The 71,940-nt window shown below is 42.7% G+C and overlaps 2 protein-coding genes across 2 annotated transcripts; both read right to left on the bottom strand.

The window, feature by feature from the left end:
• Nucleotides 1–16,404: 16,404 nt before the first annotated feature.
• On the bottom strand, nt 16,405–50,513 carry LOC115313432 (phospholipid-transporting ATPase ABCA1). The gene is made up of 48 exons (XM_040217961.3): nt 50,422–50,513; nt 49,526–49,614; nt 49,314–49,411; nt 48,656–48,843; nt 48,250–48,365; nt 48,005–48,129; nt 47,754–47,924; nt 46,808–47,016; nt 46,232–46,362; nt 45,999–46,117; nt 45,560–45,736; nt 45,251–45,461; nt 45,019–45,153; nt 44,657–44,796; nt 44,441–44,557; nt 44,095–44,350; nt 43,557–43,701; nt 43,297–43,476; nt 43,003–43,117; nt 41,791–41,981; nt 41,005–41,143; nt 40,709–40,913; nt 40,127–40,246; nt 38,164–38,350; nt 37,800–37,931; nt 37,637–37,720; nt 36,477–36,673; nt 36,326–36,402; nt 36,109–36,256; nt 34,238–34,594; nt 33,188–33,458; nt 32,787–32,870; nt 31,517–31,729; nt 30,231–30,385; nt 29,608–29,668; nt 28,525–28,818; nt 23,868–24,015; nt 22,453–22,715; nt 21,988–22,102; nt 21,842–21,901; nt 21,616–21,722; nt 21,393–21,534; nt 21,134–21,268; nt 20,935–21,038; nt 20,743–20,835; nt 19,788–19,893; nt 19,312–19,449; nt 16,405–17,890 (listed from the first exon to the last, which is right to left on the bottom strand). The coding sequence occupies exons 1-48, from the start codon at nt 50,451–50,453 to the stop codon at nt 17,699–17,701; spliced, it is 7,272 nt and encodes a 2,423-aa protein (XP_040073895.3). The 5' UTR covers nt 50,454–50,513; the 3' UTR covers nt 16,405–17,698.
• A 1,325-nt stretch (nt 50,514–51,838) lies between these two features.
• Nucleotides 51,839–68,483, bottom strand: LOC121837456. Its single transcript, XM_042293062.1, has 21 exons — nt 68,344–68,483; nt 63,925–64,058; nt 63,169–63,360; nt 62,448–62,653; nt 61,370–61,509; nt 61,154–61,287; nt 60,916–61,074; nt 58,749–58,921; nt 57,820–57,953; nt 57,607–57,737; nt 57,286–57,492; nt 56,158–56,351; nt 55,478–55,599; nt 54,855–54,991; nt 54,608–54,769; nt 54,222–54,508; nt 53,697–53,821; nt 53,229–53,311; nt 52,926–53,134; nt 52,688–52,815; nt 51,839–51,942 (listed from the first exon to the last, which is right to left on the bottom strand). The coding sequence occupies exons 1-21, from the start codon at nt 68,393–68,395 to the stop codon at nt 51,839–51,841; spliced, it is 3,213 nt and encodes a 1,070-aa protein (XP_042148996.1). The 5' UTR covers nt 68,396–68,483.
• Nucleotides 68,484–71,940: the final 3,457 nt, after the last annotated feature.

The following is a 71,940-nucleotide window of genomic DNA, read 5'->3' as shown; positions in this document are numbered from 1 at the left end:
TTTCCTTGGTTACGTTTTGACAAGGTTCAGCTTGGCTACGAGACTCTTGTAGAAGCCTCTCCGCCACGCTGCATATAATATGATCTGGGAAGCCCGCATTTTTAGTCGATTCACTTGAGTGGTAAAGCTACTCGAGACCTGGTGGTGACAAGACCTGTGAAGGGCGTTTTTTATGGCTGCAACAGCAATGCCTCACTTGACTAGCTTTGAATGTGCGGATGAAAACGGAAGGAAGGATTTTTTAGAGCGGGGCGAATACTTCCAACAGACATGATCTCCGAATAGAAGTGTCAAATCTAAAAATCGCAGCTGTTGCTCCTCGGGTAACTCATTTGTCAGAGTGAACGGGCGGAGAGTAGACTTGAACGTATTAAAAATATCTCCCACATCTTTTGATCCAGTGTCATCGGATGGTCTGTACAAGACAAGAAAGTCATCAACGTATCGAAATATTTTGATGACTGACGAGTCCCGGAGTGAAATTTCTAATAATCTGTCATAGAAGGCTAGGAGTAGATCACTGAGCGCCGGGGCTATGAATGATCCTATACAAACACCTTCGCGTTGCCGGTAAAACTCACTCCTGAACACTACTGTTGTGGAGCGTAAGTAAAGCATGAGGAGATTCAAGAAGTCCTCAGCTGCGGTACCGACTGAGTTCTGAAATTTTAGAGGTCCATATCTATCAATGCCGTCGTTGACTGTTTCACAAATAGAGTCGTGAGGAAGGGAATAGTATAAGTCCTTAATGTCCACAGAGAAGGCCAAAACCTTCCCTTTGGGAAGTTGTTGAAGGTAATCTGACACCATGGACGGTGTTCTGACCAAGTAGGGATCTTCAACTTCCAAGACGAATAAGGACTTCTGGAGGTAGTACCCCAGAAGGCGCTGCCTTGTTCCTCGTTCCGAGACAATGACCCGAAAAGGGCAAGCCATCTTGTGTGTCTTGGCCGAAAAGAAGGCCTCCAGGGAAAGGCCTTTGCAATTCCTCACTGATGAAGCGAGTTTCGTTAGATTTAGCCGCTCGCACATCTTGACGGCTTCCTTCTTCGTCTTTTCAGGTTTGTAACTCTTCAATAATGTAAAGTTACTTGTGATGGCCTCCGCGGCCTTCTGATTGTAGATGTCGTCGGGAACTATGGCGAACCCGCCTTCTTTGTCCGACAAGAGCAACTTTAAATTTGCCTCACGGAGCGTGGAGATTGTGTCCTCAGTGCGAATCGAACTGGTGCCTTTTGATGATCTGCGGAGACAATCCACGCCGTCTCGGATGACTCCTTCGACGTTTTCTGCGTCCGCGCGGGCTGCGGTGCTTCTTACCATGGAAAGCAGCTCGGGCTTGCTTAGTTCGGGTTGATTGCAGAATTTGGGGCCTAGGCAAAGGACACGCCGTGCCTTGTCCGGCACGTCGGTGTTGCCGATGACGTGGACTGCCTGACCTTCCGGTGAGCGGCATTCCCTTTTCTTGGGTAGCGTGGCCAGGATCTGAAGCCACTGGACCTCTGTGATTCGTGATGCGGTTTGTAGTTCTCTCTGAACGCGCCTTGTGGCTTGATCGAAAGGTGCCTCTCGGTGGCAGGCTTCATGAATGCAATCCTTGAAGAAGCGGATTTGCCTCCAGGCTTCTGACCTGAGGATGCGGCAGATCCGAAGACAGCAGCGGTTTTCACAATGCGCAGAATCTACACAAAGGCTCCTAAAAGAAGAAAGGCGGCAATCGCACGCTCAATGGTCTCCAGGTGGCGAAGGTTACCACGCCTGGGTCAGCAAACTATAGCACGTGCTTTTTCTCCTTTTTCTTTTTTCTTTTCTTTTTTATTTTCTTTTCCTTTCTTTTCTTTCCTTCCTTTCTTTTCTTTCTTTTGTTTTCTGGTTGCGCTTTCGGTTGAAGAAAAGGTGACGCCTGCTGGCACAGGCCATTCCCGTGCAAAAAGCTGCCGCGCGTGTGTCTGATGAAAAAAGTGCATTTTGGCACTCTCGAGTCTCGCGCACTTCATCCTCTTCTGAATAAATAGCATCAGTTGATAGTCAGCGCTCGTCCTGGCCTCTTCTCTTCTATCTTCCTGTCGTCTTTGCGCTGTTCAAACACCAAGTAAATACATCGATGAAGCCAAGAAAGCTGGCACGAGCTTTACGCTTGAGTGGGTCCCAGGGCATGCGGGGATCCAGGGCCACGACAGGGCGGAGCGGGAAGCGAAGGCGACGGTCATACACCATTATAGCACCCTTAGTCAACTTCCCGCGGTAGACTCCATCGATGCCACGGACCCCTACGATTACCCACCAGACATCGCAAAACAAGTAAATAAAGAAAAAGGAAAAAAAGGCTGGAAGCTCTAAGGCCAATACCCCCCGCCCTTCCAAATATGAGACTCAGCAGATGGCAAAGAGTATGTCTGAGAAGAATCATCTCGGAAGCTGCAAACACGCCTGAAACTCTCCACAGGAAAGGCATTATTAAATCTAGTGAATGCACATCCTGTGGGTTCACTGGACCAGCAGGACTAAAACACCTCATTTGGGACTGCCCAACATGGGAGAGGGCAAGAGCAAGGCACATCAAGCAAAACAAAATCAAGGACTTTAGGGACTGGTGCCAACCAGTCTTTAACTTTGAAGAGAGCGATCGCAATAGAGGTCTAGTCAAGAGCCTACTAGACTTCATTGCGACGACAGGAATCAGAAAGTTCCTCTGACCTAATTACCCCTTAATTTCCCTTTCCTGGAAGGCTATCGGCTTCAGCCACGTGACTTTCTTTCTAATAAAAACGATTTTTCTATCTCTATCTTTGCTGACGTCATAGTCACCATTCGGCCAATTGTGGCGGGCCGACCACAGCGACGCTTTCGATCGCTCACGTCGCCAATAGAGGTTGTCTGAGTCAGCCGTCGTTTTAAAACCCAGTGCATATGCTAGCATCGCCTCTGAGTGAAGCCGGCGATCTACCAGTGGCGTTGGCAGCAGGCACTCACAGTAGACAACTAGGTGTTCAACTGTCTCAGGTTTTTTTCTGCGCGCGCGGCACATCGTGGAAACCACCGTGGTGGAAATCACCTTGGGGTCAAACCGCTCCCGGTATACCAGAGTTCGTAGAGCGCCCGCTCGCGCCTCGAACAGAATGCGGCTGCCTAAGCTGTTGTATATAGAGCAGGGTTTCAGCCGCGATCAGTTTCTTGTTTTGACTGTACACCAGCAGCCTTGGCTTCGCTTGAGCGGCTTCAAACCACTGGAAGGCCTCCCTCTCACGTACTCTGCTTCTCACTTTGGACTCTAACCTCTCACCCGTCACTACCTCTAAGGGTTCTGCAAAGAAGCCATACTTTTTTTTGGAGTGCACGGATAAAGGCGCTTCTGCCACCTTGTTCTTGTCCCAGTCATGTGAGTGTGTACAAATAGTTGTTTGGCCCATCGGTTTTGATTCATGTGGCATCATAGCTTATCTTGCTGGTGGCTTCCCTGGCTTCGAAGCTAGACCATCCTAGGTCTCCCTGGACGGCTTCGTTAGCCACATTTCCGTGGCAGCCCATAGCCTGTCGCCCCACAGCTCGTTGTCGTCGTTCCAGAAATTTTCGTAATTAATTAGGGACGCACACTACAGCATTCGCGAAAGTCAAGCCCGGAACCATTACTGCCTTCCACACTTCCCGTGTAACTAGGAACCTATTGCAGCTCCAGAGACTTCTTTTTCGGAGGGCGTTGGCCCCTCGCCCTGCCGACTGGCGAAGATGAGCGATATGCTCTCGAATGTATTCCGGCGTTATTGGCTAGGATGACACCCAAATATTTGTACGAGTCCTCAAGTGGCACCACCTCGTCACCCAACTTAAGTGTACAGCAATGCGTGTCTTCGGCCCCTGAGAACTGTACAAGCGCAGATATATATATATATTTTTTTTTTTTTGCGTTGAAGCCTAGGTGTCGCACAGCAGCCTCCGCAGTGCATATATCCAATAGCCGCTGCATATTTTCCGCTGTCTCAGCCATTAAAACGATGTCGTCGGCGAAGGTGAGCCCTGGAAGCACCCAGTTCACCTCCTCGCCATTCCCTAGGTGGGTTAAAGAGAAGCTCTTGACTGAATCAGCCTCTCCTCCTTCCCAGCCTAGTAGAGCATGTAGAGGAGCGGGGAGAGCGGACAGCCCTGACGAAGTCCCCAACTCACAATCACGTCTTCGGAGTCTACCCCTTTCATTTCTGCCCTCACCTTATTGCCCTCATAAAGAGGTTGGACGAGAGAAACACACTGTTGTGGCGGGTCTAGTTGTTCCAAACATTGAATGGGTGTCATCCTACCCTGTAGACGTAGCAACCCAGAAGAGGACGACGACGAAGCAGCAAGCGGACTGAAGCTCGAGCGGAAGGAGGGCGCGCAGTCTGAATTACTGAATTACAATCTGGTTGGTGACCAGATCAGAATTCTATTAAAATAACTTATAAGTGATGACCCGGACAGAGCCGCTTCACATTCTAAGCACCATCATGACTAACGGTCGAAACTCTATATCAGGGATGGGCAAAATACATGCAAATATGTATCGAAATACAAATACAAAATACTTCGTCAAAAATGTATTTAATTACAAATCTAATTACATTTCCAAAAAAGCATTTAAGTACAAGATACAAATACAACCATATAATAATAATAATAATAATAATAATAATAATAATAATAATAATGCCTTTATTTTTTTCATCACATGATGAAGGGTAGGCCGGGGAAAAAAGCTGTGAAAACAGCTTGACGGGTCCCCGACCTCCTACAGTGGCAGAAACATAACAGCTCAAACAAACAAACAAAAGCAAAGACAAAAAAAATAGCTGTTACAAAAAGAGCCCCGGCATGACAGATTGTCACAGAAACCGTTACACTGTGCGGTTATTGTACATAGTAATTTCGAAGCTCATTCATAGAAAGCGAGTCCAGTTGAAAGTCACGACTAATAAAGCTGTTAAGTAAATGTGGTAAAGTATATTTTAACATTTGCAGGCCATAGTTAGTTCTATGAGGTACCATCCTCCAATATTCAGCGTGCCGTGTAGGATAGGTTACAACATTTCTAGTTAACCTCGCGAGAGTCGTCAGGAATTGTGAGTTTCGTTTTTGATCTCTTTTAAAACCAGCGGTCAATCTGTAACTGTACAAGTTATGTATGGTTATGACAGAGTATTTTTTGAACAAACTAGCAGTATGAAAGTCATGTGGGGCGTTGCAGATAATTCTAACCATTTTCTTTTGAAGCAGGAATATCTTTTCTAGGTTTCCAGCTGTGGTCGTGCCCCAGATAAGGTGGCAATAGCTGAGATAAGAGAAAAAAAGAGAGTTGTAAATAATCAGTTTGGCGGAAGTTGGTAAGATAGAGCGGTTGCGGTTTGCTAATCCAACAATGCTAGATAATTTAGATATTACATATTGTACATGGTTATCCCATGACATGCTCTCAGAAAAGATGACTCCAAGTGTCTTAAAGCTATTAACGATTTCAATGGGCATTGTGTTTAAGATGAGGCTATTAGCGCATGATAAAACGTTACTTTTCGGACGAAAAAGAATGGCTTTCGTTTTATTTGTGTTTATTTGCAATGAATTTGTCTGTGCCCAAGACTCCAGTTTTGATAACGTTATATTTGCATGGGCTATCAGTAAATTTGGCTCGTCAGCGGAAAAAAATATGCTAGTATCGTCCGCATAAATGACTAGTTTAACCGTTTGATCTATGTTCACTATATCGTTTACATATATATTGAATAGAAAGGAACCTAGAATGCTTCCTTGAGGGACACCTGACGTGATAGTTCTCGTTGCAGATGAATGGCCGTTTAGGTATACGTACTGTTGCCGGTGTTTAAGGTAAGAGTTCAGAAGCATTAACGGGCCGCCCCGAAAACCATAATGTTCGAGTTTCTGTAAGAGTATTTTATGATTTAGGCTATCGAAAGCTTTAGTGAAATCGATGAAAACACCAAGTACTAGTTTTCTATTTTCGAATTGCTCTAGAATATGTTCTTTTTGTGCTAGGAGGGCCGCTTCAGTTGAAAGATTTTTTCTAAAGCCAAATTGAGCCGAGTTTAATAAACCACACCTGTCAGAAAATTGGCTAAACCGGTGATGTAGCACTTTCTCAAGAACCTTTGAAAAGACTGGGAGTATCGAAATAGGGCGGTAGTTTCCTACGTCATCTTTCGCACCCTTCTTATGCAGCACTAACACTTTGGCCAATTGCATCCCTTTAGGAAAAACACTCGTAGCAATAGCAACATTAAAAATATGCGTTAGCAAGGGAGCAATCAGATCTATAACATACTTCACCGGGCGAATCTGAATATTGTCGGCGTCAGTGGAACCACTATTTTTTAATAGCATTGTTATAGAGATTACTTCCATCGGAACAACTGGGTCCAAAAAGATAGAGTTAACATTGCTTTGATCAATGTGTCTGTATGCATTAGGGTTGGTTGGAGTGTTGCCAAATTTAATAAAGAATTCATTAAACACATCTGCCAAGAGGCCTCCCGTTAATTTTTCTCCATTTAAAGTCAACTCGTCAACAGAACCTGATGAGCAATTACGATGTAGCAACATGTTTAGGTTTTTCCACATGATATCCGAACGCCCCTCGGATGACTTAAACAATGCATTGTAATAGCGCGTCCTCGCACGACGTAATTCTTTTGTCAGATTGTTGCGGTACGCTTTAAATATCCGAAGCTTTTCCGGCTCTCTTGTTCTTAAAAACCGCTTATATAATAAATCCTTGTGGTTAATTTGACATAAAAGATCTTTTGTTACCCACGGTTTTCGCGCATTTTTTGATTCCTTCAAAAGTTTAGACGGGAAGTGAGAATCATATATATGTTTGAATTCATTCATGAACGCGTCATAAGCATCGTCAGCTTCATTTTTAAGGTACACCGCACTCCAATCGGCATTCGAAATGCACTGACGGAAAGCATCTAGCTTGTCTAAGGTTATAGGTTGAAAATATACTTCGCAATTGTTTTTAACATTTTTTCGTAAAGTTGTTTCTACACACAAAAATATAGGAAGATGGTCACTCAAATCACAGCCTATTACACCAGATTTGTGTTGTTTATCAAAATTAGTTATAAACAGATCGATAAGGGTCTCAGATTCTGATCGTACCCGAGTTGGAGCAGATACGGTGTTCACGCAGCAGTTTTCATTCATAATAGTGATCATATCGCGTTTCGTAGCACTGTCAACAATCATGTTTATATTAAAATCACCGCCGCAGATAATATTGTAATTGGACTCGTTTACAAAACTAAGAAAAGTATGAAAAAACTAAAAAAATGTCGTGACGTTGCCATCGGGTGGTCGATAACAAACAGCAAACACATTCTGGTTATTACGCAAACATAGTATCTCATAATCTTTGGTGACAGCACTGAAGTCGCTAAGTATTTCACAGCACAAATTCTTTTTAGTTAAAAGGGCAACTCCCCCTCCACGCCTGCAGGTACGGTTTAAAAAGTTGGTGTTATAGGCTGGTAAGCAAAGTGCGCTATCTTCGTCCGAATACCAAGTCTCGGTAAGCATGATTATATCGAACACAAAACCGAACTGGTCCAATAGTAGCTCAATATCGGAATGTTTGTTTCTAGCTGATTGAGCATTTAGATGAAAGCATTTCAATGAGTGGTCATTACCAATGTAGCGTTTTAAATCATGGGGAGCTATAAAACACCGTTCGGCCATTACGGTGTGCAAAAACTAACTGTGAAGTCAAGACAATCGGAAACTTATACAATTTTAGACAGGTCATCTCGACACCGAACAACATGCGCTCGCTCCCCGTCAGCTTTCCTTACGAGCACGCTACCATTCCTATGCCAGACGTACTTGTACTGACTAGTGTTGCTCCATTCTTTTGCTGCCGACATCAGCTCCCGGTTGCGCTTCGTCATGTTTTCTTGAATGTACACATAGGGTTTTATACCCCTCAGCTTTTTCCTCTGTTCTAGCCAAAGCTCCCTGCTGCTCTGTCTCGCGAAACGGACAATAATGCCCGGAATCTTATCTGGTCGTGAGGGGAGCCTGTGCATATCAGTTATGTCACTTTCAGTAAGGGGTGGAACTTCCATTCTGGCAGCGATTTCGTTAATTTTGCAGAGTAAGTTTTCTTTTTCAGTTTGGGCGATACCATGGATCTCGAGATTTAACTTTCTGCTGCGCCATTCCAGTTCATGAACACTTGACTGAAGTTCCTGCTTTTCCATTCGTTCTAATCGTTTATGCAGATCTGTTATTTTTTCCTCCTGTTGGGCCACCTGCTTCATAATCCCGTCGTACTGGGACGATATCAGTTGCTGGGATTTTTCGATACTTTCAACAGCCTCTTTTAACGTCATGAGGGTGTCTAGTTTTGCATTGATTCCAGCAAGAATGACCGCTATGCTGTGTTCCTGCGCTTGCATACTCTTTTGATTGCCTGACGCACCACCTTTCGTGCAGCCGTGGCATTTCCATGAGCTTATGAGGCTATCACGCTTTGCTTTAAAGTTTCTGGCAGACACACCAGAGCAGTTACCCAGGTGGTACTGGGACTGACACTCAGTACAGGACATAAAACGACCGTCATCTGGAAGTAGATCGTCACATCGTGCGCAGAGCACATCATCATTGCTAGACATCGACACAGTATGGCAAAGCAGCGGCAGCGGTACAGTTTGAAATTTTAGTCTATGCGTTAAAAAAAATGACCAACCTGCGAATAATACAGGTGATAAGTTGGAGCGTGCTTGCTCGAGCTGCCGCTGCTGCCAAGTGTGGTCCCGGTCGCTTGGGCTGCCTTATGTAGGAAGATTTCCGTCGATGATGTCGCAGTTGTCGCTGGGGGCGTTTCCGATGGAACCAAGGGACCAAAGCACGTGGTACTGACGTCGGCTTGATTGAAACTTGATGACCACGCCGAAAGATCGCTGCGAATAATACAGGTGACAAGTTGGAGCGTGCTTGCTCGAGCTGCCGCTGCTGCCAAGTGTCTCCTCCAAATACTTTTTCAAATACATTCTTCAAAATTTGCTTCAGCGACTTCAGGGCACCTGCAACGGGTTTCTGGGTATCTCATTTTAATTTTGCATCGCACACTCGGGAGTTAGTGTGCGAGGCTCTAGTAACGTAATAGAAATATAATCACAAAAAAATGTAATCAGCTTGGACGTAATAGGTGAAAAAAGTACAGAGCTTCAAGCAGATTTTTTTGTCGATTACATTTTGGTATAGACCAACAAAGAACCGAGACGATTAAGATGCGCAGCACTAGCTAGGGAATTTTTTATTGTTGCAACTCGCACCAGTTACGAAAATTTGGACGACCCGCGCATTTAGAAGGTTCCAGGCAAAAATATGGATGGAAATCAGGCTGGAAAGCATCACAAGTTGTCACAGGCACTTATTTAGCCATTCTGCCTGTGAACGTCGATTTCGTCACTATTCTTGCCCTTGACTAGCACCGTAATCACAAAGTCATTAAACGCTTGTGCTTGATTGAGAGACACTGCATTCGGCGCAGAACGTAGTTTTCTTCCTGCTCTGGACAGTGACAATAACTTTCAGGAATGTATTTTCGCCCACAAAATTGTATTTAATTACAATTGTATTTGAAATACCCACGTTTTAGTATTTAAATACACACTTCAGATACATTACCCAATCTGTAATTAAATACAAATGCAAAATACACAAGGTATTAAAAATATGTATTTCAAATACTTGTATTTGAAATACTGCCCATCCCTGCTCTATCTCATGTGACATCTCATCGGTGCACCTACGTCGGCAAAAATATTGGGCCGCCAATCCTGAGGTATGGTTGGCCCAGATTGAAAGTCAATTCTCCACATATTCGATAACCTCGAAAATCCGCATGTTCCACCGCGTGGTTGCCGTGCTCCCACCCGACATTGCGGCGGAAGTACGGTATTTGATCCTCGTTCCGCCAGCAACGAATCCTTAAACCAACTTGAAGACGGAACTGGTTAAACGCACATTAGAGTTCGAACAGCGCCGACTGCAACAATTTCTAGCCAGCGAAGAGCTCGGTGATCGTAATCCTTCACAGCAGTCCCAACGCCTGCTTCAACTTATTGGCGGGAGGGTCTCGTCATTCGACACTTGGCTTTTGAAAGAGGTATTTCTCCAGCGGTTGCCGACCAACGTGCGTATGGTCTTAGCGACGGCGTCGGACCTCCAGTGGACCGCCCTGGCACAGCTGGCAGACTCTGTGATGGACGTTGGCACACCACTCGTAGCACAGCTCCCAACAGACGCAAGAATCCACAAAACCATGTATGGTGTCAACGCCTTCCATCCTTTCCACAGAGATGAAAGATCTTCGAGACGCTTTCTATCGAGAGCTGACAGATCTCAGAAACGAAATATCGGCAATATCGCTGCGCTCTCGATCGACATCGTGGCGACGTAATGATCGACAGCCACAATCGTCGAGACCGCTCAACCTCACGACAGTATAGGGTGTGTTGGTACCACCAAATGTTCGGGAACCGAGCTAGGAAGTGCATACCACACTGTGCCGTGGCGGAAAATGCCAACCCTTAGCGGCATGTGGTGTTGGGACTGATGCAGGCCGTTTATGCAGGCCGCTTATTTTTTCTCAAAGATTGCGAAACCGGGCTACGTTTCCTAATAGACACATGAGCTGAAATTAGCGTCTTGGCTGCATCTACGCTTCCTCGTTAACCCAAACAACCGCTTTTGTATCTACAAGCTGCAAAGAAAACACCAATAGCGACCTATGGTGAGCAAGTTTTGACTATCAACATTGCACTACGGCGAGGTTTTCGTTAGGTGTTTCTAGTTGCAGACGTTGCATACCGAATATCGAGCGCCAACGTTCTCCGGCATTTCAACCTCCTTGTCGACATGCTGAACAATCGTCTAGTGGACATTGCGACGGACCTCATTGTACAAGGAATAGCACTAGTTCACACGGCATGTGATGCCCGTCCCAGAGAGTGACACCATGCAGAGTCTACATACGAGGCGCTACTTAAGAATTTCCCACCATTGACCCGCCCTCACAACTTTCAACATCGAATCAAACACGATGTGAGCCATCACATCGTAACAACCGGGCAACCCGTTTACGCACGCCTACGCCGAATGCACCCAGACAGAACTATTTTCAATTCAATTCAGTTCTTATTTTAAATCAAGTCATACAAAATAAAGAGCTAGCCCACATTCTGCTTGTATGTGGGGCCATGAGACCGAATCAAATACATGTTAACAAAAAACGCTCCGCGGCACGAAAAAAAAAAAGAGAAGTAATACTGCGTACAAATTAAAAAAAGCACAAAATCAGCATCAAAAAAAATAAAGGAGCACATTACGGCATGAAACATAGGCACTCATAGCCAACTCTACTCATGCAACATTAAAACAAAAGCACGAAATTTTTACAACGGTGAGGGTACGATATCTACAAGTCAGATGTTTGACACCAATTTTTTTAGTTTTCTTTTCAATACTCTAGTGGATGTTACATTCATAAGGGACTCTGGAAGTTCGTTAAATAATAAAATAATGTAATGATTTCTATGTTTCTTTCCATACAGCGTCTATATTTTCGGAATGACGTACCTTTCAGTTCTTCTGAAATTTCTATCTTTATTTACGGCAGTTTTGTGGGAATTACTGAAATAGTTTTTTTTTTTTTGCTACGTATGCGAAAAATCTTTTAAAAAGCAAAGTGCCCAACTCTTTAGCTTTCTCTTGAGTTTGCAATACTTGATATGAAGTTCCATATGATATGTTGTTTACCAAGTGCTTTAGTATCCTATCTATCGCTCTTGCTTTATATTCTGGACAATGACCGTACAGTGTAATATCGTACCGTAATGCGCCTTCCGCCGAAGATTTAAACACAAGTAATCTTATCTTCAAGCTGCACTTACTTTTGAGTTGATACAAGTACGCAAAGAAGACTCGTAGCTTTTTTTTTTTTTTTACAACAGATTTCATCTGCGCATTCCACGGCATGTGTTCGTCAACGAAGATGCCTAAATTTTGAACTGAACTATCGTATGCTAAAGGCTTACAGTTACAATCCAGACACTGTACCGAGTCCATGAAAGTAGCACAAGAATTCACCCACATGCTTGAAATTGGAATTATACGACCCTCGTCGAGCCCGTGGGCATCACTTTACACATGGTGCCAAAGGAGACTCCTGGAGACTGGCGGCCTTGTGGTGACAATCGTGCCTTAAACAACTCGACCAGTACCTGATCGCTTCCCACTCCCACACATCGAGGATTCCACATCGTTCCTTCATGGTGAAAAAAATCTCCAAAATTGATCTCGTCTAGCCGTATTACCATATACCAGTACACCCTTCTGACATCCCAAAGACAGCTATCGCTACTCCGTCAGCTATCGCTACTCCATAATGCTGCCCAGACTCTCCAACGCTTCGTCGACCAAGTCACTCTAGATCTACAGTTCTGTTATGCATATCTCGATAACATACTCATTTTCTGGATAATCTCAAACTTCTGTTCCAGCGCCTCGATGAACCCGGAATAATAATAAATACGAAGTGGGAATTCGGTGTAACAAACATCAATTTTCTTGGCCACCATCTTGACGAACATGGACGTTGACCTCTCGACGAGAAAGTCTAAGCAATACAAGGCTTCCAAGCCATGAACAATTCGGCAACTTCGAGAGTTTCTAGGATTAATTAATTTTTACAGACGCTTTATACCCTACAGTGCTGAGATACTCAAACCTCTAAGTGACCTTCTGAAAAGTGTCTACACACCATCCATAACTCTTCAGTGGTTTTCCGAAACTTCACAAGCATTTGATGAGGCCAAACAAGCACTAACCAATGCCGCATTCCTATTTCACCCGAAGCCGAATGTCACACTTAACGTCATGGTCAACGCTTCCAACACTGCTGTTGGGACAGTTCTGCAGCAATACATCGATGCAGTCTGGCACCTTATTTCCTTTTTCTAAAAATAAATTGGAACCTGCAGAATGCCACTGGAGCACCTTTGGCCGCGAAATTCTTGAAATATGCCTGGCCATCAAACACTTCACACATTTTTTAGAAGGCGTAAATTTCTTCATTCTCACTGTTGACAAACTTTTCACCTACGTTCTAAAATGTTCCAGCGATAACTTTTCTCCACGAGAAACACGGCACCTATCTTACATCGCTGAATTCACGACTAATATTTGCCACGTCAAGGGATCTCACAGCCCTGCAGCGGACGCTCTGTCAGGCGTTTCATCCACCTTTAATTGCAATGCGTTATCCCCTACCACTGATTTCACCGATATGACTGTTGCGCAACAATGGGACGAGGGCATCCGTCTGCTCACTCAGTTCTCCAACCAACTGAAGCTCATAAAGGTAACACTCCCAATTTGCGATCAGCCTCTCCTCTGCAATGTGTCAACTGGAGTAGTGCGACCTATTGTCCCTGCGGCGTTTCGCCGTCAAGTTTTTAACTCACTCCACGGTCTGTCGCACCCTGCGATATGTGCAACACAACATTTTCTTTGGCATAGTATAAGCAAGGATGTAAGACAATGGACGCGAACACGTATTGGCTGCTAAAAATCAAAGATCCATCGCCACGTCTCTACAGATTTCTAACCATTTCCAGTGGCCACCACACGTTTTGATAACATTCATTTCGACATCGTCGGGCCTTTACCTATATCAGAGGGAAACACCAATATACTTACCTGCATTGATAGGTTCACATGTTGGCCAGAAGCCTATCCGATTCCTGACATCACCGCCACCACCATAGCACGAGTTCTTGTGAGTGGAGGGGTTGGAAGATTCGGTGTGCCATCCGACATACGTAGTAGCAGACTGCGGACGACAATTAAAATCGTCTTTATTTCGTTCACTTATGCAGTTTCTCGGTACACACCGCATCCGGACAACCTCCGACAATCCTATCGCCAACGGCATGGTCGAACGATTCCATCGCTCACTCAAGGCAGAGGGAAACTCAACCCACTGGTGCAAACAACTTCCTCTCGTCCTGCTTGGCCTCCGATTAGCAGTCAAAGAGGAGCTCAATTGCAGTCCTGCGGAGCTCGTGTATGGCAGCACTCTACGTCTCCCAGGTGATCCTTTTTCTCAGGGTGATTCTCATGCCGAACCGAACTCTGGAAGATGCGCTGATGAACTGAAGGCCGCCATGCACCGAATAGGTCTAATGCTGCCAAAGCGCTAGCGATTGTCAATATACGTTCCACAAGATCTCCATACGGCCACACATGTCTTCGTTCGACGAGACGCAGTTCGAAAGTCATTACAACAACCGTACGATGTACCATTTCGGGTTGTGGAACGACGAGGCAAACATTTTGTGCTGGACTTAGGAGGTCGAATAGACACTGTATCTGTCGACCGCCTTGAGACAGCGCATTTGGCTGCTGCCATCGAAAGTTCACTTCGTAATTCTTTTCTTGACGGAAGTCAACATTTCCTTCGTATGACACTCCTCCCACCGTACCACCTCACCGAGATCGTAGCGTCACATGGGCTACTTCTACTTCTGTAGGAGGGGAGCACTTGTAGCAACCCAGAAGAGTACGACGACGAAGGAGCAAGTGGATCGAAGCCCGAGCGCAAGGAGCGGGCGCACTCCGAATTCTTATCTGGTCGGCGACCCCAAGCCCCACGCCATTTATCTCTACTAATAACTTAGACCCCTTCAAAATGTACGCCCTCTTATGGTTGATCTGAAAATACTGCAAAAGGGCGTGTTAAGAAAAAAACACCAACAGGCTGGCAAGTTTCTAACTGTTCTATTATTCCCTTACCTGCCCTCTTTACGGGTTTTAAGTACACGCCACTTTGCATTATTTATAGATCGACCGTAAGAGGCTGTACTTTTTGAAAAAGTCTATGCAGGGAGCAAGTCGTCTGCTTCTTGCGCATGGGTTGCGGTGATGTCAGAACGGCGCCGATGTTTGATTGGCTTTGATTGGAAGGATAGGAAGTAGACCTCATTTCTAGATGCCTCGAGGTCAACCCACTATTTGTATTTCAATCAGCCAATAGGAGCTTGGCGTTCTGACATCATTGCAACACCTGTGCAAGAAGCAGACGAACTTGCGCTTAAAAAAATGACCGGATCTCCACGTGGTGAATGATATTGATTGGGGCGAAGCTCTGGTGGTGCTGACGATGCTGATTTTGTTCATAGGTAGTGCTGATGGTGCTGATTTTTTTTTTTATTGCTCATAGGTAGTGCTGAGTTACGGGTTGCGTTTCGACTTCATTATTACTGCTTTATGGTCGGTGAAATGCAGAGCCAATGGTTCTAGCGGATCAGCTTGGATCCAGTAGAAGCCGTGGGAACGCATCTCCACCGCTTAAGTCAACGGTTCATGTCAAAAAGAGAATGTGTGGTATGGATCGTGGTTATATACGCAGTTGAGCATTTGACCGCAGCGCCTTCTCGTCTATAAACGTTGAGCTAATGCATTGAAAGTTTCACGCGATTATATACGCATTTGACCGCAGCGCCCTCTTCTGTATAGACGTTGAGAGGCTACATGCAACGTTTCATCCATGACATCCCAAGCTCTTGAGTTATTACCACATCTCAGAGCCCCCTAGTCGTCCCACAGTCGTGGCCGAGTAGCAATAAAGAAAAAAAAAAAAGCAGTCGTGGCCGAGTGGTTAAGGCGATGGACTAGAAATCCATTGCGGTCTCCCCGCACAGGTTCGAATCCTGTCAACTGCGCAAAGATTTTTTTTTTTTTTTTAAGAAGACAAAAAATGGGATGGCGATCGATGTGAGCACGGACGCCGGACAAGGTTAGACCCTAAGGAACTTCGCCCCTAATAAGGTTCCAAACCTTGACATGGTGTAACTTTTTCTGCTGTCTAGGGGCCCTAAACTCGTCAAACACAAAGTTGGAGCCGAAATTTCTTAGAGCGCGCCCATTGGACGCTGGCGACAAAAGCGCGAAGTCATCGTCATGATAGTTCAATCGGTGCGCTCCGTCAACTTCGACCCCAACTCTGTGTTTGACGAGTTTAGAGCCCTAGACGTTGCAACAGCTGCAACTCCGGTCTGCATTAACACGGAGCAATCGCCGACTTTCTTAGAGATCTCTCGCGTCATTTATGCACTTAATTAGGCAATAACAATATATCCTAAAGCACTACCTTTTAAAACCTATTATAGCAGCAATGTCGGATCCTATCTTCGGTTATTATTATCACCACCACAAGAGATCACGTGAAAATGTCTTGTTCCAGTTTTGAAAAAGGTCTGTCTCAGGCCGAAACGTCGATATATATGCATATAAAATGGAGCAACCTACCTGAGTCGCTAAATGAATCAATTAAAACAATGAGCCGACCGAAAAAGCTACAAAGTATATCAGTAATCGACGCTTTATTGGTACATAATTACACACAGCTCACATTCCATGTTGAATGTATCGGTCATTTTATTAACGATCCATCAGAAGGTAAAAAAAAAATACAAAATACGACCGACCGGCATGTATAATCAGTATCCAGTGGGACTCACGCTTATTAACAATGCTATAGCGATGCAAGAGTTTCTCGCATTACTAAGAAAACGAAAACAAATGCCCCGACTGATTTGCTGACGCAGCCATGTCAGCCAGCAAATCTTCGTTCTGAAACTGGTATGTCGAGACCGGTTATAACGAAGCCAACGAAAATCGGAAATCACTTCGCTGTATCCGCTATTTCGTTATAACCGACTTCAGTCATAACAAACTCAACGGGAATCGAAAATCACTTCGCTATATCCGCTATTTTGTTATAACCAACCGACTTCGGTTATAACGAAGTCAAAGGGAATCGGAAATCACTTCGTAATATCCGCTATTTCGTTATAACCGACTTCGGCTGTAGCGAAATGCAAAAGGAATGAGAAATCGTGACCACTTCGCTGTAGCCACTATTTTGTTATAGCCGACTTCGTTATAACCGGTTTCGACAGTAGCACCTAGACAACACCGCCTAGGATAATGAAGACTTCTGAACAGCCTTCTCCGCGTAACGTTACCAGGCACTCGAATGGCGCCAGTCGGCAAGTGGGAACCGAGCCCGAACGACATCGAACGTCCTTCGACGCATTGACAGGACACGAGGCCCAGCCGAACGCTGACGCAGCGCTCGTGTGATAACGTCAAAACACTAGTTCACGTGCTTTTATTATTCTGCAGTCACTCACAGCCCAAGAATTAGTGCAGGGCGCGGCTTAGTATCTTTCTGGCATCGTGATTGGTTTTTCGGGGTTCTTATCAGCTGATGCCGCTATCTGATTGGCTGTGGAGCGATAAAGGATATGCTCGCTACAACCTCATTAACTGTGGAGAGCTAATGAGATGTTTGCTGCAATCTGATTGGTTGCGGAGCGATAATAAGATGCTCGCTGCCATCTGATTGGCTGTGGAACGATAATAAGATGCTCGCTAGAATTCGATAGGCTGTGGAGTGATAATGAGATGTTCTCTTCAATCTAATTGGCTGTGGAAAGATGACAAGATGCTCGCTGCAGTCTGATTGGTTGTGGAGCGCTAATGAGATGCTCAGGACAGGCCACGCTCGGCGTTTCTTGAGATGCCCGTGGTTGGAGGTGGTGTTGACCAAGAGCTCATGCAGCCGCCACTCTACGTCTCGTGACCGCTAAAACTTGGTATTCTCGCACTCGCACTCGTACTCGGGAATGGCGGGTGCTCCTGGCGTCACGACCTGCACCCCCGAGAACTCGTCTTTAGCGACGATGGCTTGCTCCTGGCTCGTTCCGACGGTGCCGTCATCTTCTTCTTCGGCGCATGCTGATTCATCTGACTGCTGCCGGGCGAAGTTCACAAACACCTGCAGAACGGGTGCGCATTGTTAGTTTTTGTTACAACGGCGGGATCTTTCGGGGTCGTGAACTGTGATTGCGGGGATAACTACCTTATAACAGGCTGGCTTTATTCTGTGATTGCAAAAGGAGTTAATTGCTGCTAAAAGGCATTCTACGCTTTTACGTTTAGATTTAATTGTCAGTTTCATTAAATTTCGCAGGCCCTAAAGATGTAATTAAAGGGATTTATACTAGCATCTAGATTTACTAAAATACAACCTACGAAGGCCGAAGAAAATAAAATATTTCTGGCTTTAGATCTAGCTTTTGCTTTGGCACATAAAACCACCGGTAAAGAGTCGAGTTACCAGGGTTGATCTCACTTTTTTCTTTTGCCGCATGCCGTTAAAAAACCGACCGCGAAATAGTTTCAGGCCATCTAATAAACACATCGATAGTTAAAAATAATAGAATCACCAAAAAGTCATATTATGATAACTGAAACATCCATAATGTGCAAATTTAAAAAGTAGAAAACCAATGAGCGCGTTGTCGCGTTCCCTCGACTGTAATACACCTTGACATCGCATTCTCCACTGCTGGTCTTTGTTCGTCCTTCTCAGCAAACACACCTTTCGGTCAAAAAAGTGGGTAGTATCTTTGTTCCACTTTCTGTCAGTGTTCAAGAAAAGAAAAAAAAAGAAAAACCTTTCTTTCGCTGTCGTTATTTGTTTCTTGTTGTTTGCTTTTCGGGGGGCCGGAATGGGGAAGGGGGAGGATGTGAGTGTGTCGTCATTAATGTTTACCTGCGACTCCGTCCCGAACATTTTCCTAACTAAATCGTCATGAGATATGATTAATACGCCTTGTGTTTCATAGCGACGGATTTAAGACAGGCCCACATCATGCTACAAACGAGATCGCTAAAATGATAAAGACAATATCCCTTCAGTTTGTGGAGAGGTTCGCCACAGAATATTAACTCTGGACAGAATCGCTGCCGCGCGACCTTCATTGAACAACCAAGTAAATTTATTGTAAAGTGTGGCAGGAATCGCAATTCGGCCTCCTCGTCTTCTTTACCCCCAACCATCTGCTCTTTTTCAACTGTGTCAGAGCTGGCACACGCACAACCGAAAAGAGAACGTTTATCCGGGTTGCTTTGATTAACTAGCCAGACTATTGCGTGATTCACACCTTGACTAAATGTACAAAAAACTTCAGGTGTCATACCTCTAAGTCGAGTTTCTCTGTTTTTTTTAACCTTCTCCTAATCAAGACGAACGAGACTATCATATGCCCCCAAACTTAAATGGATTTTCACGTGTAGTGTTGCAAGCAGCTTATCAAATTCCGTGTGTTTCGCGATTCTTACTGGAAGACTGGCACCCCCCCCCCCCCCCCCCCGCCGTACATCCGAAATGGAAATTTCAATGGCGTCACCCACCTGATCTAGAGTAGTCTGTGAAACCGAAAAGTCCAGAATGCCCATCTTGCTTCCGTTCGTTTCCAAGAACTTGAATACAGAAGAAAGTGTGACCTGTTTCAAAGGCAGGCTAAACTCCACGATGTTGTAGTGGTGTGCCTGAAAACGAAGTATCACTTTCAGTTTTGCCTTCAAAAACGTGTCACAACCTCAGCAAATCTAGCGTTCATGAACCATGGTTTATAGTATCTACCTCAAGAACTATTGTTCATATTATGTATAGCCAGTGACAGCTTAAAAAACGCAGGGCGTGGCGAGCCCTGTGAATCTCATTATTGTTTTTCAGCCAATCCGATTGCTGGATTAACCGATAAAAACGTCAAAAATGGAATCACCGAATCAAAAAACGTGGAGTTTTTTTTTTTATATGACGATAAGCAACCTGCGCTCAGCCTAAGTCATAGGGAAGTCAGCGAACCATTTGCGTGCTCGCATACCTTTAGTGACGCTGTTGGGAAAGCGGAACAAATAAAACAAATTATGCGTTCCCAGTCCATTGGATTTTCGACCATGCGAAGTGTAACGGTGTAGCCGGCTCCAAATCTAAACAGAAGCAAATGAAATGGGTGAGTTTTGAACACTCCGAGGCAGCGCATAATCTTGATCGAGATTTTGTTAAAGCTGCCATCTCTTTCATACTCTAAGAAATACTAAAATTTAGAAAGGGTTGCATAAGAGCCCTATTCCGTGCGTCGTACTGAATTTTCCAAGCGCCTAGATTGAAACTCAAAATGTATTTCCAGTCGCATGGCACTGATAGTTGCTTCCTTAAAAGGCACCTCTGGACAATATATTGGATTTTTTTTATTACGACTGTTTACAGCTAATGCAGTGTCCCTGAATTACAAGGTACATATTTTTTCTCGATATTGTGTATAGTTTCATAAATATCACGGCTCAAACTTTGGTTTCGAGCGTCCACGGCAAAACCGAAACTATCTGCTAGAGGGACGGCAACACTGATCATCAGCTGCACGACCGCGACGTGACGTTGGGTGCTGCGCCAGCGTTCCTTGACTAAACGTTAACCCGCTTACTGCCCGCTAGAGAGCAGCTGGTCGCGTCTTTAAAATCGGGTTTAGTGGAAACCGGGCTTAGGTTTAGCTCCCTAAACAGTCGCGGTTTAGAAGCTAACAACACCCTGTACTAACATCCCAGAGAAACAAAAGTTCTCATTTAAAATTTAGAATTAGCTCAGTACGTGCTACTATAACCAGAATTTTTTTATATATAATTCTGGTTTGAAGCTTATCAGTTTGATGGTAACACATGATAGAATATGTTTGAGACTATACAACAATCAAGACACTACCCTTGGTCTTAGTACGTTGTACGGCCATTTTATAGGTATAAATTGTAATTACAGTATTACAGAACCGTAGGCATCCTTACTTGTGTTTCAGATACTGAGGACTGCCAACACAGCGAAGCTTCCCGTTCACCATGATTGCGAGGCGCGAACACAGAAGATCGCACTCGGCCATGCTAAAAAACAAAAGCGCGCACAATTAGAAACTTCACCATGCGGAAAGTACAACTTCTAGAAATTACGAACAGCTCCAAATTCGCAAAGCATCTAGTCACCTGTGTGATGTCAGCAACACTGAGCGTTTGTCTCGAACCGCCTCAGAGACATTAGCCCAGACCAGCCGACGTGTCACTGGATCCATCCCACTGGTTGGCTCGTCCTAACAAAGTAGAGCGGAATTTTTTTTTTTTTTACGGCAACGCTGTTTGCATAACAATGCAGCAATGTATCGTTAAAGTTCGGACTATTACAAACCAGAAGGACGAGCTGGGGGTCTCCAAGCATCGAGATGGCTGTGCACACCTTCCGTCGCGTTCCTCTGCTCAAAGTTCCAACCCGGTGATTGCTGTACATTGTGAGCTGGAATCTTGCAAGCGCTTCTTCAACCACCTGACAGAACCCAAACAGAAAACAACTCTAGTAAGGTGGTGAACTGGGAGAGTTGGTACTCGATTACTCGAAACAATATAAAATGTATTCCACAATTATATACAGAGATAAAAATGAAACAAACCATCTTCATTCTGGACTGTGAGATTCCACGCATCATTGCGTAAATAACAAGATGCTGTCTAGGAGAAAGCAAATCATCGAGGGCGTCTGCTTGAGGACAGTAGCCAACAAGTTGAGTGCCCTTTGAGAAGACCTTGGCCAAACTGCAAAAAATTGACCTGTTTGTTTGCTCTCGCCATGAGCGAACCAAACGAAACACTCTTCGAGAAATATGCTAAACAAACCTCTTGTCTTGAATGAATGCTCCGCCCTTAGTGGGTTGCAGCTGTCCAGTAAGAATTCGAAACAGCGTGGTTTTTCCTGCTCCATTTACTCCAAGCAGTCCAAAACACTGAGTGAAAGTGTAAGAGAGTAACAATAAACCAATTAGAGTTTCTCCGAGGTATATTACCTTCTCTGAAGAAGCGAAAATAGGAACGAGTAGCTATGAAAGAAAGCAGTGGTCCGAACCTCGCCTTTGGGTATTCCGAATGACACATTGTTCACGGCCTTGTATCCCTGATGGTATACCTGCATACGATTCAAGTTTAGCCGGAGTAACATTAGAGCACAACACTTCAAAGCCAAGTGGTTCGATATTGCATATGACCCTTCACCTTAACCACGTCCACAACTCTGAGTACGTCCTGTTTCCCGACATCGCCTGTGGTGCGTGATCGCTCTGCTGATACGTCGCAGTCCTCGTTAGGCACCGAAGACTGTCTTTCCAAGCTGAAAAAGTTGTTAACGGCTTAAGTTTTCCTGAGTTCGTCAAAGACAGTAACCACGTCTGTTATTAAAAACTGGCTGACAGTTTTGGTTTCTAAACTGGCTTTTTTTAAAATCTAATGAATATAATAAATGAAATTCTAATGACTAGCAATAAAAAAGTAAAGCTCACATTCCCTACATGCATATATATATTCAAGAATTTTCGGCCTAGATCACTGGAGTGAAGCAAAAATTTAATAACTAGTACCAAGATAATAGACATTTAAGAACGGCACTGATATATAGAAATTCCAGTAGAAAAAAACCCATGAAAGACTGCAAGAGAATATAGGTAGGAAAGTCAGTCTTACGGCTGAGACTTTCGCCCTCTGATGAAGTGGTACTCGAACACAAGATTAACGCAAAAGCAGATGACTCCAACAAGAAACATGGCGCAGTAGTTATAAGCCAGAATCCGCTCGCTGAAAGGAGACTCGTAGGTGTCTTGACCAAACCGCTGGTACACATCAGCTTGGATCTGGTTTTTGGTCAAACTGACCAGTCCACCAATCAGGGCATACTGCGGAAATATCAAAGCCAGATTCTGCACCGCCGAAAGGATTCGCTGGTCTTTCTGCAAATGATAACGTATTAAAAATCAGAAATTCACGTATCAACACAACCTTAGGAACGCTTTACTAGAAGACAGATCTCAATATCCTCATAAAGCAACGCCCCTTAAAAACATAAATTAGCAGCGTCCGGTTGCCGATCTACCAAGCACCAACGTAATCGAATACACGTATTAGCTTGCGAGCGTATTTTTTACAATACCAAGAACATTGTGAAGCGCTGCGGGTATGAATGTCCGTGATCGTGTTGCTAATACATTTGCATTCCCTGCACGAGCCCCCCTTTTAAACAGAACATTGTGCCGGACAACGTAATGAGCCTGAAACTTTGATAGCAACCAGCACGACTTGTGAGATGAATTCTTCGCAAAGTTAAGTGCTTGTACAAATTCTCTAGACCCCTCGCCCCCTTTTTTCGCCTATCAGAGAAGTAGCATATGTCAAGTCAGTACATTGAAACACTCTTAACTATATAGTGGCACCCGCGCCCTTGGTTGGTCTTTACATATCACCTGGCAAGTGGGGTTCAGCGGAAGCGTTCGTCTATATTTCGACGGGGAAAGGCAGCATCTTCATTCGCCTGCTGTCATAACGAACTTCGACGACCGACCACGAAACACCGAGCGCGTTCAAGATGATCGGCGCTCATTGAAGATTGTACTCTTGTTGAAATATAACTTTTTACCGAAGTGACAGGTTCATGAAAGCTTTTTAGAGTTGTTTGCATCTGCGGGTGATATTGAACCTTCGATTCCTGCAGTTTAAACAGTACGTTTAATTCTAAAAACCTTAGCCTTCTCTCGCTTCCGAGCATAATGTCTAAACTTTCTATCGAAGCTTAGAAAATAGTGGTAGGTCATATAAAACGCTTGATTCTACCAGCTAGTGATATACTGATATTTAGTAATCATCTTTTCTTTATTGTACAGTCACAGACCGATTAAGTTACCTTGTATGTGGGACATCCTGAACATAGATTTAATGCTTCGCGGCAAGTGAGGTTCCAGCATGAGCTAATAAGAACGCCGGATGAATAACAAATCAAAAAGTGTGAACATAATAAGCCGCAGCCCTGAATTTCTTAAGATGTTAGCGACCACAAATATGCTAGCTATTATCAAACCAAATTAGGAATATTTATCATAGATACTCACAAAACTGAATTGCACAACGTTGAGGACCAGTATGATAATAGCTATGTTGAGACCTACGAAGAGGTTCACGCAGTACAGCACGACAAAAGATATGCTTGCTTCTTCGAACAGTCGTGAGAGGCAGTACATCAACGGCGTCGCTCCCCACCTTGAAAGGAAAATCAAATTTGCAGTAAGGTTACATCTAAAAAAAGTGAAAGCCATTTACAACTCCCTGTAACGCCGAATTGGAGTGCAACTCTTGAGGAGGAGGAGGGAAGGGTACTGAGGGGAGGGTAGACCCCTCCTCCTCCTCCTTCTCCTCCTCCTCCCCTCATTCTTGAATATGCTCCTGGGGTCACCTGACCTCGGGGGGAGGGGGTCACGTGACTTCGGGGGGAGGAGGGGCACGTGATCTCGGGGAGGGGGTCACGTGAACTCCGGGGGGGTCACGTGACTTGGGGAGTCACGTGACCTTGGGTGTCACGCGACCTTGGGTGTCACGTGACCTTGCGTGTCACGTGAACTCTGGGAGTCACGTGACCTCTGGGAGTCACGTGACCTCTGGGAGTCACGTGACCTTGGGGGTAACGTGACCTCGCGGTTACGCCGACAGCGACGCCGACGCCGCACAAGCCGGAAACGGGCGCCTAAGAGCTGCGCTCTAAAATTATTTTTTTAAATTACTTTATCTCTGGAATCGTTCAATACAATTTATGATTAGACAATGCGAATCCCCACTACAATTTCCCACCTTTTTGCATGTATATCTTACATAACTTCCTAGGCAGCACGCGATGTAATATATTAGACATGATTTAAGTAAAAATTGCAATTCTTATAAAAAAATGAACAAGCAAATTATAAACAACGAATAACAGAGAATTCAGGCAGGTGATTTCTGGTGACATAAAACCGTAACCACACTATATCTTGGTGAAAACAAAACGCAACTGTCACGCAGATTATGAATTTTCAACGTGCAGTGAGTGTTGTATGCTTTAAATGTTTGTCTTTTTATACTTAGTCCCGACGGACGCGATCCCATTTTAACTTGATAGTTCCAGCTGGGTGTTTCTACGTCAAATCGTGCAATGGCTGTCCGGCTCATATTTTTTTTATATCTCTGTTATAAATTTATGTGAAAGTCATGTTCTCCGGAGGAACATTCAGCTATATGTGAAGACTGCAGCTAAATGTTTTTTTTAGATATATAAAATTGAGAAGCTCGAGGAGTGGACATTGCCCAGAGATATCACCACGGTATTTTTTTCACAGCCACCACTGTCACACCAAAGCAGGCACGTAGCTAAAACATTTTTCACTTATTGTATAGTCAATTGACAACATGCATACCAATATATTATTGTAATTTCGTCATAATTGCAGAAACTTCAGTAATTTTTCTAAAAGTAGCATAAGTGCACTCCACTATTAAAAAAAACAAAAAACTCCATATTTTTGTTTTCTTTAACCTCTCCTTAATTACTTGGAGTAACTGAACTACCTCGAGATGGCTAAATATTCAGTGTCATATGGCCTTCAATTGAGAAAAGGGACAACAAACATTCACTCATATTGAGCTAGCTTGTCATCGTTATGGGACTTAGCCGCACGTCGTCGGCTCCAGAAAGATATTCTCTAAAGCCGACCAAGTGTGTACAATGCTGGCTTTCTACGCTCTGTTGCAGAGCGTAGAAAGCCGTCATAACTTAAAACCATAATACTACGAAGAATAAAAAAAAATGGACAACACAACACTAAATTTCAAGAACAGCTGGGTTTATTTGACTTCATCGAAATAAGAAAATGTCAAGAAAACAGAACATGTTATCGCGCAGAATTTACCAGACGTTGCTTGACAGGCTAAATCTCTACCACACTAGACACGCTTCCGACAACGAGCGTCCGCCGCCAAGCACCCGCGAAGATAATCTCGGTCAAGACTACAAATACCGACCAACTTCCTCATCTCAGGGTGTTAGACTATGATGTCTCCTAGCCTGCTCATTTGCGTGTGTTCACTTTTCAAAAAGTCATACTGCCCCAAGTTTTGTTTCATCTTTCTGTTTTTTGCCTCCTAAGCCCAATCCCCCTCCCCTCTAATTTCCTAAGGCGTTTTGGTGGACGCCACTCCAGCTTGCAGTTTCGAAGAGTATGAATGGAAGATTACCTTGAAACTCAAGCGCGCACTCAAGGAACGGTTAGTCACTGTGTAAACAAAGCGAGGAAAGTCTTCTTTCACAAGTTTTCTCCAACCGCTAATATGGGAGTTTCTGTGGGCCTCTCCAGGCTCCAAATGTTAGGTTAGCGTGGTGAAACCAAAACAGGAAAAAAACGTCCTTGTGATTACCATCCTCTACCAGTATTCCTTGTACGTTACGTTACGCGTCGATACTTTGAAGTAACGAAGTAAGCCATTGTTGTTTATTTTCCACCTCACAATACTGAACGCCAAAATAGCGACTCCCCAGGTACTTCTTCCCTTATTTTTGTTTACGCGGTTGACTGACCTTCCTTGTGTGCTCGCTTGAGATTAAAGGCAAACTGCCATTCATACTGTTCGCAACCGCCGGCAGCGGTGGCGTTTGCCGATACTCCATAGTAGGCAATACAAGGGGAAAAAAGATAGAACAAAGCTTGGGACAGTACGACTTTCTGGAAATGGAATGCACGCAAACGAGCTGGTTAGGAAACATCTTAATCTAACACCCTGAGATTAGGAAGTTGGTCGGTGATCGTAGCCTTGACGGAGATGATCTTTGCGGGTGCTTGGCGGCGGATGCTCATTGTCGGAAGCGTGTCTAGTGTTGCGCGAATTTAGCCTGTCAAGCAACGTCTGCTCAAATCTGCGCCACACCCTGTTTGTTTTCTTGATCTTTTCTTGTTTCGATGAGGTTAAATAAACTCAGCTGTTCTTGAGATGTAGGGGTCCGTATTTTTTTTCTTTGTAGTCTCATGGTTTTAAGTTATGACGACTTTATATGCTTTGCAATAGAGCAGCCCTGTTGTACAGACTTTGTCGGCTTTAGAGAATATCTCTTTGGAGCCGACGTCGTACGGCAAAGCCTTTACAACGAAGACAATCTAGCTCAATTTGAGCGAAGGTTTGTTGTCGCTTTTCTCAATTGACGGCCGTATACTACTCAATTTATTCTTATCATGGGTTTGTTGAAGTTACTGTAAGAAGTTATGAAAAGCTTTAAAAAAATATCCGATGGAAGATTTTTTTTACGTGAAATATTGTTACTTTTAAGAGAAATGATTTACGTTTCTGCATTAACAAAACTAGTATAATGGCTAAGCAAATATTTTATATATTCGTAAGCTTCATTGCAAGACATATATTTTGATATATCTTGCGATGTTTTGCGTAAAGTCGTTTCTTAGTACATAATTTGTGAAATGTTCTCGGAAACGTGTTTTTCGACGTGTTTCGAAATTTTTGTTGTCATAGAAATATATAATTGTAATTTAAATATTATGTATTAATGCTGCACAATCTCTATAAAATAATTTTTTAATTTTTTACCTACGTGCCTGCTTTGGTGTAACAATGGCGGCTGTGCAAATTACCATAGTGAAATCTCCGCAATGTCCATGCCTCGAGCTTCTCAATTTTATATATCTGGGGAAACAATTTAGCTTTGGTGTTCACATATAGCTGAATTTTCCTCCCAAGAACATGGCTTTCACATATATTTATTACAGAAATATAAAAAAAATAGGACACTGACATTCATTGTACGATCTAACGTGGAAACACCCGATTGCGACATTCCGATTCGGGAAGGAAGAGAAGAACTATAAAACGATAAATCTTATCCGTACGATGTCGTCCGTTTTTCTACATTAACTACCGCCAGATTGCGTGAAAATATAAAAAAAAATTATTAACCAATACAATGTCCACATTACAACATCCACGGCCGGGCCTCATGCTTGTGATTCACACGAATATAAAATTAGCATTACGTATGGGAATTGGAACTAAATACAACGATAAATACTTTAGTTGTTTTTTTTTAAGGTAGTCACCACCAACATACTGATTTAGTGCTACAGGACTAGTATTTTAAATGTGGAATTGTCTCACACCGGGATCTTGTAAAAACCTGAGTTACTAAGAAGACTCGACAGTGCGCAAACCTTCTGTAGATAACCTAAGGCGACTACTATATCATTACTATTATAGAAAAGCTTCATAGACCGTCGCCAGCAGTAATGTGACAACAAAACAAGAGTATTGTGGAAGTTGTTCAGCCCGAAGGCAAATTTCTACTGGCATAGACGTTCCACCAAATCCAATTACCGTGCGATATGACGAACACGCAGTCCCTAACCAAGTACGCAACCCGCTTCTTACGCAGCAAAGGTTAGCGTACCGATTATCTCCCCCCCCCCTCTCTTTTCCACACACACCCCGCGCGGCGCAACACCATTGATTCCGAGCGCTATAGAGTCAAATCAACAGCTGCGCCTGCGCTCCTTTGTTGGCGCTCTCTCCCATGGCCTTGCTGCAGAGCGACCAACACCAATACTATAACACAAGAAAGCAAGGTTCGTAGAGGCTTCTCATATAAAGCTGTCGGTTTCAACGCAAAGGAATGAGGCATAATATCATTTAAATCATCAATCGTCTAATAACACATTCTGTTCAGATGAGAGTCACGCTTACCCAAACAAGACCATAAGAAGAGCAACCGCAGGGAAGTTTAGCTTGCTGACATAGACAGGTAGCCCGAAAGCAACGATGATGAGGCAGGACAAGATCACAGCTGCCAAGACAAGACCCATGTCCCAGATGAATGTCGTGGTCCAGTAGAGCAAGGGTCCGATGCCCGATATTCTTTGAACTTGTTTTTCGTCGCGGACACGCTCATTCACAACGTAGACCACGACGCGTGATGGGATGAAGGACAAGCCCATGAGTATAACGATGGCGATGCCAACTTCGGCCACGTGGCTCACGCTGCGAGGGTACAAACAATGCAGAAACAATCAGTTAAAATTTGCTAATACGTTCTGCATCCGAAGCACAGAGTGTGGCGTAATCGCTGTGCGTGCCACGAGCTAACCTTTCTCGGCTAGCACGAAATCGGGCCAGCTCGTATTGCCAATGACTGTACATTCGTTTTTTGGTTGGCACGTAACTGCGGTTTGAAAACCAAAAAAGCTCCCTTATGCCTATGTGCAGGCAACTACGCTACAACACTCTCAAGCACGTCTGCAGGCATTTGCTCATTCTAAAAAAAAGTAGCCCTTTACTACTATATATATATATTTTTTGCGAATGACACTCTAAATGATGTAAAGGTCATTAAGGTTTTTTTTTGCCGTTTTTATTTTCATGTTATACAAAGTATTATCTACTCAAAATTGACCTAGACAGATGTTGTTCTTTGCTGTATTTTTCATGTTACGTTACATAAAGTATTACCTACTCAAACTTGTTCTGGACAGATCTAAAATAATTAAGCAAAACCATTTGCCGTTTACAAACAAAAACAGCGTCATAGGCCAGGCTCGCTTTCTTTTTGCCGAATATAAACTTTTCTATCAAAACTTTACTATTCTACATAAAGCTTTGTCTCACTTCATACCTTTAAAAAAATCAAACTCAATTGTCACCAAAATGTTCTGATTTTTTGTAGGTAGTTCTTCAAACTGAATTTTAAATAATGTATATTAACGCATATATATTTCTTTTTAATAAAATACTAGCAATCCGTTTTCAAAGTCAAAGCTAAAGTCAACTCACATTGTTTCTTTTCCAAGCTGCTCAGACGACAAATGCAAAGGATGGTTGTAAACAGTGATTCCTTGAACAAAAACAATGTATATTAGTTTTGTTTGTCGTTTTACTTCACAAATATTATTTAGATATTTTAATTATTCAATTTATAAATTGAAATCCTTCTTTCTATACGAATCATAAAATATACTCTTAAGTTATCAAGCTTCTCAGAAGACCATAATCTTGAAGTCAATCTGTTTAACGTGATGCAGTATGGCTATGAGGTCAGATGGTTTTTCAACATCCTTTAACTTGCCTTTACAAAAAACGAGTGATTTATGTATTTAATTACTTGTGTATTGATTCATTGATTGACTGATTGAATCAATGTCTGCTAGCCCAAAATCAATCATTCTTGCAGCCAGTGTGAGGCTCGTAAATACTTTTCTTTATAATGACTATTTTGACAAATTGTCATACGGAACGGAATAGAGTCAAAGTTGAATGGGCTCTCCTCACAAAGATTGGGTTATTTATAAGCTTTTTACTTAAATATCCTTTTTATATTTTTCTTGCCTGTCGGTGGCTCTGGCGAGGCTTAGTAGCATGTGTCCTTATTGTCCTGAAAGGGGTTAAACGCTCCTCACCCACTGATGATGCTTTGAGGGGTGAGCTGGAGTTGCTGAGCATGGATCTTAGTACGGCGTTACTTAGCGCGTTCTGATACGCTGGCAAAGCATGGTAGCCAGTGTTGTCGTACCACACCTTCACGTGATCCTTTTCAAAGGACCACCCTCCATACCTGTTGTGGAACGCATAATGTTTCAATGAAATGGCATTTACAAAATATGTTATAGAATGTGGAACAGATTATGCCAAGCTATTAGGGAATTGTTTACGTTAAAGTTTCCACCTAAAGGTGTAAAATGAAGTTCTAAAGTTATCTTTACCGGAAAACTTGTGCTCATTGCATCAACCAAGTTCGATTAACAGAAGGTTAAAGTTCTTAAAGAACTTATGTCACTTTCACCTGAAATACCCGTACAGTCACTGAGAGCTTGAGAAACAGTGCGTGATTTTATTAATGTTCACACTTATTTCTTCTTGATTAGTTCATTGGCGTTCTATTCAGATAATGTCGAATCGCATTCTCTATGAAGCGATAATGAAATGCTCAAGACGTCCCACGCCATGAGTTTTTTAAGCTAACAATGGCTACTGCCAGCTTAAAATGTCCTATACAGTGAAGATTTTAAAAGGTTTTCTTTATCTCTCATTGTGATTTTCGCATATTTGGCTGTAAATTGCAGAAGCTGCGGAATTTATGTTCCAAATATGTATAAATACATAGACCACGTAAGTTCCATTGAAAAAGGAGGTACCTTAGCTGTAAAACTTATACAGAGCGAACAAGAAAACACCAAAAATTACCTAAAAATCGATGACCTGAAAGTTTAGATTGTAAAATGTTCGAGAGATAACCGGTTTAAATAAACTAAATATGATAGTGGGGGACATCATATTTGTTTAAAATATATTGCCTTGGTCCTCAATGTATCCAAACTTTATTCATTAAATTCGATGTCAAAAACTAGAGTTACACTACAAGAAGTGAAATTCGTACGGAGTTGCCGTCTAGAGTACATCTTTATTGCCTCTATATATTACGTCTTGAGAATAACGCGCCGTTCACACATATGCAACTGAGTAAGACCGAGAGCGACCAGACAGGTTTTTAAGCCTCTTGCGATGTCTTAGAACCGGATGCGCTGCAGCGGAGCTGGTCCTAAGACGTCGCAAGAGGCTTTAAAACCGGTCTGGTCTCTCTCGGTCTAACTCGGTCGCAAAAGTGTGAACGGCACCCCTTAAGGCTAAAAATAAAAACTATTAGATGAGAGGAATAGCCTGAATATTTTGGAATTTTCCATCTTACCTTCTTTCTATGAAAGCAGAGTAAGAGCCAAGGAGGTGGTCCGATATATCTAACCCACTGATGTTGTAGGTGACATCGGAAGTTTCAGAGGTAATGGTTGGGACACCTCGCAGTTGCTGTTTAATATCCGGTAGGTCGCACGTGTTGTGTAGAATTCCCTTCAGCGTTGGTTTCTCACTCTTGACTTCTTTGAGCCGGATTCCACAGTGAGAGCTAGAAAGAACGCATTCCAAGGTTTGCACGTTCCCCGACCAAGACAAGATAGAAAGAAAAAATCGCGTCAGTGGCAACGAAGCACATTAATATTACATATTAGTTACAGTATGTGAGAATTCAGGCTCATTCACACGGACCCATTTTCTTACGTTAAGTGATGCTACGAAATATTACGTTGAAGTCACCGGGACTTTTGTGCTTCATATTAAGCGAGGCAGCCAGTTCAAGGAGAAAGCGTGAGACGCGACATTCCAGACACGAATGTTTCGGTGACTCAGACGTAACGTAGCTTTACGTAAAAATAGAGGGCAGTGTGAATGAGCCTTTAGGATATGCAGATAACTTGGGCTGGGGCTGCGGGGCATGAGCGCGTAGCAGGGGAACGTTGCCCTTCAGCAATGGCCGGGGTAAAGGGCTATTCAAACAGGAAACTTCAAGAACGCGTGAAGCAATACTTTTCCGCCATATGAAATGCGGCAAGATCCAACTCCGTCCTTTTTTTTTTTTTTTGGGGGGGGGGGGGGGGGGGGGGGGGGACGGGGAGCTTGTTTTTCCGAAGTCCGCTTGTGTCCTTTACGGAAGCCTAGAGCACACTCATCGCGTGGGTCCGGAGAGCCACTAAGACGCCCTGTTGGCTGTCACTGAATTTCTCATGGCCTCCGCTGCTGTTCCAAGTCTAGTCCCGAAAACGGGAAAGGAAATGATATGAAGGCGCGGCAGAACAGATGGACATGCACCGACGACACGGATAAGCAAAGGAGGAGAGGAGGAAAGCCGTGATGTTTGCCAGGTGAACGTCCAAACAGAAGACGGACGGCGGGACTTCAACTCTATCATCATTTCGCGGAGAAGTGTCGCTTCACGCGTTCTGAAGTATCCTGTTTGGACGTCCTTTAAGCCGCCGAACACCAGAACATCGCCTCAATCAATGCAATCAGAATGACTTGAGCTCTCTCTTCGGACGAGCGGTAAGTGAAAACACCATAAGCTCCAACTATACGTAATGCTAAAAACAGTGAAATCGTTATCAAATTACTAAAACAAATTGGCTCACCTTGCTCTATTCTTGCCCACGCAGGATGTCCCGATTCCAGGAGGCGAGAGCAACCGTTCTGATATTGGCGTCGGTGGTTTCTCACTGGTAAATAGACAAATAGAATTATCTCAGGACATATAGCTGCTTGTAAAAAGTGCGGCAGAACAGATAGGTATAAGTGTATCTCTTGAGAAAAAAAAGCTTAGAACTTACATGCGTTGCTCCAGTTGAGTTTTATCTTTGAATGGCAATCACAGGCGATTACTGACTCTAAACAAAACTATGGTGAACAAAAGCTCCTTAGTAGTGCTCTTGTTCGTACAGATTAAATAGAAAAATATTTTTTCTAGTTTTGTCATTATTTTTTTGTGAGCATACCACATTCAAAATTTAAAATTAAGACGACGGGAATTTCTCACCTAATAAAAGCAGTCGCCCCTGGCCCGTAGAGCTGAGTTGTGAGCCGAAGCGACGGCTCCGGTTTTGGAACTGGAACAATCAACGTGAACCCCATGGCCAAAGCAATGAACATGCAAGGCAGCACAATGCTGAAGAAGATGGCCTTCCAGTTGTTCACGGTGTGGTACAACCGCTTCAATAACAGTGCTTTGAACTGGCTCTTCTTCAGGGCACTACCAGAAAGTCCATGTCCCCCGGAAAGGCTGCGCTCTCCTCCGATCACTGGAGTATCTGAAGAAAAATTTCCTAGTCATGGAACTTTAAATATTTACTGGTGACATAATGTTGATAATATACATTTTTTAGCTTTCAGTAACGCATACATTGCGTGCTTAAACTGGTATCTTACTGTAGAAATATATTTGGGTACGCACTGCGACTTGAAAATGTATAAAATCAGCACGTTAAGTTCGACAAGTAAGCTCGGTAATCTGTCTTTCTTATGCGTGGCCGCTACCACTACTACTAGAGTAGAGAAAGTGCGTATGTATGAAATGAATGTAGATCCGTGGCATCGATACTTTAGGCTGCATAACTAAAAGGCAATGCTGTTTTATGTCATGTTTTGATAAATTGCATTTCGCAGTGAGCTTTACGACAAGCGCTTTATAATTCCGTAACATATATGGCCTCCAAAATTGCCACTCCAACCTCTTCAAAATGTATATTTGCCTTAATGTGGTCTTAAATACTTTTAAGTTTTATCGCAATACAAAAATGTTCTTACATTGTTTTATGAGTAATTCTTATTTCTAGATTGGTTATGACATAAATGTAAAGAATATGTTTTTTCTCCGTCATACCACACATAATTAGCAATGTCAACGGTAGCAAACATTTTCGTAACCTTTTGACATCGCTATTAGGTTTCTCAAAGTGTACACAGTACCGTTCATAACATTCCAATCTACACTCAAATTGGCAGATGGCACTAGAATTTAGACAATAAGACCACCATTAAAACAACGTATGTAAAAAAGTTATTTAAAAGTATAAACACAACAGCTTACCCTTCGAGTGCGTTCTGTCTAATTTGTCGTGCAGCCTGATCATTGCAGCCTGTGACAATGACTGGAGAGACTGCGCTGCTGCTTTGGAACCGTACTCAGTGTCACAAACCGCGCACAGTGACAGAAACACTTCTTCCAAGGTTGTACTAGAAAACCCGTAGGTTCCGAAGCCGAACTCAAGCATGCGTTCGTCGAGGACTGAGATCAGCTCTGAAAACGGGTAGACCGTGTTCTCGGTTGGATCCCGCTGAGGAAGGCTGATAACCACCTCCCCTCCTCCGTGGTCGTTTGCCACCTGAGCCAGCGGGACAACACTCCGGATGACCTTGAGAATACCTTGCAGATCAGTGATGTCATCTGTGCAGATAGAGCAAATGTTTTAATGAAATGCAAGCGAATTGTTGAAACGTTTTGTATAACCGGCACTAGATATTCGCCACAGTATTTAACAACTCATATCAAATCTGACATGGACAGCATGCACTCGAGCTGCTTTGTAACCCTTTGTAATGTTAGGAAGAGGCTTCATCTCATTCATTTGCGCAATTATTTGATAGTTTCATTTTGTACAGAACGCAAATATGGAATTTCAATCCTCTTTTATCCCTTGCTGATGTGATGTGCAAAATACGCAACGTGGCACTACGTCGAGGCGCCCACCGTTAAATCGATTACACTATACCCGGGAGAATTCAAAAAGACATTCTCCAGAAGAACTCGCAATGGGAACCAATGTTTTGTTATTGATCTGCGTCATCGCAGAGAAGCCTCTTTTTGCAAAATGCCAACCGTCATTCTGAGACAACCTAAAAGATTCCTTCAAAGTTTACTCATTCGAGCTTCCGCTAACTTCGTGCTTTACTTGTACGCCAGAATACGCTAATCGCGACCTATAAAAGAACCATATTAAACGATATACCCTGTGGGATGTTGCTAGCTAAAAACTAACACAGGTACCGATAGAGTAACCAAAGGGTTGTCTCAACAGCGGCGGCGATCTCAAAGGAGCCGTCAAACCTAGTAGCCCGCGGTCCCCACATCTCCGGGGGAATATAAACGAACGTTTAGGGCCACATTACAGCGAGTCGGTTCGATTAATTACCTTCGTCGGTGCCAATGATCGACTTCCTTGTCTCACTCTCCCGAATATAGAGGAAGAGAAGACACCCGTACCAGAGTAAGGACAGAGTCCAAGAGCATTTATTAACATACTCTTTTAAACGAACTGCAATGTCCCTATCCAAAATGCCCCCCGCGCCGGCAAGGTAAGAAAAGGTCCTTACCTGGCCAGACGCGGGGTTCCGGAGAGCCAAGACCGGGGAAGCGTCGGAGAAGTCGCCGACACACGTCTTATCTCTTTCGCGGTCAGCCGGACGAGTCCCCTTTCCCGAAAGCGGGAAAACAAGAGGCGAAACCTCCTCGCCTGTCGGCAGTGATTCGCATCCGAGCGGGGGGACGGAAAGAGGTCCCCCCGGGAGAGAGTGAGAGGACCGCCCCCCAATGCAGGCGGCCCTCCGCCTCACGAACAGGTCGGAGCTCACGGCGAAGAAGACCGAGTGTTCCGACCCGCGGCCGTTATCACAGCCATCGGGGAAGGGAGATCACAGGAATCCCCACAACCCATAACGATAGTCGCGAGTTGGCAAAACAATTTAGGCGTGCCGTAGATTCACAAACATCAAAACTTAAGTAAGAATTACTCAGGTCAGTTGTTCTAGATACACAATTTTGGTACAGAGAATTTCGCACATAATGCAATAAACAAAGAACCCTCTCAGATCAAGACATTTAGCGAATTTGGTGGACACACGCCAGCCAGGTTATGCATACGCTGACGTTATGACAGCTATGGGAAATGCAATCATACACACCGTCGGCACTTGTTCTCGATATGTTCGAAGAGTGGCCAGAATCACTGTCCGCAGCAGGTTCCGACGAAGACCTCGTTAAAGAAAGCTGGTAGCCGCAGCCGAACTTGCTCTTGAGAACAAGAGGAGAGCCGTCGCACAGCAAACATCCCTGAAACAAGTATTTTAATTACTCAGCGCCAACGCACTCCTTGTAGGATGTGCTAAATCGGAAACATACCTTGTGAATGATTGCCACTTTGTCACTCAAAACATCGGCCTCATCCATGTGATGTGTTGTCAGTAAGATGGTGCGATCTGTGAGAATAGTGAAAGAATAATTATTGATATATCACTAGGCAAAATTAATTCAAGAGCAGTGGCTTATTTACCGTGTTTGTGCTTTAGAATCAGATCCCAGATGTTTCGTCGCGCCATTGGATCAACGCTGCTTGTAGGCTCATCAAGGATGACCAGCTTGGAGCCTCCAATAAAGGAAAACGCAACACATAGCCTTCGTTGCAATCCTCCAGATAGGCGGCAGGCCTGCTCATCCCTCATATGCGCAAGATTCATTTGCTTCAGCATTCTGGAAGAAATCACCAAGCATGTTTATGGGCGGCATGCGTTTACACAAAAAGAACATGGTCACTGGATATTAGCAGTGTTAGGCAGAATGTTTACAAAAGTCGTGTTCTTGGCACCCTCAGCCGCACTGCCCCTTAATCTGAGTAGCCCGTTTCAGTGAAACTTCTAGAGTGGGACTGACTTACTAAGAGAGATTCATGCGTTTTCGAAGCAGGCCTGCTCCGAAAACTGTTTTACCTCTTGAAAATTGCAAAAAGCAAACGTAATAGTGCAGTGTTTAAGCATATAACATAAATAAGAATTTGCCTTAACCCACCGGAAATGTACACCTTAATAATGAGCTTCGTGGTGTCTTATATTAGCGATAATTTGAGCTTGGTACCTACGACCGACATATCAATATTTTCTTTTTTCACTTGGTGTGATGTAAAGCTTCTGGTTAAGCTTACTATGAAAGCAATTTGAGGCCCTATAAAATTTATTTTAACCACACATTACCTTTGGTCGTTGTATTATAAAAAGCATAGAAATGGCAAGTTTTATTTTTCAGTGTTTCGCAGGGAATGCAAGGCCGAGCTTCCATTCCGCTTAAAGATGCGAAGGAATCCTATCTCCGACTCCCAGTACGCACGTCTGCGATAGAGTTTTCTTCAAATATACGAATATCTAACTTTTTCAAGAATCAATGCCCCGCAATATTTCATCCGTCACTTTTTTCTTTATTCACAAAGCTATCCGTCACTTTAGACCACGCTTATTAGGCTAAAAATATCTAAATTATGTATTGTACAACGGCCTCATATGAGCGTCAGAAGTAGAATATAAATGTGCTCGAATTTTGAATCGACATATTTATAATAACAACTCTAAAACGTACAGTCCAACTGTATGAAACTCGTGCATAAGTGCCATTATAAATTGATATTTTAGAAAAAAATTTAAAAAAAACAAGAAACAGGAATACATTTCAACGTCTTCCTCAACTTCTTCAGCTGACATTAGTCCTTTGAGGTTGCCGAAAAAAATCAGATGTTCCTTCACTGTCATCCTGCGGGAAAAATAAGAATTCATTAATATTAGATAATTTGCTCACTCGCAAAATGCTTGATAGGAGAAGATGCACTCACTTTGCATAGAGTGTGTTATACTGTGGACAGTAGCCCAGGTACTTTCTGAACTCAGCACGTTGGTCAGTAATGCTCCTTCCATAAATGAACACGTCGCCGGACGTAGGCGAGCACTGACCAGTCAGAACTTTTCTGAGAAACGAAAATTGAAAACACCGGTTGTGACTCATATTTCCAACTGTGACTAAGATGTTCAAGATTACTGTGGAAAGTTAGTGGGAATCGGCACCCAGTGATCATACAAATGAGAGGGAATGCGCATCAGTATAAGGCATTATGTAGATAATGTAAATACATGTTCCTAAAAGATTGGACAATAGTCATTATCCATTCTAGAGGAAAAATTCTAATATGAATTACTTACATTGTGGTCGTTTTTCCTGCTCCATTCTGTCCGAGGAGCGTGTTGATGTGGCCCTCCTCAAAATCCAAAGAGAGATGTGAAACAGCGAAACGTTCTGTGGGTTTTCCAGGGTTGTAAGTGACGCTTAAGTCTTTTATGGCTATTCCGGTTGCAGGCATGAGGCTTTGACCAGGGCATTTGCTGGCAGCTAGAATTAAAAACAAATAAAGTTATTCTATAGAAAACATCATGTTATATCAAAGTTTCGTGCCTAAACACTTTTAGAAGTTTATAGTTCATCCAAATGTTTGATGGACAATATGCTACCTCATTATGTTGGGAATATTTAAAGAAAACAAAACCGAAGATACACAGACAAGGAAAGAATTTGGCACACAAGACGCTGACTTTCTAAGGAAAGTTGTATTTCTTGAGAAGGTAAAAATTAAAAAGACGCACAAAAAATGTATTTAGTTTGTGTCAAGGTTTAGAAAATGACTTCGTAGTTTTTAGACATTTCTGATGCCACGTTTAGGATATTTCTATTGAATATCATGTATGTATCATGAAGGCTATACACGCCATCAGAACCATTGCTTGCTAATGCGTTAAAATAGTTCGTAGGTCACGAAAAAAAAAAACACACGAAACATGCATGCGCAAGACCATGAAGTTGGAACATGTTGGTTCCGTTCGCTTCCCCAAACTTTTTTTTAAATATTATTTCGTGAAGCCAAATCACATTACCTGGTCATGTGACACCTGCACGCCTCCTGTCCTTGACGTAGCAATGTAACTCATTAAGTGACATCCTGAATTCCGTGTTTTTTTTTTCATTTTTAATATATCACCATATATCTTAAATAACGTTTCCCACAAATTCGCGTTAAACATGTGAAGGTTTTCTCTTCTTCTTTTAATTGCTCTGGCCGCCGACAACGAAAGCATCGTGGTCAGCGCGCATTAAGAAAACTGAAATCGCCAACAACGGTGGTCCGTTCCGTTTACGGCCATTTCAACATACCGTGTATTTAAGGGTTGGAATGGCAGAGAGAAAGTGTGAATCAACACCACGCAGAAACACTCACGTGATACAAATTTCAAGGAACACAAAATAACGTATAATTCAGAAGAAACTGAGGGACCTCCGAGCGTGCACCAACGAGAATCAAACCTACAACACCAATATTCTGAGCCTGGCGTCAAGGGCGGGAGGCGTGTGAGAAACCACGTGACCATATAAAATGACCATGTCACGAGATTTAACGTCACGCCAAGGCCTCAAAGGAACCACGGCAGGGTGGGGAAGCGAGCAAAACCATCACATTTTGTGCATACCAACTTAAGGTAGTCAAACATTCCTGTGATTGACTGATTGTCTTTTTATCAATTTAACAAAAATAAAGTTTAAAAACTAGGGCTCGTCCGGGATTTCAACGTGGAAAGCCTCGTACCCTAAGCGAGAATGATACCTCTAGACCAACAAGCTTTATTCCTCAACTCATTTCCTACACCAACAAGCTACGACGTCTGTGTCGTAGGAAAGAAATGTTAACTTCCACGATCAGTTAAATGCGCTTGTTGACTTTATTCTTTTGCCTGTGTATGTATTGCACTCTTTATGTCTTTGTTGTTATTTTTTGTAATTTTTTATCGGTTCAACTGCAAGTAGTGTTAAGCAATATTTTTATGCTGATCTAATAGCTTCGTAAACGTATAATATATTAAAATAACAAACCGCTGTAGGTATCATCAGTTACGTCTAATAACTACAAGGCATTTTTAGGCAGCTCTAACAAAATAAATAAATATTAGGGGTTTACGTGCCAAGCCAACGAAGGGCGTCCAACACGCCCCAGCAGGGTATCTTTTTACGTGCAACCAAAATCTATGTTCCATTGCACATATTCTTCCCAAGCCCCCATCACACTGAGGGCACCTTGAACGAACCATGACGAAAATGCAAATGAGCAAGATTTCTTACCATGCGGCAGCTGTGATTTGAGGTCGATACTCAGTGAGCCAGGCGGGCAATATAGCTTTTCCGGGCGAGGCTTCCAGAACAAAAAGCAAGAGTACCACGTGGTTTGGAATATTTTGTTTCCTGCAAGTCAACCAGTGGCGATTACACAAATTGAATGTTGTACGGCTGGTTTTTATAAGTTTTCTGATTCTGTTTTATTTTCAATCCTAAGACACACCTAATCAGTGGTTTTAACAAATAAATACATCAATAAACTTACTTTCTAGCGCGAAAAGCTCCGATCACGTGATACAGACTAGCCCGTTCCATCCAACCTCTCTATTTCCTTCTCCCCTGTCCTTAGCTCTGGTTTGCCCAACCTGTTTTTTTTTTTTTTTTTTTTACAACTTTGCATTAATTTTTCCCATCTTTCCTTTAGTCTCCCCTCCTTCTTCATCTCCTTACGATCCTTGCCTTTCATCGCAACTTCCCTCTTTGACTCCCTTCTAATTTAGCAAACACTAAATTACCCCTTCTAATTTAGCAAACATACGCTTGTAGTAAAAAAGGCAAGATAGAATTCGTAAACGTTTGTTGACTCACTTTGAAACACCGAGGATACGACAAAGGCCACAAGTAGGTAAATAATGCTGTCAAACAGCAGCAGTCCAATGCAGTACCCAAAGTTCATGCTGTCCCCTGGAATAGGGCTTTCCCAGAGAGCGTCCCACTGGGCTCCTAAGCCTTGTTCTTCCAATCGACTGACGTACAGGCAGCCGTAGCTGAAAGATGTCGACATAGACAAGCCCTGAAAATATAACAATGTTTGTTACAAAAATCTATTAAAGTGCCAGGTCAAATCATCATATCACAAAAAGGCATATCATAGATTAGCTCACCAGAAGAAGTTTGTGTGCCAGCGCAAGATTGGCTTCCATAGACACTGCAATCACGAATGGAAGAAAGCTAACGAGGTATCCCACAATCCCCGTTAGCGAAGCAACGGTCGCTGTGTGGAAGAACACGCTGACCAAGTGACTGAAAAAACAATAGAAACAGGTCTTGAAGTACTACTGTATTCGTTCGGCATCCCTTATAATCTTGTGCAATTCGCTCCTGAATCCAGCATCTCAAAGTATATCACATTTTATTATATCTAAATAGTTTAAGTCGCTTGCCGATCCATAAAGCAAACAGCTCACTGAATCATCCTTTCCCATGCCTTTTTTAATGCTGTCTAAAAAACCTGGAACATCAACTTTCCGCAAAGCAGTTGGGGGATCCAATCGCTTAAATATCGGTCAATGACACGGCTGAAAATATTATTTAACCTAAAAATACAGTCTGCGTTGTGGCAATGAGCATGACGTTTCATTGTGCTAAGTTTCACAGCGCTGACTGTTTTCTTTGTGTTCAGAATACCTTGAGATTCACCGAGCTCCCTCCGCAGCTCTTTGCATTTGGCTCCCCCGTGTGCTTTGCGAAAAAGTAGACTCTCCAGATCTCTTAAAAATATATGTTTATCCTGTAGAACCAACTCTTCCAACCTTTCCGTGTCCCTTCTCGTTCGCTAATCTACTCCTCCTTCACCAGCTATGCTCTTCACTTTTACATAGAAATAGATTTCCTAATTATTCTGCGACCCTGTCACCATTCTCAGATATTAAGATCGAAACAGAACTTACCAGTACGCAAGAACAGAGAGGGCAAAAGTTCCATAGAACACGAAGAGCAAACTTGGTTCGCTGTGTGGCAACACACCGCCGTAGGACAGAATGATGGTGTTGATGAGCACAACCGCAAGTGAGATAGCAATGCAAGTCAGAAACCAGGCAGTCCAGTCAACCCACGGCCTCAAGCCCATCACCTGCATTATCTGAAGAACAGGAAAACACAGTACGCTTTTCTCAGTGCCTGGCATTTTTTTAAACAAATGCACACTTTGTTACTCGGGCCAGCGGCGTAGACTTTCCATTTTCCCGAAGGGGGGGGGGGGGGGGGGGGGGGGGGGCGGGGGGAGGGGAGGGGGGGGTGCTCTTTTGCGTAATTGTTTTTACTCCGCCAATTATCAGTAGTTTATTTTAAGGGGTACATTTTACAGCGTATGTATATTGCCACGTGTCCATCGCTGTGTGCGTTATTTTGTTTACATGCCACTACTAGAAGCTCGTTACATGGCATGTAAACAGCGTCTCGGTAAAAATCATGGCCCGAGGGGGGGGGGGGGGCGGGCTCTGCATTCCCCTACCGGGCTATGATCCTTGCCCCCCCTCCCCCGGATCTCACCAGGGGGGGGGGGGGGGGGGGGGCACGAGCCCCGATGCCCCCCGTAGTCTACGCCTATGACTCAGGCTATTCAGGAATGTTATTCAGAAAGCGCACTCTGAATATGTTTCTTTTTTTCAGGGCGGAAAACGTGGAGGGGAGAGACAAAACTTCTGTCCCTATGAATGCCTTGTGAGGTATTCATAGCCTCACCAAATTTTTGTCTCTATGAATGCCTTGTGAGGCATTCATAGCACACATTGCCTTGGAACGCCCCCTTAAAAAACGCCATCCTTATTCACAATTTATTTGTTGAATTGATTTTTTTGTTGTAATTGCCCTGAAATATACTTAACCTGTTGCAAAGCTGCTGAGACATTTGAATAAAACAGGAGCACGCATTAGCGTTCCTCTTAGCGGTGAGTGTTACCCCTTGCCCACACCAGGCTATGTAAAAAATACCATGCAATTTTTCACTCGTACATCATTGGTTATCATTACATTGCTTCTACTGATTTACTTCTTACTAAGAAGTTTCACCAGCCAGATAAGATAGGAGAGGGGGCGTTGCGGTGATATTTTTATTTTCCCAAGTACAGTGTAAGCCCTCGACATTTTCCCCTTTGTCTTACCTCTTCTAGATGCAGTTCTCTCGGAAGAACCCTTTCACGCACGAAGAAGGCGACCAGAAATATCCAGGACAGTGTAAAAACCAGTGGAAGCATTGCCTTGATATAGTAGCCCACTCTGAAAGAAATAAACCATACATAGATGGAAATTTAATACACGGAAACTATGATTACAACACCCGTAAAAACTATACATGGAAAAACTAAATTATTGTTTGTTTTCTTTAATTATGAGTAGGCCCTGATATGCCTGTTTCAGTGATGTTTAAGATTTAAAAGAGCAAAGATGGTACTTGCGTGTCTTTGATGTAGCATGGATATGGGAACTGTTGAACGTAAGAGGGAGGATAGTGGGACAGATCGTTTCCAGTATGCAGAGAAATGATGGCCCTATCAACCAGTTCTTGAAAGTGTGCAAATCCTCTCAGGTATCTCATGTCATCCAGGAAGTCATCTCTGGGTCCGGGCTTCCAGAACCTGTACAGAAGTGATTTCAGCTCTAAAAACCCTAGTGCGAATAATTTCATGTTACGAGAGAATGTCTGTGCATAACGTACCTGCTTCTTACTGTTTTTGTGAGAGGTACATTATCTATGTCCATTCGTATCTTGTAGTGAACCAGAGGAGGCAGAGCTAGCCTGACTTTGGAGCCATTACTCAATGTTGCGCTGCTCTTGTTATCCAAGTTCAGAAAAACCACAGCTGCCAGTGGAAGATATACAAACAGTTAATATGGTGTACGTATGCTCGAATATGTTGCAAATGTTGAGTTCGCAGCGTATGTTTATGCGTATAATTTACTTACTTCTGTCTTCTACGCTGTCATAAACGCTTTGACAAGTGAGTTCATTTTTCTTTCCTTTGTAACACCCTCAACTCTCACGCATCTTAAATCCTGTTAGTGTTTAAACGAGCAGTGACTACGTTCTCATACTATTAAAGTATGCCTTCCTTTTTTAACAACACAACTTCGCCTGAAATCTGCATTTAAATAAAGAATCACCTGCAGAGATATATATAATATCAAGCAAAGCAAAGCTGAGATATTTTAAAATAGCATATCGCTTTGATTTTTTTTAGATTTAACAGTCATACCTGCGATAAATTGTCTTTGTGCGCTAAGACTCTTTGCAGCTTTTTCCAGAGCTGCTTCATCATCAAATCCAACAAATCTGTCCAGATCAAAGCATTGGGATATGCTTCCCACCAGCTGAACTAGGTCAAGTAGACCGCCTAGGTCTCCAAACTCCCGTCGCAATTCTCCAACATTCAGTTCTTTTAGAAACATCTGCATGTCACTGCCCAGAGCATCAGCAAGAACCGACTCAAGGTTTTCTGATGTGACAATGGCCTGGAAAAAAATTGAGCACTTATTAAACTTTCATCGAATGCTTCATGTGAATCCTGCCCTGACTAATCCGAAGAACATAGAAGTCTTTACCTTCAGTTTGGAAAGTACGCTGCCTTTTTTAGTCAGGAATTTGAGTCCACTGGTGCCTTCACTCCAAGCGTGAAGAGCATCAATTAGGACTGACATCGTGTCAAATGTTTGGTTAATCTGCAATATTGGTGACGGAAGGTGTACTTCTTTGTAGAAAACGTTGCTCATGTTATTTGGGAAAGACACAACCAGCATTTGCGAACATGTGGTACGCACCTGTTGCATGACTTGTAGAGCTTCTGGCGTTTTCGGGCTGTACAGTATTTGTCCACGTAGGATTGGTTTCAGGAACCCCCATATTATGGGGCCACCACTTAGACGCATCACTTGCTCGTATCCCCGACGACAAAACTGACCTGTCACAATCGTACGCAGTCATTGGTCTACACAATATTTTACAAAACTGACCCTGCTTACTGTTCACTGGACCGTTATTTTAGTCCGTTACTCCATGAAATTCGTTCTAATGAATCACCGAGATTTTCACCAAAGAGTTGTTTTCATTAATAATGTCAGATTTTGTTACAGCATGCTCTAAGATTGTGTTGGAAAGAATTGTGCAACAAGTAATGACTCACTTGGAAGTTCTTCTGTTTCCCTCGCATCCAGTGTCGGTTCTCGTGGAGATGCATCGAGCAAGTGAAACTGTTCTTGCAGTGCTTTGAGTGGCTTGCCGCATAGCATTGTACCAACAAGCTTGAGAGCTGACGGAGCTGCGAAAGCCACAAAACAACACGGCACTTAAGCACGAATTCCCAAAACAAAGCGGATAAGCTTTCTTTGTAAAGTCAACGATGTGTCATTCCTTACACGTCAAGACGCTGATTCCGTCTTCGGTTATATTGAGGTTCGAAAGGGCCTTTGTGGTCCGTTGATCCAGAGTTGATGCTAGCAGCGACAGCTTGTGCCTTATCTCGGGGACAACTGTTGGCGCTGTGCCCAAGTCTCCAAGTGCCGATTTGACCATCTGACGACTCAGACTAGACGTCTGGAGGATACCTTCAAAAGCAATGTCAGCAAACTGAAAGAAAATAATCTTAATCAAGCATGCACACGCCCAATACCCAGTGCACGTGCACAATCGCGCATTCGAAGAGCTATCTTCGAATTTAAACTTACGTTTTTCAGAATCTTTGAAGAAACAAGGTTCGAAACTGGCCGATAAAGACCACTTTCTTGCGATAGGCAAAAGTCGGCCCTGTTCTTCAGAGTCCCGTTGTAGGGAGTAGATAAGGCCGAGGTGCCATTACAAAATAAAGCATTGGTAATGTTGCTGTAGTTGCCAGCTTCAAGAAACTGAAAGGAAAAAAATGTATGTTGTGCATTATCTCAAGTACAAACCGCTTTGATTGTTTGCTTGTGTATTTTGTGCTTTTACCAGGGACGTTGATTCGTCGATCGCAGTCGTTTCATCATTGTCAAAACGAAAATCGACAAACAAGATTTTAAATCATGCCCAACAAAATATCCTAGGATGGGTAAGAACTTTTCACACCGGCAGTACCTTATTTTTATACTGCTGTATATTTTCCGAACACGCCGAGAAAATATTACCTACCGATGCAAGATCCAGCGATGTTTCAAGTATTTCGTCTATTTTTTCAGATGTCATATTGAGCTCACGCTTTATAATCCTTTTTGCTTCATTCTTGTCAACAAGGATGTCTTTAACTGTGTCTAGAATACGAAAAAATACGTCAATCAGATTTGTAATATACACTGAACTTACTTTTGTTTTAGGTGTCAATATTTTCAAAAACTTCACGGATAGCAGAGAAAAAAATCACTCACAAGTTAGATCAAAAAGATGGGCTTTCTGGAGATTCGAAAGGCCTTTGAATCCTTCAAGAACAAGGTTCAAGTACTCCGTTATTGAACCGCCCGGAAATATTGTAGCTAGCTTTATCTGGATTCTATCCAAGCTGAAATGTAAAAAGTAGTGTGTTATTGAGGTAATCAAGAAATTTAAATATAATATATTATCAGTTTAGTTGTTTCTTGGTAAAATATTATTCTGAAGAGAGTATTACATTAGGAAAAGACAAACACTAAAGGGGGCTCAATATTATAATCTAGCTTGAACTGTGTCCATAAGCTACTAAACGCATCAATTACATCAACAAAATTGTGAGATATTATAATGCAAAAATATAACGCAAAAAAGGGTTCATTGTTAGTGTGACTAAAAGTTTTACACATCAACTTCATCCAAAACTTGGAGCGAGCTTGAATATGACTGATTACTATAACTAAAATTCCTTATAAATAAATCAACTAAAATTCATAAAGTATATGAATAAAAAATAGATCTACAAGGGTAACCGAAAGCCGCACGCAGGCACTTCCGAAAAAAAAATCAAGTCCTACTTTTTCGTTATCTTTCCAAGGACATCTTCATTGAACATTGCAACAATTGATGACAACTTGTTGGCCAAGCTCCCATCGGAACCATTGAACGACGCAGTCGTAGTGGATGACAGCAGTTCAGATATCCAGCTCCATAAAGCACTTGCATCGCTCAGGGTGTCGCGCAACCATTGGCCCGAGAAAAAGCTGTCTTTCTGCTCTTGCAGCACCTGCATCAGAGCACAAATTTCCAAATGTATCAAGAAATGCAAGTGAAGAACTCGTTCATTCATACGAGTTTGACCTTCCAATCTCACAGCGATCATTCTAAGCAGTCAGAGATTGTTTTATTTATATTTTAAAGAAAACAAAAATAACGAATATAAAACCTTTCTTATACGACAATATGTTTAATTTTTATACAAAAAATTATAATTATACAATTATTAATGAGATGCGACATTTGAAAATTGCAACCGCCTTGCAGGTTTTTTCTTAGGGTAATAAAGCAATGGTTATTTCACTTTATCAAAAATTAATAATGCAGAATTATTAGGGAGTATACAGCCACTTTTGAACATATTTCTTTATGTGTGTGTTAAAATACATATCTCGATACAAACGCATGTGAAATTTAACACATACATACGTGATTAAGGTCAAAACTTTAAAAATAATCTGTACACCACCTTGTACTTTCAAGTGAAGTACCTTGTGACAAATAAGGTTCTGGAAGTCATTGCTTCCTTTAAAATAAGAAAACCTGCGAGGCAGCTGCAATTTCCAAATTAATTTTTATTCTCAAGAATTTTCTTCACGTCTATAAGAAATTATTCCGAATCACCCACAAAATTTATTTTAATAAAGACGGGTAATCCTATTCGTAAAGTATTTTGTTTATAATTAAGAGATTAGAAACCAAATCCTAAATTACAAAAAATCTTATGACCCCCAATAAATTACTCACTCTTGCATATATTTTGGAAGGCTGCCGAAGAAACTTTATTGCAGTGTTTGCTAGCTTCTGGTTGCATATATTTTTTCTTCCATTGTGCACTTCACTTAACAACAAATACCTCTCGGGCTGGCTGCACAAGGCGTCTAGTAATGCGTTCTGTGAGAAGTTGTGGCGAACAAGCTGAAAAGGAATATAAGCGTTAACTGCCTTGGACAAATTGTGAGCGGGTCTGTGCTGAATGTGGGAATAGTTACACTCACCCAGTTCAGATTTATTTTTGCGCTCATCACTTGGTCAAGCCTTGAGGTATCAAAAAGAGTTCGATCTTCGTCCAGGGCTTTTTTTAACAACTCGGCATTAAAAACTTGATACATTGGTGCATAAACTAAAACAAAAGTGTGAAGAAATCAATGTGCAATTCCTTCTCGTAATTTATCAGCGATTTCAAAGTGAGAAAATTTCTATTTACAGATAGAAACAAAATAAAATAAAATTGCATACTTACCAGGAAGTTGGGACATTAACTTGTTCACCAAAAAGTTCAGAACTGTGTTGTTTGAAGAATCACGTTTAAAAAGTCCTCTTGCAAAGTCAAAAATGTGTGATGCCACGGCAAAGTGCCTAATAGACAAATGATCCATTAGACATAAGTAATTTAAGTGTGAGATCGGTACACGGACTACCGTACTATCGCGGACACTATGAGCAGAAACAGATCTCCACGCTTCTTTGACATACCTATCAGCGTTAGACAAGCATTGGTGAAAATATCTCTTGCAACGTAAACCTCAGGTCTCAATCTTTTAACTCTCAGGAGGGAACTGCCGACGTAGCGAGAGTCCAGATAGAGTGTTTCAACTTAGTGTCCGTGAGTGTACCTTGATAAAACATGTTTTATTTTTAAAACATACCTGTCAGCACTATCTTTCAGAGGTCCACGTCGAAATCCTTCGAGACACGGTGCAACGATTCCGCGTTTATCGCCAGAGATAAAGACTTGAACGTATTTCCAGAAAATGCTCGCTGATTTCATAAGGATAGTTGGTACACTTGTGCAACTCGATGTTGGTACTGCAGAATTATTCGCAATCGACACAATCTGAAAAACAAAATTGGCACAGGCCCTCAGCGTACGTCAAAAGTAGCTTCAATATATTTACCTTTCGTTTTCTATAATATATTTATAACGTTTATTTTTGGGCTGTAATGAATAACTTGTGCCTATGAACGCACTCTAAAAACGTCCGTGAGTTATTTTTCCTTCAGAACATTAAGATAGCGCATCACAGCGAACAATGGACGGATATCCCAGCATACCACAAAGTTGAGAACACAAACAAAAAATGCGGTGTGCGAAGAAACAATGAGATTGACGTTTTATTTCACACTCTAATCACATTTTGATCAGATCCGATTTATTCAAATCGATTCGTGTTTTGACCCTCGTCATTCTCTGGGATTCTTCTATTTATTGTTGTCATTTGTAGTCTCTGTCTTCTACGTGAAGGTGAACACAACATTTTTCTGAAGTGAAGTTTAGTGACAGTTCTGCATGCCTTATTTACTTACTCTCCTTGCGACATCCTGAAGTCTCAGCTTGTCGGAAATCCACACATATGCATCCGCAACTGTCTTGTTAGGAAGGGCGCACACCAGCTCCTCTGGCTCTGGTTTAGAAAATTTGCTGAATGAGCATAATCTTCAACGTCTCTTGTGCGCCTGTTGTATCCAGCCGCTAATAAGGCATTATTTATTTCGTAACAACAAAGAACAGAGATTACCTGGAAAGTTTCGCAAAATCTCAGCAACGAGATTCAGCACTTGATTTAAAGTAGTGCCTCTATGATTGTCGTCACACGATGGAGTATACCTTCAATATAAAAAGACCACATTAATATGTCGATCAGGCACGAAAAAGATTTCGACCAATAATAAAGCGCGAAATGCTTTGTAACAGAACCCTCTAAACTTAGCGGAAAGATTAAAATCACGTGACTTACACCAATTTTTTCTTTCCGTAAAATTTAGCGGAGAAATTGACATCGCGTGACCTGTATTTGTAATCTATACACCAACTCATTTTCCTAGCTATATCTTGCGAGAAAATTAACGTTATGTAACTTGACGTCACGTGATCTATGCACCAATTTGATTTTACCGCTAAATTTAGCGGTGAAATTGACGTGAAATTGACGTTGCGTGACGTAAATACCAATTCAGTTCCCTCGCTAGATATAACGGGGAAAATAACGCCACGTGATCCAAAGACTAATTCAGTTTCCCTTCTAGATGTAGCAGGGAAATGGATGTCACTTAACCTATACCACAATTAGGTTATGCTGCTAAATTTAGCAGGGAAAAATACGTTACTTGACCTACATAACAATACAGTTTCCCCGCAATATTTAAGAAGGAGATTCACGTCACGTGACCCACAAAGCAATTTAGTTTTCCCGCTAAATCTAGCGGGGAAATTGACCGCCACGCGTCATATAAAACCAATTCATTTCCTCACTAAATTTAGTGGAAAAATTTATTTAAAAAATTGTTGAATTTTCTGATATCCGGAGGCGATTGTTTATTTTCTTAAAAAGCTGAAACAATATCTTCTTAAATACCGCATCCCATGCATTATAAGACTTTGGAGATAAAGGTCGCAGCCAGTTTTTGCACTTACGTCGTATTGAAGACGGTCCACACCAGCTTCATAATTTGTGTGTCACGGCGTCCTGGCAATGAACTTTTGGATACGATTTCTTTTAAAAATCTTTCTTCCTGAAATATTTTAAATATTTATTGAAAGCGACACTAAGTTCCGGGTAAGATTTCACTGTATCCCCTGGCCCAGTAAAGATGTATCAAAATATATAATAAAACAAACGATCGGTTAACCATCGACCTATTTTAGATATTTATACACTCAACTTTGTGCAAGAAAAGGAAGCTCTCCGAATCAGTGCTATGCAAGCATTGCCACAGCCCATCTTAACTTTAAACAATGTAAAATTTGTGTATTACAAAATCTAGTTTTCAAACGACCTATTTCCTGGACTATAGCTCGCGGACTATATATGCTTAAAGGTGTAAGTGTTACTCAGTGCTGACTATAAAAGTACTTATTTCTTCCAAAATCGTCGACTGTAATAAGACGTGTCGAATTTTATTAGTAACGGAATATGTTCATGGTGATTTATACATAATACAAGCTTTTTTGTGGGCTAATACAGCAGGCATTTTGCCATGTGTGCTGTGTATGATAATTTTTACGTTCGGATTAGGCACCTAATCCGGACTATGTACCTGGTGCGGACAATCTAAGCAAAACTTGTATTTTTAATTCCAAATTCGTTCCTGCCGACCATAGATTGAGTGCAGAAAAATACGGTGCGTTTCCCATGACGATTGGCAATGCTATTTACGAGGACACTTTTTGGTTAAATGTTGAGCAAGCGTTCCTTTTCGTGTCGAAAAAGTTGACTCAACATCAAAACTTCGGTTGCGAATCAAAGATGGCTCTTCGTCAAGTTGTAAAGGAAGCGCCGTATAACTTAGTCTTCTCGTGTCCCTACGAGCTCATAAGTGGAGTACTATTCTTGCAATAAAAAATTACTACCGCATTTTCTGGACTATAGTCCCCTACCAGTGCATAGTCAACAGCGGCAAATTTAGGGTCAAAATAAAGGTTTTTGCTTAAATACTTCGCACCCAGTCCGCACTCACTGCCTAGTCCGAGCACAAAAATTATGATACACAGCACACCTTGACAAATACCTGCTGTGTTAGCTCACAAGGAAGCTTTTATCATACTTAAATCAATATTAATATGCTCTGTCATTCATAAAATCCTTCACGTCTTGTCGCAGAGAACGAACTAGAAAAAAAAATCCTTGTATTGTCCGCACCCGTAAATAGTCTGCGTCGGGTAAAATTTGAACTTTTAGACATGTACAGTCCGCAGACTGTGGTCCAAAAATATGGTACTAGTGTGCCAGACAGTAATGGACGAAGAATATCCTGTGTGTATTTAAAATTCAAGTACTAGCGTGGGCCTCTAGTCTCGTAATGCACTAAAATAAAATTCTACTCGAGGCGAGTTAACAAATAAGAAAAGTAATCACTTCTTTCAGAACGTCAGGGTCTTCACATGTCGAACACAGACGCTCGGTGGCATCCGTCACGAAGGCATTCTTTGTGGGTACTGGAATTAGAAAAATCACTAGTCACAAAACAAAAAAAGACAAAAAAACGGGGCTGTCTTTTTGCGGTCCTTCGAAGTGCGTCGAAGGATGATATCACTCTTTGTGTTCTATGAAGTCTATATTTCGCTAATTAAAATGCAAATAATTCCTATATACCTTTCCAGCGCTTATCACACAGGCGAAAAATGCGGAGTCACTGAACTGTGGACGCATGCGCAGCATCTCATTTGGTGCACAGCAGAGCCACAGCACATGCTCAGAATGCGTTCCACAGCCCAGCAGACGAAGATGGCAGCGCGCAGACGTCGATTTTAGCGAAGCGCTAGATTGCGCGAAAAAAAAAAAAAAACGTATAATGTCCACTCTATATCTAGTCAACGTCGCTCTCTTCCAGCGTTCATTTGGCACGTCGAGCACGGTCATACTCAGTACGTCGCCGCTTCTGTTCAGCTATCGCATCTTCAGTCCGCTGCTAATGCCTCTTATGAGGCATTGTGAAGACTGCGACACATCCGGCGAGTGCCTCATCTGTCAAATCGCGCATGTGCGCATAAAGGACTGGAGAACGGCATGTACACATCACTCTCCCGCGCCTGCGTGTGGCATTCGACTTGGTGGACAGGACGGGACATAAAGAAATACTACAGCAATTGAAAGCATTCTTTAAAACGTACAGTTTTCGTGCAATGTGCAGCTCGTTTACTATTAACTGTACGCAAATATGTATTACAATTTACTACCCACCTCGTTCTACGTAGGCGTTGAAACGTTCAGCCATATCAAGAAATGGCGGTACTATTGTATTCCAGGCACGTAGGTTGCTTGCGCTTTGATGCAACATCCACGATGTGCTCAGAAGGAGACGTACGACACTTAAATGGAAATGCAGAAACATTTTCTTCAAAACACGATCAAATCAATAAACACAGACGAGTGTGCGTGCGATACAGACAATGTTTTTGCGCAGTTTGTTTCTGCGTACCTGTGTACTGGCCGGTTCGCGTAGTTGGCCAGAAGTCGTTCCACGGTGCCGACCAGCCTTCTGTCATTAAGAAGTTTCAAAGGGGTGCTTTGATTGACACTGTACCCCGTCACCACATCTTCGGGGAGCGATGCTATCCTCCTGATATCTGCTCTGATAGTCCAATCCAATGATGTGTTGCTCCAACCAAACTCAAGACGGAAGCTTTCCTAATAAAAAAACGAACATCGACCGCAGAATTGAGTCTGTTTCAATAATACCAGGTAAACATACACGTTTGGTGTAATTCACAAATCCATTTACCCTCGAGGAGTTTAGCGTGTTGACGTACTGTTCGAAGTTGTCCCAGTTTTCCAGCGAAAAAGCATTTGTGAGCAACGCCGTATCTGTAAAATAGGGGTGCCACACATTTGTTTTTTGTTGTTTGTTGTTGTATTTTTTGTTGTTTTCTTTTTTTCTTTTTTTCTTTTTTTTTTTTTTTTGCAGCAGAGCTATTAAGGGCCAGTTTCCCCAGTTTCGTGTCCATGGACAAACAAATCTCGACACAGCCCTCTAGACAGCTATCACCATCTATGAGTGACGGCGACAACCAGATAACGGGCTTGCCGACTGTCTGGTTGCCGCCATCGCTCATAGATGGCGGCACATAGTACCAGCTCCGCTGCTCTTCCTTCTTCACCAAAGTGGAAAGGCTGAAATTTTTTTCCTGTTAAGCCCAGTCTATATAGCACCAAAAATATTTGCAAACTAAATAAGATATAACTTTCTTACCTTCCATTGGTCCCTTAGATATGAACGAAGTATAGTAATGAAACTTCCTCATGTGTTCCAATAGCTCCTCTGTGCTCTCCTTCTTTTGCATCTTCTCCATCACAGACTTCATGAATATGTTGATTCTGTGAGCGAAAATGCATAATTATGTCTAGGTATCTACTGACCATTGTATCGAGTATTCTATACTGCAGTCACGGACAACTTAAGAAAAGGCGGTGTGGCCTGCCATGCTCACGGTTCTTGCGTTATGACATGTCCTTATCGGAAACTTCCACATTTCATTGGCTGTGGAGCGATTATAAAACGCTCGAAACTCACCCCGTTCTGTGTTTCTTAAGTTGTCGCGGTGACTACCCTAGCAGCACATTTCCCCGGCCCAAGCTTGCGCCATTTTGGCGCAAGCTTAGGCCAGGCTTGAGCCAAGTCGGCTCTAGCTAGCGCCAATCTTGCCCAAGCCTGAGCCCAGGAAGTGTGCTACTTGGGTAGGGAGTATGTGATGCTGCCGTAGGAAAATTCACTCACGTTTCCCAAGCTGTCTTACTGTCCGGGACATGCAGCGACTGTTTCCACCGGAGAAGCGTCCGTATTGCGATCTCAGTGGTCGGCGAGTTCCAATCCTCGTCGGCTTCCAGCAACGCGTTGTAGACATTCAGTGTCTCCCATGGGTCTAGCCCCAACCCCCGATTTGTCTTCAACGCGCTCTCAGTGTCACCGAGAGTCCCCAACTGAGCTGTCATTCTGCGCAGCAAATTCAACAGATTCATCACTGTGTTTCTGCTTTCCAAGGCGTCGACGTTGTCAGCCTGCATCTGAAATTTTAGAGAGCTGCTTTGAGTTTGAAAAGCAAGTGGGGAAAAACAGTAGAACGTAATCGGTTAGCGTATTTCGTGTAGATCAGGGCATCTTACGTTCACGCCTTCTGTCGTGAGCTCCCGACTGATCGTTGTAAAGTCACTGTCACAAACTGCGGCGGTGAATAAGGATTGCCGTAGGTTTTCAGATGTCAGGTTGGCGGGGTCCCATGTTTTGCACACACGCTCTTGAATTCGAAGCAAGTCCGTGAGAGGCGCCTATTTCAGAAAATAAATTCATAAGCCTGAGATACTAAATGCCAATGTTAGTTGGTTTTTTTTACTACACCTATTTGCTTATTACCTTTGATTCCCGGTGTACAAGCAATGAAGACATCAGAGACTCGGTGGCCGTCGGTAATATTGGCAGCCATGTCATCAAAAAGGACATTACATTTGGCTTGTCTCGAAATGCCTGTTCCAGGGGTATTGGGGATGTACCTGTTATCAAATACAGTCAATAAATACGATTTAGAAATGAGAAAAGTTTTTCTATCATCCGACCATTCATGGTTCCAGTTCGTTTAATTCGTTTAATTCATGAGGGTAGATGAAAAAGAAAAAAAGAAAAAAATTCCAGTAAATAAATAAATTGTTTAATTCATGAAGGTAGATGAAAAGGCAAAGGAAGAATTTCAGTAAATGGTTGATAGTCCAGCAGTGTATGTCTCTTTTTCTCCACTCCTCTGTTTTTACTTCTACGTTCAGCTGGAAACCTTCAGAATCATAGTTCCAGCTTTAAATGCTTAATATTTTCTTTGGTTTGGTTTGGTTTCACAAAAACGTTATTCGAAACGTATCGCCCACATCTGAGAGTGGAACTACCTTAACGTTAAAAATGGCACCAAAAAGGCCAATCTCATAGTCGTAATATATTCACTATGAATAAAAGAAACATCGTATTATTTGGTGAATCTGTGTACCTGCCTTTATAGCGCCTGGTCAACTCCTCTGTCCAGTACTTAAGGAGACCAGTGAAACGTGTGGTGCTTTCAGTAGATTTCTCCCCAAGGAATTGCCTTTTAAACAAGATCAGCCAGCTTTCCAATCTAAAAAAAGAAAATGCTATCATTGCTCTAGCACATCATCAGTCTGTTTTATTCCTTGCATATAAAGGCTGTTCTCCACCTTCGCGTTTGAGCACGACTGAGGGCGTTATAAGCACATTTGACCGCTTACGATGAGAGAGCACACTGGCACACAGTTGCGCCATCTATCACGTGCCCCTGGAACCCTTCCGATCTCTGTGCAGCTAGACTGAAGGCTTTGCAGTATTTACGAGATCGAATCAACACACTATTTATAACAAATCGTCGCTTATAACATTTTGAGTACTACATCCAGTTCATAGGGAAAGAATACTGCGTGAAAAAAGTAGGAAATGGTCGCAGATATAAAGTGTTCCAAGCAACCTAGAAATGGCACCAGTATGTTATTCCGCCATAAGTGGTCGCAAGCGCACACAACAGACTCGGTTGAATTCAAGCGCAAATCCGTGAACCAGCCATGCCAGTCGTCGGGTGCCATTTGATTCATATAGAATGCATCAAATCAATTACTGTCCCGCATGGAGCACTGCATACAACCGAAATAGCTACTATACACACTTTTGCAAGTCCATCTTGATGAGTCCATTCCGCAATCGATGTTGAAATCCCTGAAAGGTCTTGCGCCACTCTTCGCCATCCCAGACAGAAGCGCCTCCCGTAGTGCCAGATGCGAAGGACATGGAAAGTTCATCATATATAGCCAGAGACTCTTCATAAAAGGTATTTTCAGCTTTCATATCTCTCACGTCAACCTGTCGAAAGAAGGAAAACGCAAACTTATGAGGATATTTATACTTACTCGCTCAACGATTTATCAGCTATTGGTCATATGCGACATAAAGTTAAAAGGAAACTGAAGTGACTTTGTATTTGAAAACAAAAGAACACCTATATCGTCTTTGTTTGGCCTCCAGCATTACGAATATCAAAATTATATTTCAGAATGATGCGTTAGGTAAACACAACAGCGTTCTCCAAATACCGCTGAAGACCCTGCTTCCCGGCGCGTTCGGTTCGGAGGAGGCAATAGTAACGTATAAAACAGAGATCTAAATATTTCCTTGCCTTTCACAAGCCTTACCCCAGCAGACAAAAACGCTGCACGCGTTCCCTCACAAACGGCCCGTGCAAGGCAGTTGAAGTCTCCGGGTATGACGACACACCCAGCGGTTGGTGTGTTTTTCGGTTTTTTCGCGTCCGTTGATACATTGGGGTCAAATGCTTGTCATAATCAAAATCGCATTACAAAATTATGCTAAAATTCACCTCTAATTCATTTCTCTTTAAGGACCTCTTCAGCTTTCCCTTATATAAGCAGCACATATTTATTCCAAACAATATAGAAACAACAAATCATGTCATATCACCAAGAACAGGAACGTTCATCATCCGCCTTTATTGCACATGCTTTAGTTTTATTCCGATAATATTGCAAAAGATATGAAAACAAAATCCCGGCAGATTTGATCACCCTTCAGGATGGACAATTAAGCACGAACTGTGTCGACTATATCCCATCTTCAACAGGGACATATGAATATCTCCAGAAAAATAAAAAAAACTTTTATAAGTCTTAAAATGATCAAATAATGATATCCCCTTGAAACTAAAGCAAGTGAGCAGGCGAGCTGGTTTAATATCGGCATGGTAACCCAAGAGCGGAGAAAAAACGTCACGGACACACACCTGTAGTTCTTTCTGGCAGTTCGGTTTTAGTTCCTCCACCAACTTGGCAGGACTGAATTTGCAGGTAAGGTGTCGAATGTTGTCTTTTGGGGGGGCTGAATTTTGTCTGTCCAGAGCAAAGTACTTGGACCACTCCTTAGGTTGCAGAGAGCAGAAGTCTCCCAGTCCATTTGAAGACATTCCAAAATCTTGTACTATGCATTTGATCTGCAACGAAATTTAAAAGGTGTTCTTTTTTTTTTTTTACCAAGACAACCACGATTGTCTTTTTTGCTGTAATCTCAAGTTTTAAGGAGTGAATAATGTGAAACTAATTCTTACCAGTGATGGTTCCATCACGGTGTCGAATACGGTGTTCACAATGTCAATGCTTCCATTTACCAGTTTCAAAATTGAATAGATATTGATCCGGTCCATGTTGTGCTCAAACAAACGATTCCATCTTAGAAGTCCTGAAAACCAAAGACGGCAATGTCGTGATGCTGCACCTTGTTTCAGAAAACTGCAGAAAACCATTGAGGAAATTCGACTTACTAAATGGAGCTCTTAGCTTGCAGGTGATTTTTGAAGCAGTGGTGTATATAGACGCCAATGCTGATGGATTGTCTTCGAAAACAATTGTCACTCCTTTCAGTACTGAGAGCACTTTTAATCGGTTGGTTGCAGATCTGAAATATTTCGCAGGTTAGCATCCAAGTACACAACTTCTGAATATCAACATTCAGAACATCAGTTTCACTGAATAATTTACACACTACTGTAATTACTTTGTGACATATATGAAGCAAGACGGTGTTTGGTAGCATTACTACAAATGTACTAGAAATAAGATGGAGAAACAAAATGACAAATGTGACAACACATTACCTTTTAATTAAACGAATAGAACCGACTCCAGGGCCAGATATAATAATTACTCAACCTTAAATTAAGCTCTATATGCGTTTTATGCTTTCTTTTGTCTTCCACGTGTTAAAATGAAATCTCACTCAAAGGTTTTCACGTTGGTCTGAGTGATGTTGCCGCTGTAAACGAGCTTAGATTCTGGGTATATCGTTAGGAGGATAGCATTTCCTGAAAACTATAAATTTTCTTTAGAGCGCAATTGTATTGATTTTTGCTTGATAACTCCAGAACATTTAACTATATTCCATATTAGATAAGTTAAAAGTAAAAATTGGTACCTTCGTTTCTTTTTTTGTTATTTTAGACTCTTCCAAAAGCTAGCAGTCAGGAAACCTTTACGCCTTATTAGCTTGCTTCAATCGGCCTTCTAAATAAGCCTTTATGTAAAAAAATTAAAAAGTGCCCAGGTGAATAATACTAAGGAAGTACAAAGTTGTGAAAACACGATTTTAATGATATAATACCATAAAGCACAAAATGTGGAACTAAAATTATAACCAGTGTGAACGATTATTGTAGCGTTCGCAGTATTGCCACTAATGAATTTTATGTTTTACCTAGAGCTCCAGAAATTGTCTCCAATGAAATGATGCCACTGCGTGCCATTCAACATCTGCGAAGCCATAGGTGCCAACTTTTGCTTGTGAACAGCGTCCAAGATGTGCTGTAACGTCCTGAAGAACCAACCTGTTTGTCTATGAATGGGAACCTCCGTGTAGTTGTTGCTCCTCTGTAATTAATTACATAAGTGACTTATGTACAAGTGTAGTAAGATATTATTATACATATCATTCGGTTAAAATTTTGAGATTCCTTATTTTTTTGTAGCGTAGGCTGGACGCCGTATGTTGGTTAGATTTCACTAAAAAGTGAACTAGAAATCACACTTCACGTCAACCAAAAAAGTGAAATAATCTGTTTTGGAGATACGTGGACCGGTGAGGCAGTTACTGGGAAAATGGCCGCCTACTGAGTAAGGTCTTAATTATACTAAAAACATCACAATGTAACATTAAGCAGTTTACAGGAGTGTCTATTATAAATTAAAAAAAGTCAAACAAAAACAAAAACGAGGGTTTATATCCTGAGGAGTAAAGTGAAAAAAGAGAAAGCAAGCGCTTGTTGTTGTTGTCGTTGTTGTTGTTGTCTTTGTTTTGTTCTGTTTGTTTGTTTGTTCGTTTGTCTGTTTGTTTGCTTGTTTGTCTGTTTCATTAAGGGGGTGGGGGACGTATGTAGCGGTCTTCCGATTGAAGGAACGAATCATAAAAGCCTTGTATGTCTTGTTTCAATTAGGATTGCCCTATCTTTGTCGGGTAACACACTTTGCGCGAGTACCCGTGAAAAGTTTGATGTGAAGAAAACAAAAAATAAAAGCCGTTTACAATTCCCTGTAACGCCGGATTAGAGCGCAGCTCTTGAGGAGGAGGATGGAAGCGTACTGAGGGACAGGCGACTCCTTGCGGTCACGTGACCTCGAAGTGGGGGGGTCGTCTGATGTCAGGGGCATCACGTGACCTCGGGGGGAGGGGGTCACGTGACCTCGGAGGTCGCGTGACCTCAGGGGAGGTCACGTGACCAAGGGGGGAGTCACGTGGCCTCAGGGGGGTCACGGAACCTCGGGGGTCACGTGGCCTGAGGGAGGTCACGTCACCTGAGTGGGGTCACGTGACCTTGAGGGGGGGGGGGGGGTAACGTGACCCGGGGCTCACGTGACCTCGGGGGGGTCACGTGACCTCGCGGTTACGCCGACGGCGGCGCCGACGCCAACGCCGCTCAAGCCGGAAACGGGCCCCTGAGAGCTGCGCTCTAAAAATATTTAAAAAAGGCTGGAGGGCTAAAGAAGTTAGTCCAGTGTTATAAAAGAATCGCAGAAAGATCCATTCACCTGGTGAGCGCATTTTAAATGCCATAATAAATGTCAAAGAGAAAGAAATTCTGCACGATGTGTTACCATTCGAGTCATTTTATCAAACAAATAAATTACAAAGACTATCGCATGTATACAATGACGCATCAGTTTGAGGTTTTAATATTGTATAATAGTTTTCCGCGTCAGTTTAACGTCCTTCGGTATGTCTCTAGTCAACCTTCTAACACTACATTGGAATAGCCGATTCAACAATTTTTCAAAAATGGTGTGCCCTTCTACAAATGAGTTTGAGTTCCAACTGGATGTTCCAAACTATGTCATTGGAGACATCATTATCAAGATAAAACTTAGAAAACGCTTAAGCTTTGCCTTTAAGAGTGGAACAGGGTAGCGTTATCGAACTCCGTTAGCATCGCCTTCTCATTCACCTCTCAAGCTCTTCCTGCCAGTGAGCAGGAAGTGCGGCGGGCATGGCCTACTCAGTAGCCTGTCTGGCTCGTAACCGAAGGGTCGTGGGATAAAATCCAGCCTAAAATTCCTAAAATATTTCTTTAAGCCAAATTAATTACTTCATCAAGTTAACTAACTCTTTTGACACATGTCGCATGTGGCGACCTTTAATTCGCATTACATGTCATGTTTCTAATCACTTTTATTCCACGCGCGGCGTCATGTTTCTCGTGAGCTTTGTGAGTTGTTTGAAATTCCCGCGCGAGGTCCTGTAACTCTGACGTCGTAATCCTATCGACCAAGCAAACATTTCCCGTCACAACGCCGGCGACGCCGGCTTTTCGGCGGAACGATCTTCTTAAGGCTGTCGCGTTAAAAAATATAAAATATTATGTAGCCATTACCTTCAAAGTGTTGTAAACAACGGTGAAATTGATCGCGCAAAGCTCAAAGATGGCCGAACTAGTCAATTCCTTCTCATGTGGGGGCACAGACAAATAGCTTTCCACGTCGTTGCTGCAAAGAACTTCGATTCCGTCCTTCTGCTTCAATATTCGGGATATCTGAAATCAGGACACAGGTCATGACGTAAAACTGTAAAACACACCTCAAACATTGTCCTCGCTATCTCTACAGTCTCACCTTTCTCGGCTCCGTTGCAAGAGTATTAAAGAAGACCTCCAAGAGCTTCACAAAATAGTTATTTGCCCATTGGACCAACTGTTTTACTTCTGTATCAGAGCTGAATATTTCCGTCACGCTGGTCTCCCGTCTGTCTAGAAAATTTAAGAAAAAAAATGTTTTTCGCAAGTATTGATACTCGAATGCTTGTGTAAGAAGTACAAAGGGTTGCATTACCTTGGAGAGGGGAAGATGTATTGTCTGAGGCCGACAGGAACGACGCCATGCTTATTAGGTATGGGGCGAGAGTGTAATTGAGGCTTGTATCCAGTTCTTCAACGGCCACACTCACCAACTGCAGCGCAGCGGTCGTCTTGCTAATGGAGAAAACACGGCTGCTTTGTAGCAAGGATTTTGTGTCAAATGTGCGCAATTAAAGCGGAAAGATAGTGAAGATAATGCGCGACCCATTGTGTAACGCGTTCTGCAAATTACAAAAAATAAAGGGCAAATAATCTGCATGCCTAGCCAACATTCATGGGCAAACATGCGTACGATATTGCAGTCACTAAAAACGTTCAAATAATCCAGGGGGCGTGGCGAGTGCTGGACATTTCATTATCGCTCTTTAGTCATTCACATGGCAGCATTGGCTGATAAGCATGGTGAAGGACGAATCAAGTAGCAGAAAAGGTGACTATAACAAGCAATGTTATGGTCACATTTTCTGCTACTGGTTTCCACGCGGAGGATTGGGCTAGGAGATAAAAAAAAGTAACGCCGCGGTCGGCCAGCACCAGCGTGCCTATAAGTCACCGCCACACAAGGACTTTTTGACTGGAAGGTTTGCAAGATGAGAGCGGAGTTCGTGCGGGGCGGGCAAACCGCGCTTCTGACTGATGAGCCTTCCCCATCCCTGTGTTCTGCTCCTCGCTTCTCCGCCTCTTGGCTCCGTCACCACCGAAGAGAGGAGGTATGTTTATATAAGCTCGTGTATTTTATAAGGAAGCACTAAGCGGAACATTTTTTTTTTTAAATCTCGGAGTATGAGATCAAATTACTAGCCTAAAAACATGTAAACAAAATCATCGTTACTACGCACCTTTAGAATTGAACTTTGTAGCTTTCAACTGAGAGTTTTGAAAATACGGCGTATTTTACGACGAACTTATCCCAGTAAAAATTGACACGTTCGTGTGTTGTCACTCACATTTAACATTAGTTGTACAATACTATACCAGCACCAGGCTTGTTAAAACATATAAATGCACGATAAAGCTATTACTTAATGCACAACTCTGTTCTTCTTTCCCACCTTTGGGGAGTGTCGTCAATTCCAATGGTAGCTCTCGCGTCCTCCAGGGCATCTTTCAATTTTCCATCGTGCAACGCCGGGACATCGGGAAATACAGAGCCTCTGAACCCTTTGATGCGATCGACGTTTTTGAGCAGAGCAAACATGTGCGAGCCAGCATCAACCCAGTTGAGAGATACTTCTATTCCGTGATTCACGTCTTGTACCTGGAAAAAAGAATTCACGCAAGGCAACGCTTTCTTTTAAACCTAAAAAAAAAATACGAGAGCGTTGCGACACCGAGCAATACGTTAGCTCATGCTCAGTGCCACAACGCAAACTGTTTTTTTTTTTTTTGTTTTTTTGTTTTTTTTATGTCGACATATTGTAGTTTTGTTCAGCACAGAGCTTTTTTTTAGAAGTTTGCAGCGATTGGTTCTCCCAACTTTCTTGCGGGAAAGTAGGCACATCGGGTTTCTTAGAATGTAAGCTGTCAAAACAAAACAAAAAAAAACTCATTTTATTATAGTTTTTTTTTCTTTTCTAACTCTCTCTCTCTTTCACTTTCTATCAATTTATTTTGTAGCGTAGAAATCCTCCAACAAAGCTCCTTATCATTCCAACTACTCAAACATTCTGCAATAAAACTTCAAACCAGTCACGCGTTCGAAAAATGTAATTTGCCAATAAGTGTTCCAACATTACAGCAAACGACTAAACTACAACACGGACGACCCTTTACCATTTTCGAAATTGCCGCCACATGTGGTTCCTGGAAGAACTGCGTCATGAGGAGGGGAATTTGCTGGCATATCCGCCGCTCCAGTTTCCGCAGGACGTCCGTGTTTTCCACCGACAACAAGTCCGCGAAGGTCCCCACTTGGCAGGGCACGTAAAACCTCCTCACCCTGTTCTGCTCGAGCTTTTCCACTAGCTGCGAATAAAAATGCATAAAAGTTCGGAACGGCGCCCATAAGCGTGCGATACACTCTAAAAAAAAAATTATTTGAGTTATTAAAGAGTTTTAGGGAACTGTTTTTGCGCATCCGATACGGTATACGATGGGCCCTCCGGTATGAACTGCGCATGCGCTACAACAGAGAGTCGCACATGCGCAGTTCGTACTGGAGGGCCCATCGTACCATATTGGATGCGCGCAAAAACGGTTCCCTAAAACTCTCTGACGTTTCTACAGAGCACGGTGACGCCCAATCACAGTGAACTACACATAAGATCCCACTGAATCACTGAGCTCAGAATAAGACTATACTCAGTTTCACTTTAAGTCCGACTGCAGCCACCACTACGATCCGATGGAGCCAATCAAGCAGCGCCAAAAGTGCATCGTCATGGCGCTCGTCGCTTCTGTTCGTCATTCTCTGGGATCTTTTTATTGTTCGCGGTGATTGGTTGTTCGTGTGTTCTACGAAAAAATGAACTCTCTTTTTTTTTAAGAGTGTTTCTATTAAGTCTGAATGATGTCCGACCAAAAACTTACGGGACCCAGATCGGTCTGCAGAACGTTCAAACCCATCCGTATAATGTCGGGTATGAATCCCAGAAGGTCGGAGACAATGGCCTCGAGACTCGGGACATCCAGAGCAACGTGTCGCACGAGAATGCTCCCTTCCTCTGTAAAAAGTAAAGTTCAATTTTTGACCGTAGATAAAAGTATGCTTCCCGACATGTAGAATAGGTTTTTTTTTTTTTTTTCAGACGTTATATTTTACAAGATTTTGAGACACCAGGAGTTATAGTTTCGCTACTTGCTGATCAGTTCGTCTGGTTTTCGGTATGCCTAGCCCTTATTCTTATGCATCTTCTACTCATCCGTCAAAATGATAGTGTGCATAAACTGATCTTCCTTCTTTTAACGTGAAACATTCTTTGGTTACTTGCTCCGGATTTCTTGAAGCCGCATTTCGTTAAGCCACATTTCGTGGAGCCGCATTTCATGACGCCGTGGCCTGTGACGTCCCATAATGCAACGCTCGTAGTGTCGCATTATGGAACGTCACAGACCTCCACACCAATTCAGATTCCCCGCTAAATTTAACGGAGAAGTTGAATTGGTGTAAAGGTCATGTGGCATCAGATCACGTGACCGGCAATTTAGTTTTAGAGTGCAACTCTTAGGCGCCCTTTTCCGCCTTGAGCAGCGTCGCCGTCGGCGCAACCGCGAGGTCACGTGACCCCCGTGAGGTCACGAGGGTCGCGTGACGTCACGGTTACGCCGACGGCGACGGCGACGCCGACGCCGCTCTGAAGGAGGAGTAGCAGGCAGGATGAAGAGGTGAGGAGGAGGGAGGAGAAGTGTACCCTCCTTTCAGTACCCTTCCCTCCTCCTCAAGTGGTGCGTTCTAATTCGGCGTTACAGGGAGTTGTAAACGGCTTTTATTTTTTCCTCTAAATTTAGCGGGAAAATTAACGTCACACGACATACGCACCGATTCAGTTTCCCTGCTATATTTAGCTGGCAAATTGACGTCACGTGACTTGATGTCACGTGGTGCTAGAACGTGTCACGCACGTACGCAACACAATTGCCCAGCAATGTATATATACCGCAGAATACCGCCGATACCATATTAAGCGCCCATACCCAAATTTGTAAGAATTGAGAAAATATGCACAGTACTTTGATAGGGAGAATTGATGACCGCACAAAGCGCCCATCTCCCTTTTTTTCATGATTATCTCGAAATTTTGAGTGGCCGCTTGCCCGGTATTTTACGGCGTGTGCGTGTGGTGTAGTATATATATATATATATATATATATATATATATATATATATATATATATATATATATATCATACTTGGGTAGTTCGTTCAATTGTTTAACACAAAACCGACTAGACACAAGCACAGCCATACACTTGCTGACTATTCGTTTTATAATAACACTTTTCAACACTCATTTTTTCCCTCTGCCATTAGAATCTGGAATAGCCTTGATCCACACGTGTTCAGTCACGGCACTGTTGAATCATTTATCAATGCAGTCGAAGATGAACTTTTTTCGTAATTATAGGATGTTTTGAATGACGAGAAGTGTTGTTCATTCGTTGTTAAATGCCTCACATGTATCTCTTTATTATGTACCAATGCTTGCAATAATCCCTTCGGGGACTGGCAGTATTTTTTTAATAAATAAATAAATTCAATTGTTGTAATTTAATTGTTTTTTTTTGTAATTTGTAATTGTAATTTCATTACTTTCTAGCACGAGAATTGCAAAATTTCAAGCACAATTACAATTACTTTTGCAAAACTGCGCCCACACAAGCGGCCGAGTGCTCGGTTACACACTCGCACACATAGGCATGCATGCACACGCACGCACAACACGAATGGCGTCGCGTTGTTGTTGTTGTTGTTGTTGTTGTTTTTGTTGCTTACACTGCAGGCTGAGATAATCCTTCTTGAAGCCTACTTCAAAGGCGCCGTGTAGCGTCGTCTGTCGTGCGAGCAGAAAACAATAGCGCAGATATGGCAAAAAATTGAAAGACAAGAATTTAGCTTCAGCTTTCAGCCGAGGTTGGGAATTTTAATGGTCTATGAAGTGTATTTTTCTTTCTTTCTTTCTTTCTTTTTTTGCAGTTTTTTACGTCCCTCTTTTAGTACTGCCGCATATTGGTATATTTATATTATTTTCAAATTTATTTTTTGTTGGTTTTTACTTTGTATATTATTTGCATAAGCATTTTGGAGACTGACCTCGCACCCGTGAATATTGTCACCAATGATTCAAGAACCCCGATTTGGTTCTTATATATTTCTGAGTCATTACAATTTCAACTTAATGTAAATAATTTACAATAACGTGATGCTTGTATGTGAATGTAATCGTATTATTGCGTACAGATTTTAGTTGCCTGGCTAACAAAAGTCCGTGAACCCAATTTCCTCTTTAGCTTTAGTTGTGTGAATATAAAATTTATACAAATTTTAAAAAATAACGAAGGGATGACGTAGTGTTAGGCTAGGTGGCGCAAAAGAAGAATGTAGGACTTCTTCACCCCAAACTGTCAAGTTACATCATTACTTTAACAAAAATCATAAAAGGCAAGAACAATACGCGACCTGTATGCAGCGATGCTTAAGCCTCCTCAAAAATTGGGGTAAGGAATGAACAAATGTGTTGTATTATATACAACCCGTTTAAACTTATATTACCCAACTCGGGTCGCTCTCGGAAATAAGTAATTATAAAGTAATTGCATTACTTTTTAAAAGTAATTTGTAATTTTAATTAATTTTTTATCACGTAGTAGTAATTGTAAATGTAGTTAAACTACTTTTGAAGCAAAGTAATTGTAATTGTAATTCAATTACGTTTTGGATTTTTTTATATATATAAAAAATTAATAGAAATAAAACAATAAAAAATTTATATACATATATACTTTTTTTTCAAAGTGAGAATTATAGTTTTTAAAATACGACATTAATAACAATGTCCGCATTACCGGACACTAGGAGAACCGAATTCCGAGTTGACCAAATGCCAGTATAACTCAACACCCTTTTCCTCGTGTATTCATATTATAGTCACAACGTAAGAAACGCAAGGCGTGGCGAGTCCCGATTATGGAACTATTTTTGTTGAATAATAATAATTGGGTGTGTGTAAATATTTATACAGCGTGTAGTTGGTCATCCATTTCAAGATTGCGACGAGTCTCCTAGCTATAGATGAGCAATTTGGACAGTGCGGTACAACCGCTAACCTGGGGTCTTCAACGTGCATCACGCAGTATAGTGATACACGACCGCACGCCGGTACGATGCTCATCCAGATCGAAACGGGCAGCGGTGGGGATATTGCCGCGCGCGCAGCTGGCCAAGTAGGCAGCGCGCGCGTGGCCTAACGGTTATCGCGCTTGCCACCCACGCAGAAGGCCAGGGTTCGATTCCTGGCCGCGGCTACACATTTTTGTTGACAGCGTAATTTGATGTTCTAGTGAATTCGAGAACCGTCTTGCTGATTCGAGGTTAGAATGTTCTACACACCGAACCTTCTAAGCCGAACGATCCAGAAACCCACGAGGGTACATAAGGGATTCCGCAAGGCGAGCGGAGTCAGTTTCGCCCCAGCGTTTGACTCTGCTGTAACGCCGACTTCGACGCTCGCGACGCTCTGTTATTATATTTTGTATACTTTTATTTTTGGCACAAGTTCGCCACATTAAACGTTTATTTCTTCCTGTTTATTTATTGTTATTCTGGTCACCACCCGTGACAATATTGAACCCAGGACCCCTGGGTTCTGCAGCGCGAGCTTTCGCTCCCCATGCTCCGAGGCGGTGTGCGCTAGCCCACTCGGCCACCGATCTCCCTATTTTCGTAGCATATCCAATGAGGCTGCTGCATTAGCCGATTAGAACGCCGAAAAAAGGTTCATGAAGCAGGAAGCATGGATATAAAACCCAAAGCCCTGCATTTCTTTAATTGTCGGTGACTATAATGCAAGTAAAAAAATATTATATGTATGAGGAATTTCGTGATCCCATATACGCATATAATCAAATAAGATTATATAAGAACACCTCAGAACCATACAAGAGTATATAAGAAACTTACAAGTTTCTTCCAACTTTTTATATAAGCTTGTATTGTTCTTATATGTTCTTACTTCATTCTTATCTGCTCTGATAGGATCTTATTTAATTAATTGGACCGAGGTGTTTCTTATACATATAAGATTTTCCACTAGGAAAGAGATAATGTAGTGTTATCCTGGTGGTTTTCTACAATAAAAAACAAGTTCTCGCAAGGCGGGAAATTATAATCAAAGCAAATCGCATATCGTATTTCAGTGCATATTTTAAGTACAAACTTACAGCGTTACAAAATATGTGAGCAAAACAGCAATGTCTAGACAAAGTTTGGAGATTCAAGAAACATCGACTTACTGAACATTCCATCGAGTTGCTGATTCGCCAAGTGGGCTATCTGATCCGCCATGTAAAACACGGCCAAAAAGTCGTTCCAATACTTGAGCTTCTGGCTTGTCAAGTAATCCGACGTTATCTGCGCGAGTTTCGTAGTGACACTAATCCTGAAAGAGAAAATAAAAAAAAAGTTCTGATTTTAGATGTTCTTTTCATTTTCAAATTTGCAACAATAGTAAATAATGGATGCTGTATTTAAAAGGCCACACGGCCAGGTATTATTGTATTAGTGAGCACAAGATAGAAACAAAAGGAAAGTCGCATGTGTGTGACGCCATTTTTTTCCCACCGGCTTTCCGTGTCCTTCTTAGTGTACCATACAAAAATCATCTAATTTTGTTCTCCAAATTTTGCTGATGCGATCTTCGCCAAAAAGTCTGTTTGCTTTTATTTTAACTGTTTTTATTTTAAACTGCTTTTATTTTAAAGACTAGTTTGAGGACAGGCAACAGAGTGAACGGAAAGGAGCAGGACACCGAAAAATAACAGCCATTTCATGGTCACATTATTTGAATCACTAAAGCGGTCATACGGCAGTGAGTGAAACACTCATTCAGGGGCGGATCCAAGGGGGGGGGGGGGGGGGCACGGGCGCCCTTCCCCCCCCCCCCCCCCCCCCCCCCCAAACAGAGTCGCCCTCTCCCCCCTTCTCGGAGGGCAATTTGACATAGGTGCACCTCCGGTGCACACGAAAGAGTGGGAGAATAGTATTCATACAAACCTTCCACCCCCCCCCCCCAAAAAAAAAAAAATAATAATAAACGGAGTTTTGGATCCGCCCCTGCACTGATTGAGGGCTGTAAAACAGGGGAAACCAACGAAACTATATCTTTGTTAGCGGTTCAAAGTGTTTAGTTTTTGATTCGCTTTAAACCGAATTTCTTCATATTTCACAGGATCCGTGTATCGATTTTCCAGTTTTGGAAAACTCTTACGCGCATCATAACAGACAGCCGGGCTCGCCCGCTCAAAACAAAACACCCGAATAACTGTCGAATCAAGTTCTGTGTAAACCACGTCAGATAACAAGTCAGCACCACATCAGGCGTTGTACTGACAGCCCGCTGCGACCAATCAACACCTCCTGGACCAACTTGCCTATGTCAAATTTAGCCCCATGGACGGGAGATGAGGTGGGATGGAGCTCAGAACAGGATTGCACTTGAAATATGCGAAGCGCTCATAAAATAAAATAGCAATAAGCGTTATGCTCATGTTTATCAGCGCAATGCGCACGTAGCATTTTCTGGTCTGACCCCATCCTGAGCTTTGTCATTCGCTATGACCCTTAATTCCGTAGTTCGCAGGGCCTGACTTCTGCGTGTTCCGTAAGAAAGTGTGCGCTCCGGCTTTTACAGCGCAGCTCTTAAGCGCTCGTTTCCGCGTTTCGCGGCGTCGCCGTCGGCGTAACCGCCCGCTAAATTGAGCGGGAAATTGAATTGGTGTTGAGGTCACGTGACGTCAATTTTCCCTCCATATCTAACGGAGAAACTGAATTTGTTCATGGGTGACGGACACAAGGTAAGGTGACGTCATTTTCCTGGCTAAATTTAGCGGGGAAACTGAATTGGTGTTAAAGGGGCACTGACACATCAAAATCATATTTTTTTTATTATCCGAAACGATTGAAAACAATGCCGGGACATTACCCTCAAAATTTGAAATTTGGGAATTCAGTATTTGTGAAGTAAAAAAACAATTTCCAAATGCCGAATTCGAAGTTCCCGCGCTATCCGCGCCGGCGCGTTGACGTCAAATATTGCGGAGTCCTGAGACTCCACTTTTTTTCACGACTCCCTGCTGTTGCCATGGCGACCCAAAGCGAGGAGGAAAGGAGCGAGCGCCCGGCGGACCGGTTTTGAGCGGTGTCGCCTGTTTTCCGTCGGAGGATACAAATCCAGGAGACGGCACCACAACGAACTTCCGATTTTTGGTATTTCAAAAAGAAGGGCCGTAGTGCGTTCGCAATTGCGTTAAAAAGCATGTTTTAGGATTGCCGTTATTAAATGTTATAGAGATGCCGCCTACAAAGCTTCTAAATTTCATGATTCTTGACGTCACGAATCAAAAGAAGCGAGGAGGCGAAGGCGGGAGAATCAAACGGCAAAAATAAAAAGGCGCGCGCTCGCGCGGGAAATTTTTTTTTTGGCGATGCGTTTTTTTTTGCCTGTCTATGACTGCAACTTGCATCGTTTTAGACAATAAAAGAAAATACGACCTTTGGGGTGTCAGTGCCCCTTTAAGGTCACGTGACGTCGATTTCCCCGCTAAATTTAGGGAGAATTGACGTCACGTGACCTCAACACCAATTAAGTTTCCCCGCTAAACTTAGCGGGGAAAATGACGTCACATGACTTCGTGTCACGCCCATGAACAAATTCAGCGGGAGGAGGAGAGGAGGCGGGAAGGAGCGAGTGGGGGAGAGAGGGAGAAGGGAAAAGGAGGAGGAGGGGGTACGGAGGAGGAGGAGAGGCATACCCTCCTCTCCGTAACATCCCATCCTCCTCCTCAAGAGCTGCGCTCTAGTTTCGCATTACAGAATTTTGTAAACGTCTTTTTTTTTTTCTTTTTCTTTCAACACGCGATGTCTGGTGGAGCGGAGTCATCGATGTTGATTACTTTGTCCTAGAGCAGTGGTTTTCCACCATTGATGTTTCAGGGACCGCTTGTGGATCGGCGGAAATGATGAATCCGCGGTGTGGGGAGAGGGAAAGATTCGGGTTAATTATGTTTATGAAGGGATAGAGGAATATTTTATAGCGATAAGGTGTTCGTGTAAAATTGATTCTCTCAGCCCACAAACGTTTTGTTAGATTGTACAATATACACCAACTCATGCTTATAAACAAACCGTTGCGCCCCTAGCGGCACGCCACCGGCGCGCCGCTAGGGGCGCAACGGTTTGTGGAGTGTGCGCTAGAATTAAGCGCCGCGTCCCGCGTCAACAAACCATTGGAATGTCCTGTTGTCGGCGTCGGTGTGAGTCCCCGTGCTCTTTTTTTCGCGTCGAAATGGTTGATTCTACGTATTTCTAGCAATGTCTTGCCACTTTAGTGGCCTGACTGAAATTAACAAGGGTAGTTTTCGCAAAACTTCACGTAAATAATGTGACGTGTGGCGATTCATTCGCATGAACACCGCAGAATGGACGCTAAAATCATGGTGAGATTCTGCTTCGTATTCTCTGTCGCGGCGTCACTCGGGCTGGAAAAGCGTGGACGGCAGCAGCGATGCTCGGCGTCGATACTAAAATTCGCACACAGGGTGGGATCAGGTGAATCAGGCATAACAAATCGGTGATGGCAACTAATAACAATGATCAATATCTCCCTGTATCTACTGTTTACATCGAGCCTACTTACCCCAAACAACCTTCAAACTTACAAGTTTTTTGAGGCCTGCACTTCTTATCGCAATTGCCGAGTTATCGTTTGGTCTACGGTCCGCTGTCGTTTGAACGAGCAGACGACAACAAGCAGACAAGTTTGAAAGAGCAGGCGATAGTTTGAGTGATCAGGCGGCAGTTTTACCTTGAAGACGCACTGAACGTAGTCCGCG

The sequence above is a fragment of the Ixodes scapularis genome, unplaced genomic scaffold (assembly GCF_016920785.2).
Source record: "Ixodes scapularis isolate PalLabHiFi unplaced genomic scaffold, ASM1692078v2 PGA_scaffold40__2_contigs__length_1045541, whole genome shotgun sequence".
NCBI lineage: Eukaryota > Metazoa > Arthropoda > Arachnida > Ixodida > Ixodidae > Ixodes > Ixodes scapularis.
This window is presented reverse-complemented; position numbering and strand designations above follow the sequence as displayed.

What these genes read in the sequence shown, in the direction of transcription:
- LOC115313432 (XM_040217961.3), bottom strand. Translation starts at nt 50,453, where the DNA reads ATGAAGCTGGTGTGGACCGTCTTCAATACGAC. An exon ending in GATTTTGCGAAACTTTCCAG is followed by an intron (nt 49,412 to 49,525) that starts GTAATCTCTGTT and finishes TTTCTAAACCAG; the next exon opens with AGCCAGAGGAGCTGGTGTGC. An exon ending in CAAATCACAGCTGCCGCATG is followed by an intron (nt 38,351 to 40,126) that starts GTAAGAAATCTT and finishes TTTTAATTCTAG; the next exon opens with CTGCCAGCAAATGCCCTGGT.
- LOC121837456 (XM_042293062.1), bottom strand. Translation starts at nt 68,395, where the DNA reads ATGGCGGATCAGATAGCCCACTTGGCGAATCAGCAACTCGATGGAATG. An exon ending in GCAACTCGATGGAATGTTCA is followed by an intron (nt 64,059 to 68,343) that starts GTAAGTCGATGT and finishes TACTTTTTACAG; the next exon opens with AGGAAGGGAGCATTCTCGTG. An exon ending in TCACGACAGAAGGCGTGAAC is followed by an intron (nt 54,509 to 54,607) that starts GTAAGATGCCCT and finishes CTAAAATTTCAG; the next exon opens with ATGCAGGCTGACAACGTCGA.